At 29.6% G+C, this 58,915-nt stretch overlaps 3 protein-coding genes and 1 pseudogene across 3 annotated transcripts; 1 reads left to right on the top strand and 3 right to left on the bottom strand.

Annotated features, from left to right (window-relative positions):
• Nucleotides 1-28,355: 28,355 nt before the first annotated feature.
• On the top strand, nucleotides 28,356-34,771 carry LOC110625349 (beta-amyrin 28-monooxygenase). Its single transcript, XM_021770971.2, has 3 exons — nucleotides 28,356-29,304; nucleotides 33,921-34,108; nucleotides 34,304-34,771. The coding sequence occupies exons 1-3, from the start codon at nucleotides 28,356-28,358 to the stop codon at nucleotides 34,601-34,603; spliced, it is 1,437 nt and encodes a 478-aa protein (XP_021626663.1). The 3' UTR covers nucleotides 34,604-34,771.
• Nucleotides 34,772-38,070: 3,299 nt separating this feature from the next.
• LOC110624851 (tubulin alpha-2 chain) lies at nucleotides 38,071-40,322 on the bottom strand. Its single transcript, XM_021770251.1, has 4 exons — nucleotides 40,068-40,322; nucleotides 39,568-39,802; nucleotides 39,105-39,475; nucleotides 38,071-38,928 (listed from the first exon to the last, which is right to left on the bottom strand). Exons 1-4 carry the CDS (start codon nucleotides 40,158-40,160, stop codon nucleotides 38,275-38,277), a joined length of 1,353 nt encoding a protein of 450 aa, XP_021625943.1. The 5' UTR covers nucleotides 40,161-40,322; the 3' UTR covers nucleotides 38,071-38,274.
• A 6,245-nt stretch (nucleotides 40,323-46,567) lies between these two features.
• LOC110624234 lies at nucleotides 46,568-48,022 on the bottom strand (annotated as a pseudogene).
• A 1,052-nt stretch (nucleotides 48,023-49,074) lies between these two features.
• Nucleotides 49,075-52,351, bottom strand: LOC110624233 (tubulin alpha-2 chain). The gene is made up of 4 exons (XM_043961061.1): nucleotides 52,129-52,351; nucleotides 51,462-51,696; nucleotides 50,067-50,437; nucleotides 49,075-49,893 (listed from the first exon to the last, which is right to left on the bottom strand). The coding sequence occupies exons 1-4, from the start codon at nucleotides 52,219-52,221 to the stop codon at nucleotides 49,240-49,242; spliced, it is 1,353 nt and encodes a 450-aa protein (XP_043816996.1). The 5' UTR covers nucleotides 52,222-52,351; the 3' UTR covers nucleotides 49,075-49,239.
• Nucleotides 52,352-58,915: the final 6,564 nt, after the last annotated feature.

The following is a 58,915-nucleotide window of genomic DNA, read 5'->3' as shown; positions in this document are numbered from 1 at the left end:
TTTGTTTCCTCTTTATGCTTTAGACAGACCTAAAATTAGATATCTAATTTAGGTGCTCAAATTCTTTTGGGTACTTTGCAAGTTAGCAATAATAGAAGTTGTACCTTTTAGTACCCATATTTTCTTTACCTTTGCATTTTCTCTTTTTATAGGACATGAATGAACCATGTGACCTTTTTTATTACAGTAAAAATATGTAATACTAGAAAAAAAAGGATGATGATGCTTTTACAAAATAATTTCTGTATTTATTATGATTGCAAAGCCCAATATTGTATCCAATTCCTTATTTTTCTCCAAACATTCTTTATGATCCAAGCAGTAAATCAAAAGACTGTTTTTCCTTTATAAATTTTGCTAGATCATTTGTTAAAGATTCTATTTTTGTCTCAAGAACTTTATTTTTCTCCAAAAGCTTTTCACAATTTTTTTTTTTGAAATTTCTAAGTCCTTTTTCAAATCATTAAACAAAATCATTTGGGATTTGTAAAATTCATTTTCTTTTAGAACCATACTCAGAAAAATATTTTCAGATCTTAAAGATATATTTTCAAGTTTTAATGATGTATATTTTCTTTTATATGTTTTATATTCATCGTAAACTTTAGCAAAAATAAGCTCTAACTCTTCTATATTAGGTAGTTCAGATTCGATTACCTCAATGTTTTCTACCTTTGAAGATTCGACAGCTTCTTCCTCAAGAGCCATACAACGAAGTTTAACTTCATTGTTTTCTTTTGAATCGTCATTTGAACTTTCATTAGTTGCGTGCTATACTACAGCCATAGCTTTATTTAAATTGTCTTTCTTTTTTTTTCTTTTTGCTTTTTGGACAGTTGGGTCTAATGTGATCGGGTTTGTTACACTCATAGCATATTACTTCTTTTGAGTTTTTGTGAAGATGTGTTTGAGAATCATCTTTTGGCCCATACTTCTTGACAAATATTTTGTACTTGTTTCCACCTTTTCTGAAAGCTCTTCTGAACTTCCTTGCCAATATAGCCATCTCTTCTTCATCACTGGATAGACTGGAAGACTCACTTGTGTCTATCTTTAAAGTAATAGATTTTTTTTTGCCGTCTGTTAGCTTTTCTGATTTTAAAGTTATACCCTTCTTGCCTTTTTCTTTTTTCTATGATCTCCTTTTTTAACACCATTTCATGGACAATTAATGATCCAATCAGCTCATCATAGGTGTACTTTGTAAAGACTTTTATATCAAAGATGACTGTGGTTTTTACTTCACAAGTCTTTGATAGAGATCTCAAAATATTTTTCACCAACTCAGCTTCTTCAAAACTTTTTTCAAGTGCTTTTAGAAGATTAACTAGATCAGTAAATCTAGTGCTTATTTCAGCAATAGTTTCACATGATTTCATCTCAAACAGTTCAAAGTCACGAACCAGTAAGTTTGCTTTTGATTCATTTATTTGATTTGTGCCTTCAAGCTTGTTCCATACTTCTTTGGCAGATTCAAAACCTGAAACAAGATTGTATTCAGTTATATCTAGTGCACAATGAAGTATATTTAAAATTTTAGCATTTGCAGAGATCTTTTTTCAAACCGCATCAATAGATCATATAAAATTTTTCATTCTAACTTTTCAGAAAGAGTAATTTGTGCCACTGAAAAGAGGTGGTCGTGTGATTAAATAGCCTTCAGCTAAAGGTGCAGGCATACCAGTAGAATTAGAAAAACTAGTCATTCTAGGATCTCTATAAGGTATTTGAACCTTAAGCAAGAGAGTATAGCACTGATACCAATTTGTTGTCCCAAGATAAGTGACTGAGAGGGGGATGAATTGATCACTTTACTAATTTTTCAGCTCTTACTCTAAGTTTTAATGAAAAATTGTGGCTACTAATTCTGAGTGTGAATAAGTGATAGCTTAAAATAGATATTTCAAATATTTTCTTAAAAGACTAAGGAACTAACTTATCAAAGACAGACAAGTACTGAACAGATATAGACAATGCAATGCATAAATGAAATTAGCAAGCTAATTTTAGTACATTCTTATCATCATTGTTTTAACATTCACACACATATCTCAGATAAATAATGAAAGCTAATAGTAAAGAGTTTAGGGATAAGAAAATCAAACATAGAGAATTTATAGTAGTTCGGCAAACATAGCCTACGTTCACTCTTCTAAAGACCTTCCTTTAGCCTTCACTCTACTAAACCCTTTTACTAGGCAAAAAAACAACCTTATATACAACAACAAACTTTTCAGGTGCTTATAGACATTTACAAGTTTGATTCACCACTCAAACTTCTACCTAAATTTCAATAGGTATTTAAAACCTTTATCAAGTGAGCACACACACATGATCAACCTTATATAGGTTTTGATTTAGAAAGAAATACTCTCAATAACTCTAAGTAATTATAACAGAATGTTATTAAGATGAGAGAGAGAAGATTTACCAATAAAGATTAAAAATTTAAATGAAAAGCTTTTAACACAAGTGTAACGCCCCGGAAATCCGGACCGCTACCGACGCTAGGATCCGGGTCGACTTAAGGCCGCCGGGACCCGTAGCAAGCCTGGCGTATAACCTGTAAACCTATATAATCCCATACATGATCAACAACATGCATAAAATTTAAAACTTTTCTTCATACATACTGTCATCAACTAACTCAACCTGTGCATACTCTGAACATATACATAACATAGTCCCTCTGTGGGATCTCATCAAGCCTTAAAGGCAAAACAACCTGTGTTGAGTTAGCTTACATAAACATCATAACATAAGATCATGTATATACAAAAGGGATTAACAATATATTATGGTCAAGCACAACTCTATCCTCAATAACCTCATTACATAACATCCTGAATATTTTTACATTTCAGCATAATACAATTGTCATGTCCACAACTAACTAATACATACATAGGACTTTTTCTCTTCTTGCCTTCTCTATCTATCCCGTACCTGCAAACCTGGGGGTTAGGGGAGAGGGGTGAGCTAGATGCCCAGTGAGCAGAATAGTAAAACATTTAAAACATATGATAACATGAAATGCATCACATCACAGCTAATCACATCAAGGATGAACTTGTCACCAATAGTCCCCTACATGGACCAACTGTGCCAGGGGCGTAGAATGGGTCTCACTGGTCTTTCTCTTACATAACATATCATAACATGGTCCAACTGTGCCAGGGGCGTAGAATGGGCCTCACTGGTCTTTCTCTCACATAGTGCCAGGGGCGTAGAATGGGCCTCACTGGTCTTCCTTATCGTATCATCATCATCATAGCATAGGGGGACTAATGGATCATTCAACATCCATCCACATCATCAACATAATATGCAATGCAACATATTCGTGAGTCTAATGCAACACCCTATTATCTCATGGCATTCATGATGCGTGAATCATGCTAAAACTGATTTATTTATTTAAAAGCATAAGAGTTATTCCACTCACCTCTGGCTAGCTCTGACAAACTCTGTAGCAGCTGGCTCACTGCTGGGGTCCTCGGTTCCTCGGGTCCGAACCTACACAGGTGGACTCCAATGAGGGACCAAACATAACTCTAACATACTCCCCAAAAACCCCCTAAAACACCATGAAACAATCACATAAAAACATGTAAGAATTGGCTGAACAGGGCACTTTCGGCGGCACCTTCGGCGGCCGAAAGTCCTGGACAGATCCGAAAGTCAGGCACTTTCGGCGGCACCTTCGGCGGCCGAAAGTCCCAGACAGAGACGAAAGTCTCTTTTCGGGGGCAACTTCGGCAGCCGAATGCTGCCTCCACAAAGGGGGGTTTCGGCGGCCGAAACTCCCTTCGGCGGCCGAACCTGGTTTCTGCCAGAAGGGCAGAAACTTGGTTCACATGAACCCCTTGCCTCCCAAAACCTCAAATCAAGCATATATCTCAACCAAATCATGCATACAAGTTCCTAGGGGCCTCAAAACATCAAATACCCCAACTACAACACTTCAAACATACTCAAACAACACACATTGTTCAAAACATCAATATATACCCATAACTCAACATATACCCTAACATGCATTTCTACCCATAGATCTTGCATAAAACTTACTTAAAACACATAAGGAGCTTAAGATCGGCTCTTACCTCTTGAAGATCGAGAGGGAGACGACCTAAACTTGGAGATCCATGAAAATGAGCTCCTGAGTTCCCAAAGCTCCAAAACTTGGTTTAAATGTTCATAACTTGCAATGTGAGTCTAAAACTCAAGAAAAATGGAAGAGATTTGGAGGAAGAACACAAGAGTTGCAAAGGGAAGGTCGGAAGCTTGCTGTGGCCGGAAATGGGAGAAAGCTCGCCCATTTCGGCTAAGTGCCCCATTTATAGGTGGCTGGCCAGGCCACGTTCGGGGGCCGAATGTGCCTCCGCATCCATGCAATGTTCGGCGGCCGAACTTGACTTTCGGCGGCCGAACCTGAACTGCCCTCACTCATGCTTTCGGGGGCCTAACGTGCCTCCAAAACGCATGCATGTTCGGCGGCCGAACTTGACTTTCGGCGGCCGAACCTGGGTTTTCCTCCAAAGACTTTTCATGCAAAAACTCATTTAATTTCATACTTAAAACCATTAAAAACATAAAAACATTTCATGAAAACATGCTTTTACCCTTCTAGAGGTTTCCGACATCCGAGATTCCACCGGACGGTAGGAATTCCGATACCGGAGTCTAGCCAGGTATTACATTCTCCCCCCCTTAAGAACATTCATCCCCGAATGTTCCTCAACTGGTACACATAGCATGGCATAAAACATAACATACACACAAGGCACATAAACACATAGGGATCTAACCTTAAAAGAGATGAGGGTACTGCTGGAGCATAGACTCCCGTGTCTCCCAAGTGCATTCTTCCAAGTTGTGGTGGTTCCACAGGACTTTCACCATCGGGATTTCCTTGTTTCTTAACTTTCTGATCTGGGTGTCTATGATCCGCACTGGCTGTTCAACATAGGTGAGATCCTCTTGGACCTCCACATCAGGCTCATTAAGAACCTTGCTCGGATCTGACACAAACTTCCTCAACATTGAAACATGGAAAACCGGATGGATTCTTTCCATCGAAGCAGGTAAATCCAGCTTGTACGACACATTCCCAATCTTTTGCAAGATTTCAAAGGGTCCGATGTATCGTGGGGCTAGTTTACCTTTCTTCCCGAAGCGAACCACTCCCTTCATTGGAGACACCTTAAGCAATACCAGATCCCCCTCCTGAAATTCTAACTGTCTTCTGCGGACGTCTGCATAGCTCTTCTGTCTGCTTGCAGCAGTCTTGATTCTTTCTCTGATTATGGGTACCACCCTGCTGGTGATCTCTACTAACTCAGGCCCTGCCAAGGCCTTTTCTCCTACTTCCTCCCAGCAAACAGGTGATCTGCACTTCCTTCCATACAAAGCTTCATATGGAGCCATCCCGATGCTAGCATGATGGCTGTTGTTGTAGGCAAACTCCACCAAAGGTAGATGTTGCCTCCAAGAACCGCCAAAATCTAGCACACACATTCTGAGCATATCCTCGATAGTCTGGATGGTTCTTTCTGACTGTCCATCAGTCTGGGGGTGGAAGGCAGTACTGAAGTCCAACCTAGTACCCATGGCATTCTGCAGACTCCGCCAAAATCTGGAGGTGAACTGGGGCCCTCTATCTGACACTATCGAAACAGGAACCCCATGCAGTCTGACTATCTCATCTACATACACCTGCGCCAACTTGTCCACAGAATAACCACTCCTGACAGGGATGAAGTGAGCAGATTTGGTGAGTCTGTCCACAATCACCCATATGGAGTCCAATCTGTTGGACGCCGCCGGTAACCCCACTACGAAGTCCATAGCTATATTCTCCCATTTCCATTCTGGGATAGGTAGCGGGTTAAGCATTCCAGCCGGCTTCTGATGTTCCAGCTTCACCCTCTGACATACTTCGCAGGCTGACACAAACTGTGCCACTTCTTTCTTCATCGCTGGCCACCAATAAACCTTCTTCAAATCTTGATACATCTTGGTGGCTCCGGGGTGAACGTTGTATCTTGCATTATGAGCCTCTCTCATAATGTCTCCTTTTAGCCCAATGTCATCTGGTACACATAGTCTGCTCCCATAGCGGAGGATCCCCTTACTGTCGAATCTGAACTCACTATTATTGCCTGACTGAACAGTCCTGGCAATCTTCACTAACTCTGGGTCCTCATGCTGTTTCTGAGCCACCTGCTCCAGAAACACGGGTGTCACTTTCATTTGGGCCACCAAGGCACCTGTACCAGACAACTCCATCTGTAGACCTTCCTCAATGAGCTTGTAAAGCTCCTTCACCACTGGCCTCCTCTCTGCCGTGATGTGGGATAGACTGCCTAGTGACTTCCGGCTTAGGGCGTCTGCCACGACATTCGCCTTACCCGGATGATACTGAATCTTGCAATCATAGTCACTCAGCAACTCTACCCATCTCCTCTGTCTCAAATTCAAATCTCTTTGACTCAGGATGTACTGTAGGCTTTTATGATCTGTGAAGATCTCACATTTTACCCCATAGAGGTAATGCCTCCATATCTTGAGTGCAAAGATTACTGCTGCCATCTCCAGGTCGTGTGTGGGGTAATTCAACTCATGCTTCTTCAGCTGCCTAGAAGCATAAGCGATCACCCTCTCATTTTGCATCAGTACACAACCCAGTCCCACACGGGACGCATCACAAAAGACTGTAAAGTCCTCATCACTAGATGGCAGAGCTAACACTGGTGCTGAAGTCAACCTCTTCTTAAGCTCTTTGAAACTCTCCTCGCACTGGTCGGTCCACAGAAATTTCTGATTCTTCCTGGTCAGTCTGGTCAGAGGAGCTGCTATTCTCGAGAAGTCCTGAACGAACCTCCTGTAGTAACCTGCCAAACCCAAGAAACTTCTAATCTCTGTCACTGAAGTGGGTCTAGGCCAGTTAGCTATAGTTTCTGCCTTCTTGGGGTCTACCTCTATACCATTCTCTGACACTACATGCCCCAAGAACGAAATGCTCCTCAGCCAGAACTCACATTTAGAGAACTTGGCATACAAGCCATGTTCCCTCAAAGTCTGCAAGACCAACCGCAGATGATGGGCATGCTCCTCTGCATTCCTGGAATACACCAAGATATCATCTATGAAGACAATAACGAAGTGATCCAGGTACTGGCTAAACACTCTGTTCATGAGATCCATGAATGCTGCAGGGGCGTTGGTTAACCCGAACGGCATTACAAGGAACTCAAAATGCCCATATCTGGTCCTGAAGGCTGTCTTCGGCACATCCTCATCCCTTATCCTTAGCTGATGGTACCCCGATCTTAGATCTATTTTGGAGAAACAACCCCCGCTCCGGCTAGCTGGTCGAATAGATCATCGATCCTAGGCAATGGGTACCTATTCTTGGTAGTGACTTTGTTCAACTGCCTGTAGTCGATACAAAGCCTAAGGGATCCATCCTTCTTCCTCACAAACAAGACCGGAGCACCCCAAGGTGAGGTACTCTGTCGGATGAAACCCTTTTCTACCAGCTCTTGCAATTCCTCTTTCAACTCCTTTAACTCGGCTGGAGCCATCCTGTAGGGAGAGATAGAGATCGGTCTAGTGCCAGGCACCAACTCTATCTCGAACTCTATCTCCCTAGCAGGTGGTAAACCTGGAAGCTCATCAGGAAAGACATCCTGAAACTCTCTGACAACTGGCACCGAGGCCGGCTCCCTGACCTGACTGTCTAGCTCTCTCACATGAGCTAAGTACCCCTGACATCCCTTCCTAAGCAACCTACGAGCCTGAAGAGCTGATATCAGACCTGACCTCTGACCCGTTCTGATCTCTGAACCTGACTACCTTGTCCCTGCAGTCCAAGGTAGCACCATGGGTAGATAGCCAATCCATCCCTAGAATGACGTCAAAGTCTGTCAAATCTAGAACCACAAGGTCGGCGGAGAGGCATCTTCCCTCAATAAAAATTGGACTGTACTGGCAGACTGACACTGCCACTGACGGGTCACACTTGGGTCCACTGACCCATAGGGGACACTCTAACCCAGAGACTATCAGACCTAACCTCTCAACGGCTCTCGGAGCAATAAATGAATGAGATGCACCCGGGTCCATTAATGCATACACATCAGAACACCCAATGACGAGATTACCTGACACCACGGTGTTGGATGTGTTAGCCTCCTGCTGTGTCATGGTGAAGATCCTGGCTGGAGCTGATGGACCTTCACCTCGGGAACCAGAAGAAGAGGCTGCCCCTCTTCCTCTACCTCTGCCACTGCCCTGAGTTGTGGCTGGAACTGCTGGCTGTGCCACACTACCAGAAGCTGTCTGCTGGGGCTGGCCCATAAAAGGTGCTCTAGGACAATCCCGAGCCATGTGTCCCTCCTGTCCACATCTGAAACATGCATTAGTCCCAGCTCGACACACTCCCCTGTGTGGTCTTCCACATCTCTGGCATTCTGTACCATCTGAGCCTGAGCTCGAGCCACCGCCAAATCCCAGACCGGATTTCAACTTGTTCCAAAACTTATTCTTCTTCGGCTTCTTGGTGGTACTGTTCCACCTCTTGCTGCCTGAAGCTGCTGCACTAAAAGAAGAAGAGCCTGGGGTCTTAACCCCTAAAGACTGGGTCACTGATTGTTTCACTGACCCCTCAACTATAGCACTTGCCTCCATTCTCCGAGCCATATCCACCACAGTGTGGAAACTTTCTCTCTCAGCTGACTGAACCAACGAGGAATACCTGGAATGCAGCTTCATAACATATTTCTTGGCTTTCTTCGTATCTGAATCTAGAGCTTGCCCTGAAAAAGGCAATAGCTCCAAGAATTTATCCGTGAACTCCTCTACACTCATGTGCTCTGACTGCCTTAGTTGCTCAAACTCAATCATCTTCAGTTCTCTGGAACTGTCTGGAAAAGCCCATCCAGCGAACTCATTCGCAAATTCTTCCCATGTCATACCGTCTAGTCTCGGGTCCACGTAACACTTGAACCATTCCCGTGCCTTCTTGCACTTTAAAGTGAACCCTGCCATCTGAATGGCCCTGCTGTCACTTGCCCCTAGCTCATCAGTGATTGTCTTTACCACTCTCAGATACTCAAAGGGGTCATCCCCTGACTTGTATTTGGGAGCATCTAGCTTGAGGTAATCTGTCATCTTTACCTTGCTCCCATCAACTGAGCTAGGTCTAGGAGGTTGAGTAACTGGGGCTGCTGGTTCTGTAGGTGGTGGAGGTGCAGCATTCCCCGAGGTGGGGTTTGCCGGGTTTGGATAGAAAGGTGAGGGTGGATAGGCTGGGTACTGTGTGTAGGGTGGTTAGAAAGGTGGATAAGGCATGTAGGTAGGGTAGGGGTGAAAGCTGGAGTAATCCGATGTACCTCCCATCGGATACCCTGAACCCTGTGGGAAGGGTGGATAATGGGGTGGAAAACCATACCCCGAGGCCTGAACGCCTCCCTGTGACTCCCCTGTCCCTTTTTCCTGCATGCTCACATCCAGGTTTCCATCCCTCCTCTGATCCTCTTCCATAACCTCCCTCACATCTGAAGAACTTCCTCCTCTATCAGTCCCCCTTCTGCTAGCATCAAAAGACCTTCTAGGGTCCCTTGACACCCTTTCTCTGTTGGCTCTACAAGACATTGCCCTAGGCAATGTGGGAGGACGGGCGCTCGTGCCCTCATCCTCAGGTGGCACTCTAGTCAATCGTGCTGATCGACGAGTTCCCCTCATCCTGTTTTCTGAAAAACAGCTCATAACAAGCAAACATCAGCATCATATGGTTCATGTGGGCACACATGAACCCTCATCACATACATCACATAGCATAGCATATCATTAATGCACATGCACAAAATCATGGCATTTCACACCATCATGTAAGACAGGACTCCACATCCTATCCTAGTGGACATGACCTTTCTTATTGTGCTTGACCTTCTATAACATCTATGAGCCCGACACTCTAGGTCCGATCCTATGAACCTAGGGCTCTGATACCACTCTGTAACGCCCCGGAAATTCGGACCGCTACCGGCGCTAGGATCCGGGTCGACTTAAGGCCGCCGGGACCCGTAGCAAGCCTGGCGTATAACCTGTAAACCTATATAATCCCATACATTATCAACAACATGCATAAAATTTAAAACTTTTCTTCATACATACTGTCATCAACTAACTCTAACATACTCCCCAAAAACCCCCTAAAACACCATGAAACAATCACATAAAAACATGTAAGAATTGGCTGAACAGGGCACTTTCGGCGGCACCTTCGGCGGCCGAAAGTCCTGGACAGATCCGAAAGTCAGGCACTTTCGGCGGCACCTTCGGCGGCCGAAAGTCCCAGACAGAGACGAAAGTCTCTTTTCGGGGGCAACTTCGGCAGCCGAATGCTGCCTCCACAAAGGGGGGGTTCGGCGGCCGAAACTCCCTTCGGCGGCCGAACCTGGTTTCTGCCAGAAGGGCAGAAACTTGGTTCACATGAACCCCTTGCCTCCCAAAACCTCAAATCAAGCATATATCTCAACCAAATCATGCATACAAGTTCCTAGGGGCCTCAAAACATCAAATACCCCAACTACAACACTTCAAACATACTCAAACAACACACATTGTTCAAAACATCAATATATACCCATAACTCAACATATACCCTAACATGCATTTCTACCCATAGATCTTGCATAAAACTTACTTAAAACACATAAGGAGCTTAAGATCGGCTCTTACCTCTTGAAGATCGAGAGGGAGACGACCTAAACTTGGAGATCCACGAAAATGAGCTCCTGAGTTCCCAAAGCTCCAAAACTTGGTTTAAATGTTCATAACTTGCAATGTGAGTCTAAAACTCAAGAAAAATGGAAGAGATTTGGAGGAAGAACACAAGAGTTGCAAAGGGAAGGTCGGAAGCTTGCTGTGGCCGAAAATGGGAGAAAGCTCGCCCATTTCGGCTAAGTGCCCCATTTATAGGTGGCTGGCCAGGCCACGTTCGGGGGCCGAATGTGCCTCCGCATCCATGCAATGTTCGGCGGCCGAACTTGACTTTCGGCGGCCGAACCTGAACTGCCCTCACTCATGCTTTCGGGGGCCTAACGTGCCTCCAAAACGCATGCATGTTCGGCGGCCGAACTTGACTTTCGGCGGCCGAACCTGGGTTTTCCTCCAAAGACTTTTCATGCAAAAACTCATTTAATTTCATACTTAAAACCATTAAAAACATAAAAACATTTCATGACAACATGCTTTTACCCTTCTAGAGGTTTCCGACATCCGAGATTCCACCGGACGGTAGGAATTCCGATACCGGAGTCTAGCCGGGTATTACAACAAGGGTTTTGATGCTTTTAGAAAATCAATACTTTCATTACTCATTTATGAAGAAAATTTAATTTCTTAAATAGGTATCTGAAATATTTTCTTCTTAGTTGTAGAGGTAGTTTAACGAAATAAATTTTGAAAATACTAGTCGTTATAATATTGAAATTCATACAGACTGAAATCAGTTAAAATTGCAGACTAAAAGTGATAAAAATAAACGTAGACAAAAATTAGATATCTATATTTAAACTGTATCTAAAATTAAATATCTAATTTTAGCCTTCTAAAATTTTAATCAGTTAAAATAATAACTTTCAAACTCTTGTTTTTCGAAATTTTTAGAATAAAAATTCTTGTTTCAGAAATCATTTAAATAGAATGAGAGTAAAAGATTTTATCATTGGCATATCAACTCACTCACTTATTTATAATGAATCCTAAAAATACTTAACTTCACTTTTCTTTCTTTAATTCATCTTATATTACTTTAAGAGTCTTCTTCCTTTCTGATGAGAACGTTTTTTATTTTTCAATATTTTTCAGATACTCTAATTTTAATACTGAAGATGATTAGATAAACAAAATTCATTAAGTTTTAATATCATCAAAATCAATCTCTCTCAAAGCTTATGAAGCCTACGTTCTCTTTGATCGGTCATTTTACATGCTTATTTTATAATCTATGGAAGCTTAGTTAACTTTGTAGAAAATAGAAAATCTTACCATAAAATTTTGCAATATTTATAGTGTTTCTTTAAATAAAACAATCTTTTATAAAATAATAAAGGCTAAATAGTAAGAAAAAGCTAAATCTTTTCATCATTTTTCAATTTTAATAATTTTTTTAATTTCATCAATTTTAGTTTAATTATAAATTGTAATTTATGATCAAATTTAAAATTGAAATTGTTTACATGGAGGCTGCCATGACATATTATATTATTATTTTAATTATAGTTATTGATGTGTCATAAAAATTAATAAAGAAAAAAGACAAATGTTTTCAATTTTAATCAATTATAATCTAATTTTATAGGTTTTTTTATTAATTTTGATATAAATAAATTAAAATTAATATTTTATTACTTAAAATAATAAAATTAAAATTCGATTTACTTGGTAAAATAAAGATTTTGTGCCCTATTTTTTTTAAAGTCTATCTATATAACTTATTTGTAAATTTCTAAGTTTAAAAGGTCAAAAAATTTATATATTTTCATAAATAAAATATATATTTTAAAAATTAGAGGAGACATAAAATGTTATTTTTTATTATATTATTTAAAATAAGAAGTGACTTTAAAAAGTAATATTAATTTAATTAATTAAAATTAATCAATTTACTATAAATAAAATAACATTTTAAAATTAACTACAATTAATAAAAATCAAAATATTTTAATTTTTTTTATTATTAGACTTTATGCTTACATCAATAACTATAAATTAAATAATATTAAACTTAATTAACAATCACTAACAAGGCCCCACACACCGTTGGATGGGGCAGTTATATTACACGTGAGCCCTTTGGTGTATTCATCTTTGAGTTTTGCTCCTCCAAAAATACCAAATGATATTTTAATGATGATTCATTAAAGAACAAAATCCAACACATCATGAGAGCAACATACATAGAACGCCAAAAGGGTCGAACTATAACAAAAGCAATCAAAATATATTAAATTAAACTGAGGGTTTTGAACTGAGATTTCTTAGTTAAATTAGTTGAAAAAAACATTAAAATATTTTTTATATTTTAAAAAAATCTACTAATCACTTTATTTATTAATTAATTTTAATTATTAAATATTATAAAAATTTAAAATATTTTTAATATAAAATTAATTAATAAATATTTTTATAAAATTAATCAATTAATTAATAATTTTTTATATTTTATAAATTAAATAATAAAATATTTAATAATTAAAATTAATAAAATTTTTAAATTTTTAAAATTTAAAAACTATTGAATATATTTTTAAAATTTATAAAAATTATACTATACGTTTAAATAGTAATTTTTTTAATAATAACAATAATAAAATTTTATTTTATATTAAATCTGATTATGGTCGGAACGTCATTCAACTTCCACTAGCCACCGGATACATGCACCTCTGCTGCATCCACTAGCCACCAGATACATGCACCTCTGCTGCATCCTTGTAACAAATAGTCACTATCACTACTCTACTAGATAATATCTTATAAAATCAAATGCTCAATTTAAAGGTATAAATGAATTAACTATTTATGAACTATTCAATATTTGATTCGATAAAAATTCAATCGAACTCTATAAAAACTCGATCCATATGAATTGCTGAAAGATTAACGAATATCATAAATAGCTACTAGTTTAAAATGAAAGGGAAAAATATTTGTAGGAACACCAAATTCTCAATTCTTGCAAAGCAGACTCCTTTAACTAATTTTCTTTGCCTTTGTTAATTCTTTCCTTGTGTAAATACTTCATTCCTATAGGCAAGAATAACTCTTTAACAGCTTCATGTTCAATATCTTTAATGTACAGGTAAGGTAAAGCTATAGTACTAAAATTTCAAATTCACCAATTGAATGGTTTGAAAATGGTGGGGTTTTTGTAACAATAAATTTATCTGTAATGCATATTAAATTGTTATTTAGTAGCAATTAATCTGTCATTAATGACTTTAGACAATGAAAATTTATAAAAAAAAAATATTCACAAATAAATTCAATTGTTAATTATAATAAATAATATCAAATAAAAGTTAATATTATTTTAATAATGATTCTAGTTCATACCAAAAATTCTGTTGTAATTTATAATTACAATTTAAATAATATTATCTTTCTAAATCTAACAAGTGATATTAATTAATTCAAATTATTTTTTTATTATAATAAAATTATATATATAATATTAAATTATTATATTTATACATGATAATTTAAAATTATTATAATAAAATTAATTTTAGTTAAGAACTATATAGATTTACTATTTAGGATTCAAACAAATTTAAAAATATAAAAATTTAGGATTCTAATTTTATTAAAGTTCTATATAAAAAATAATTTATATAAATTAAAATTAAAACTCTATTATCTATTATTTATAAAATAAAACATGGAATTATTATATCGAATATAAAAATATGCAATATTTTAGATAAAACTAACATATATAAAAGTAGAAAAGAGAAAGTAATGGAATTTCCTGTAATATCATCTGGTGTGGAATTTCCGATAATATCATCTGAATTCAAATATGAAGTTTAGGTTATAGTGTTTTTTATAAGTTTGGTTTCAGTTTGATTATTTTTCTCTTTTTATTTTTATTTTTCATTGTTTTTTTCGTGCGTGACTCCTTTATTATAAGTCCTAACTTGATTGCTATTTAAATTAATTTTATAGTTAGTTAAGAAAATTTTAAATGGTATATAAAAATATAATAAGATTAATTTTTTTAAACAATAATATATATTAGATTATAATTTTACTATTTAAATTAATTTTATAATTTAATAAGAAAATTTAAAAGAAGTATCTAAATTACTAATAGCTTAATTTTAAATAAGAATTATTAAAATAATATTTAAATATTAAATGAATATTAAAAAGATTATTAAATTCATATTTTAAAGTAGAAATTAAAATTAGAAGTTAAATTTAATTAATAAATATTAAAAATATTAATGAAATAAAAAAAAATTTAAAATAAGAACTACATAAAATCATTAATTCTTTTTTTAATAAATTAATGATTCAAAAATTATATCATTTAAAAATCTCTAATTCTTTTAATTTTTACAATTTATCTATATTAGATATATAACAGGATGAATGTTTTTTAATCGTTAAAAAAATTATTTCGAGAGATCCATGGAAGAGGTTTGAGTCGTCATTTGGGACATGAAAAGATTTAAAAAATGATAAAGTCGGATTGTCCAAAAGTATTCGGTTTGTCAAACTCAAAAGGGTCATTCGCAAAATACGGATTTATACACTCCATTGCCTATTCCAAAACATTCTTAGGAGGACTTGTTTATGGATTTTGCATTTGGTCTTCTACGAACTCAACGTAGATTTGATTCCATTTTTGTTGTTATTAGCAGATTCTCTAAAATGAGATATTTTATTCCTTGCAAAAAAACTAATGATACTTCTCATATTGTAAAACTATTTTTCCAAGAGATTGTTCATTTATATGATATTACTAAGACCATTACTTCGGACAGAGATGTAAAATTTTTAGCTCACTTTTGTGTGACTTTATGGAAACGTTTTGGGACTGAATTTCGATACACTAGTACTACTCATCCTCAAAGTGATGATCAAACTGAAGTGGTGACCCACACTCTTGGCAAACTTCTGTATTGCATTTACGCTGATAAAAAAACCGCTTGAGATCTTGTTTCTGCCCAAGCAGAATTTGCTTACAATAGTTCTATCCACAGTTCCACAAATATGTCACCATTTGCAGTTGTGTACAGGAAAATTTTTGTGTGCATAGTTGATCTTATTGCCCTTCCTACAGGTTTTCATAACAGTATTGCAGTAAACAACTTGGCAAATCAGTATTTGGATGTTTTCAAATAAGTACAACAATGTCTTAAAGAAGCCAATGACAAGTATAAAGTTGCAACTAATAAACATAGGCATTGCAAGCCCTTCAATGTCAGTGATTAAGTTATGGTGTATTTGCGCAAGAAAAGTGGGATGACAAAAAAAACATGATCCAAAGAAGATTGGTCCATTCCGGATTATACAAAATGGCAATGCTTATATTCTTGACCTCCCATATTATATGAAAATTTTCAAGACGTTTAACGTGACAAATCTATTTCAGTAGTATCTTACTGATGACAACTTGAGGTCGACTCCTTTACAAGTGGAAGGGAATAATGTGGAGCAATGAGCCTTAGATTTTATGGCAGACTTCGATCAGACCTAACTTCTGCTACCAACATCTGTTGGAAGTTCACGATAGTTTTTCAGAAAGAAAATTTCGAGACGCACAACTTTCAAAAGTGTGACGAGAACCGAAGGCCTAGTCATAAAGTTCAACGCGAAAATTTCATTATTTAAGGGTCAATTTTGTATTTTTATTATTTTTTAGATTTTTTCATAATTTTTCATATTAGGATTTTTGTTGTTATAAATAGGCATCGGCTATTTGAGCACTTATTCAATTTTTTCAAGAATTTAATAAGAATTTTCGATTTCTAGCTTTTCGTTTTCAAATTTCGTGTTAGTCAAACATTATTGGTTAAAATTTCTAACGGAGTCTAATCAGTTCTATTTCAGTATAATTAAACTATATAGAACTGAATTTTAGAAATTTTAGATTTGACTCATAAAAGTATATGCAGCGTTTGAGTTTATTTCTCTTATAATATTAATCACAATCAATCTGTTTGCAAGCGTGCTCATGAATTCGAAAACGAGCCGAATATTATGGAATTCAAACTTGACTCGTTTACTAAATGAGACTCAAAATTAAACTCGAGTTTGACTCGTTTAGAAATCGAGTCGAGCCTAATCAAGTTTTTATCGAGTCGAGACTGATCGAGTTTTTATTGAATCGAGTCTCGAGTAACTCGTGAATAGTTTGATAATACTATTTTTTTTACATATATGTATTAAATTTAAATTTTTATTAAAAAATTGAATGACGGAATTATTTTTTGAAAAAAAATTGAAAACTTATAATAATATATATGAAAAAAAATTGTTTTTTTGTGTAAAAGAATTTACTAAAAAGTCGACTATTACTTTTTTTTTTCTTACTTTAATAATTTTTATTCTATATAGTAGGAGGAAGAGGGGATGATGGAATTACTTAAATTATTTATAAAATCGATATTTTTATTATTAATTTAATTTTAAAGTTTATATAAATTTACTATAAGACTTTTATGGCTAAACTTTATTTTTTTTCCTATTTTTATATAATTGTAATTTTTTATTTAATTAAAGATGAATTATTAATAATTTCTTATTTTTAATAAAATAACTATTCAATCTCTATTTTTAAATCACTCAATTAAAATATTTATATATTTTATTTCAATTAAAGAAAAAGTTAGTTATCAATTAAAATTTTAAACTATAACAATTAAATACTAAAATTATTGAGCTATTGAAGAATAATGTATTTTAAAATAAATAATTAATTATTAAAAACATATAAAAATTAAATAATAAATATGTCTGATGAGTGAAAAACCGTACGATGCACATTAATAAAAATTAGTATTATTTAAATTGATTTTAGAGTTAATAAAATTTAAAATTCCTATTTTTTTTTTCTTTGTTTTTATTTAGATAGTAATTAGAAAAATTGTAAATTGCCTATAAAAAACGCTGGTTTTAAAAATTAAAATCAATTGATAAAAAAAATTTTTGAATAACAGAAATTCATTCTTTAAACAAAATTAATTCATTTCCATAAAAATTTCACTGATAATTAATATTTACTTTTTAAGGCCTTCATTCTATATAATAATATATAAAATAGTCATATTTAACTCATTTTATTATTTATTGAATTAATAATTTAATTATAAATTTATATTTTAATCTATATTAATATATTAATAATTTAATTAATTTATACTACTCCAACCATCGCAAAAAATAGTTATATATGTGATTTTTCATGAATTAAATTTTTTTTTAAATGAAGATCGGAGATTAAAAATTGAAGGGAATAGAATATGATATCCCTCTAATTTATTCAGATATGTTTATCACCAGACTAAATATTATGAGTGATAAAATTTTTTTTTGAAAATAAAAAAATATAATTAATATAGGTAAAAATAAAAAATATTATTTTAATTTTTTAAAATTAACTTTCTTTTGTTATAATTTAATTTTCGTTTTGAGTTAAATTTTTTTATGATTTTACGAAAATTTAAATTTTATATTGTGTGATTTCATTAAATTCTAGTCGAAGTATTGTCGCTATTCTTCTATTGGAGTGTGATCAAAGTGTTGGCGATAGGTCGATTGATGGTGACAGTGAATTCTATGTGCTGTATGGACAGTTTTACTTAGTTTTTAAGTGGTTATTTGAGTTGGATTTTTGTTAAATTTTTATTAAAAAAATATTTTTTATTAACTAATTTTTCTTAATTTAAAAATTTATCCAATTTTATCGTCATTGTATCGTGACAAGGACTCATCACTGACAAACTTTGGGACTTCACCTAAGCATGCAGTGCTGACAAGTGTACCAATGCCTACCTCGTTTCTTCCCCCGCATTGAATGATAAAAGGACATGTCATTCATAGCTCTCTGCTTCCACTTTTATTTGGTGTTTTTAAAATTTCAATTTATTTAAAAGGTAAAATATATAAATTAATTTCTCAATTTTTTTTAAAATTTTTTGTGACATCTGTTTTTTAAACATCCATTTTACATTTAAATTATAAATTTATTGAATATAAAAATCCAAAATTTGCGAAAATTTTTAATTTTGATAATAAAATTCTAATTTTCAAAATTCTTTTATAGTTATAATTGATTTTTAAAATTATTTATCTAATTAAATATAAAAATTTAAATTAAAACTTTCAATTTTATATCAATTATTATAATTAACACTTAAAATAATTTTAATCAATTTTAAATTAATACATATATCATATCATATATTATTTATTTACTTCTTTTAAATATTTAATAAATTTATATGACATAATATATATTTTACTTTTATAATTGATCAAAAATTATATTCACATATTTAAACCGATAAAAAATATATCTAAATAATCTAAAAAGTCTTATATTTTATTTTTTTAATTTTTAATTTCAAATTTAAAAAAAAATAATTGGTTCAAAGTTATTTAAAGAGTTTATTATAATAAATATGAAAATTAAATTTTTTTTTTTAAATTAAAAGTTTGAACTATAATCAATCATGTAAAATTTTTGCTTTTTTATCCTATTGACGTAAATTATATACAAGGTATGTGTTATGTAAGTGCATTGATATTAAAAATAACGTTGATGTTTGTTAAAAATGATGTTTACATGAATCAATATCCAATAATTTATTTCACATGTGTTGTAATTTTTTATATAAAAATAATAAATAAATAAATTTAATGACAAAATTATATTTGTTCCTATCATTCTCTCCTTCAAGAAATTTTAAAAAATTTTCTCAGTATTTATAAAAATTAAATCAATTCAAATTAATTTTAATCAAAAATTAAATTAAATTGAATCAATCTGATTTGATTCAGTTTTATCAATTTTAATTTTTAATAAACCTTTTATTTTTTATACTTTATTTTTAATATTTTAAAATTTAATTAAAATATTTTAAATTTAATATGATTTAATCTCTCTATATTATTGAAAATAATATATTACTATCACTAATCAATTCGGTTTGATTTTTTTAATTTTTCATATTAAAATCGAATCGAATCAAAATAATTAAAAATTTTAAAATTAAAAACTAAACTGAATCGAACTAAATCAAACTGAAATAAATAAAAAAATCGAACTGAATTTTTAAATTAATTTGATTTAATTGATTTTTTTCTATTTGAACCGCATATTGGTCACTTCTAATAGCTGCTAGTCATAAACTCGGCAACGGAACAAATTTTGATTAAAAAAATGTTAGAGTGATTCAATTTATAATCTACTGAAATAAAATTCAATTTTTAAATTTATTTAACAAATGAACTCAAATTCAAGTTATTGATATTTAATCCATTCATTAAATTTAATAATTACATAGAGTAAAACACATTTTGCCATTTTAAAATTTAATTAAAATATTTTAAATTTAATATGATCTAATCTCTCTATATTATTGAAAATAATATATTACTATCACTAATCAATTCGGTTTGATTTTTTTCATTTTTCATATTAAAATCGAATCGAATCAAAATAATTAAAAATTTTAAAATTAAAAACTAAACTGAATCGAACTAAATCAAACTGAAATAAATAAAAAAATCGAACTGAATTTTTAAATTAATTTGATTTAATTGATTTTTTTCTATTTGAACCGCATATTGGTCACTTCTAATAGCTGCTAATCATAAACTCGGCAACGGAACAAATTTTGATTAAAAACATGTTAGAGTGATTCAATTTATAATCTACTGAAATAAAATTTAATTTTTAAATTTATTTAACAAATGAACTCAAATTCAAGTTATTGATATTTAATCCATTCATTAAATTTAATAATTACATAGAGTAAAACACATTTTGCCCAATTTGAATTTTAAATCTAGATAAAATTTGATTAAATTGTAAAATTTTAGTTAATTATATAAAATTAAATCTAGTAAATTAAATTTTATGTGGTATTAGGCCTTTGAAAAATATTTCATTTCAAACACAATTATGATAACATAAAAATTAGGGAAATTTACTTTTTAGTCCCTGAGGTTTAACATAATTAACACTTCTGTTCCTCTATTTTGGCGACCCAACACTTAAGTCCCTCACTTTCTCTTACGTCCAAATTCGTAGTCCTTCCGTCCATTTAAACCGTTTGATCAAAGAGTCAAAGGTGAGATGTGATAATTTTTTCCAAAAATACCCTTCTTTCAATGTGAAATTCCAGAAGAAGAAGAAGAAGAAGAAGAAGAAGAAGAAGAAGAAGAAGAAGAAGAAGAAGAAGAAGAAGAAGAAGAAGAAGAAGAAGAAGAAGAAGAAGAAGAAGAAGAAGAAGAAGAAGAAGAAGAAGAAGAAGAAGAAGAAGAAGAAGAAGAAGAAGAAGAAGAAGAAGAAGAAGAAGAAGAAGAAGAAGAAGAAGAAGAAGAAGAAGAAGAAGAAGAAGAAGAAGAAGAAGAAGAAGAAGAAGAAGAAGAAGAAGAAGAAGAAGAAGAAGAAGAAGAAGAAGAAGAAGAAGAAGAAGAAGAAGAAGAAGAAGAAGAAGAAGAAGAAGAAGAAGAAGAAGAAGAAGAAGAAGAAGAAGAAGAAGAAGAAGAAGAAGAAGAAGAAGAAGCTGCTGCAGAAAGAGTAGGAAGAAGAAGAAGAAGAAGAAGCTGCTGCAGAAAGAGTAGGAAGAAGAAGAAGAAGAAGAAGCTGCTGCAGAAAGAGTAGGAAGAAGAAGAAGAAGAAGAAAGAAGAAGAAAGAAGAAGAAAGAAGAAGAAAGAAGAAGAAGAAGAAGAAAGAAGAAGAAGAAGAAGAAGTTGCAGAAAGGGGAAGAAGAAGAAGAAGAAGAAGAAGAGGGTTAATTTTGTCAATTTACGTGTCCCAAACGGCTATTTTAGACGGAAGGACTACGAAGTTGGACAGAAAAGAAAGTGAGGGACTTAAGTGTTGGGTTGCCAAAATAGATGGATAGAAGTGTTAATTACGTTAAACCTCAGGGACTATAAAGTAATTTTCCCTAAAAATTACCTAAGTTTTTAAAAAAGCCAACGCAATGGTTCTGTGCGCAATACAGGCTCGAAGACAATGTCCATGATTGACATGCAACTACCAAATGGAATCGGAACTAAAATCAGCTCCGGCTGATTGCGAAAATAGCTTGTATTTAAACATATTTTTCATTGAAAATATTTTTTCATAAATATTAATTTTTTACAAAATAATTATTTATTTTTTACTATTTCACAGTGTTAAAAAATAAGATTATATTAATAAATTTTATAAGAAAAAAATATAATAGTATTAATATGATATTAAGTGTTGTCTTTAATTGCTATAAAAACAAATTTAAGGTAATGAAAGTAAATAATTATTTTATATATTTTAATTATAATCATAAATCAATAGCAATAATTTGAGAATCATTATATTTGCCTCCGCTGTTAATTATAAAGTAGCGAATCAATTATTTTTTCGCAATGAATAAAAATCGCGGCTAAAATTATAATATAACTATTCAATAAACATAGTAACCCTCTATTTTTATTAAATAAATCTAAACCATTCAATAAAGTATATAAATTTATAATATAACCCTAGAAAGCTCTCCTCTTTTTTCTCTTTAGCTGGTAGCCCTCTTAAACTCTCTAGTTTCCTCTTTCTTTTCCTCTAAACTTGTTGTATCTAGTGCCGCAGAATTGTCATCTTGTAGTCTCTCTCTTGCAAGGTTGTTGTTGTTGTCACCGTATCATTGTTCTTCTTCCCTATCAACCTTCCCACCTTTGAGCGATATTTTATGTATAGATAATAATTTTCTTTTGTTTGTCTACAAATCATCGCGCGCTTTTAAGGGACCATGGATATGTTTGTTATCTATTTATCTTTGTGTTCTTGTATTTCTTTCTTTGCATACAAGTGAGTTAAGTCGATCCCCATATCCAGTTGCTTGCATGCATGTTTCCAAGAGTGAAGATGGGCTTCATTTCTATGGATTTTGGTTATGAAAGGTGAGCTTTATTTCTATAGATTTTGGTTATCTTCTCTCCTGGTTCCATCCATCTTCGTCTGTCAAGTTTCAGATTGAGATCCATCTACATTGGTTGTGAAGAGTAGTGAAGATGAGCTCTACTTGGCATACCCTTCTCTGCTCGGGTGAAGTTGCTAGCCATGGTGCTTGTCTTTTTGAGTTCTATTGTCCTTCATTGGATGTGGAAGTTGTTAGGTTGTTTTACCTGATCTTCAGTATAGTTTTTTATTGGTTTGGTTGAACAACCATCTTGCCCTTTCTCTACCAATGACAACCTTGTGGCAATGAGATCGTTTTTGTTTCCCCCTCTTGCTAGGGTTTCAGATTCTCAGGTTCTCTTAGTATTAGGCTTGGGTTAATTTGAGAACCTTGTTGGACCTTTTCTAGTGTAACAAAATAAGTAACAATTGGGCAATTTCTATGTATTTTCTCTATTGAAATAATTGTGTTTATATACAGATTACAAGGTCTTTTTAAGGTAACTCCTAAGGATCCTCTATCAATCAATAGTATCAATTAGCCTATGATTATATAATCTCCTTTAATTATATACAGATTATGTTCATACTCTAACACTCACCCTCAAGTTGGAGTATAGATATTTATCATACCCAACTTGTTACAAAGATATTCTATTCAAGGTCCATTTAAAGTTTTGGTGAGTAGATCACCCAATTGCTCTCATGTCTTCACATAATTGACGGAAATTAACTTTTCTTGAATATTCTCACGGATGAAATGGCAATCAACTTCAATATAGTTAGTCCGTTCGTTGTATATTGGGTTGGAAGCAATGTGAAGAGCAGCCTGATTATCACACTAAAGTTTTGTGGGTGACGCAACATCCAAACTAACTTCTTCCAGTAGATGATTTATCCATAGAATCTCACAAGTAGATTGAGCCATGATCCTATATTCTAACTCGGCACTGGATCTGGAACCACATTTTGCTGCTTATTTCTTTTAAGACACTAGAATTCCTCCAACAAACACACAGTAACCTATAGTTGATCTTCTATCACTTTTGGATCATGCCCAATCAGTATATGAAAAACACTCAACTGCAATATGCCCATGATCACTATAGAGTATCCGGAGTCTAAAGGTCCCTTTTAGATAACATAAAATTTGTTATAGAACAGTCCAATATTTCACTGTAGGTGTAGACATAAACGGGCTTACAACGCTTACTGCAAAAGCAATATCTGGATGAGTCATCACCGTAAGATAGTTTTTACTTTCCAACCAATCTCCTGCACCTCTCTGGGTCATTATAGGGGTCGCCATCATCTTTTGTGAGATATATATTAGGAATCATTGGTGTGCTATAAGGTTTAACTCCCAACTTTCCAATTTTTACAAGTAAGTCAAGGACATACTTCCTTTGAGATAAAAAAAAATTCCCCTTTTACTGCTTAAGACTTTAACTCTCAAGAAATACTTAAGCTGACCCAAGTCTTTGGTATGAAAACTCCATGCAATAAGGATTTGAGAGAAGAGATCCCTCTCTATAATGATAATGTCATCAACATACACAACAAGGAGGATAATACCAGTATTGAATTTCTATAGAAGACTAAATGGTCACACTTGCTTTTTTTCAACCTAAATTCTTTAACAACTTTACTGAACTTGCCAAACCATGCACGAAGACATTGCTTAAATCCATACAAAGATTTCTTCAAACGACAAACTTTTCCGTACTCCCTCTAAGCAACAAACCCAGATAGTTGCTCCATATACACCTCCTCTTGGAGATCACCATGTAAAAATGCATTTTTGATATCTAATTGGTATAAAGGCCAATGCTTAGAAGCAGTTAGGGAGATGAACAAGCGAACCGAGGTCATTTTGACCACAAGAGAAAAAGTGTTAGAGTAGTAAATGCCATAAGTTTGGGTGTAGCCTTTAGCAATAAGACGAGCCTTAAGCCTCGCAACAAAACCATCAGGATTAACTTTCACAATAAAAACTCATTTACAGCCCACAACCTTCTTGCCATGAGGTAAATCAACTAGTTCCCAAGTATGATTTTCATCTAGAGCCTTGACTTTCTTAAGCATTGCATCATGCCTTCCAGAATAGGTCAGGGCCTCCTTTACTATCTTAGGTAAGGAAATGAAATCTATAAAGGTAATTAAAGAGGTGATCATAAGAAAGAAAGTTAACGACATAATAGGTAGACTTACAAGACTAATAGGAAGGTCAAGCTCACTCGGTAGTGGATTTGATGGCGAAGTATATTCTGATGCAGGACATATATCATCAAGTGCTGGTCTCCGATAGTAAAATTGAGCAACTACCAGTTCATCAGAAGGTTGAGTACTAGAAGGAATGCCACCATCAGATTGTGCAGCAGAAGGCATATTAGAGGAGTTCCCACCATCAAATGTGATTCTATAGATGAGCCACTCATCCTCCACCTGACTAGTGGAGGTTTGTGCAACAACAAAAAAAGAAATTTACTCGGAAAAGGCTACATCTGTTTAGACCAAATATTTATTGAGCATTGGAGAGTAACACCAGTACCCCTTCTGAAGGCGAGAATATCCTAAAAAAATATACTTTAAATCTTTAGGATCAAGTTTAGTCACATGAGGTCTGACATCCCGAACATAACAAGTGCAGCCAAAAAGTCATGGTTCCAGAGAAAATAATGGCTTCTTAGGAAAGAGAACATTATAGGGAGTATCACCATTTAGTACTTTAGAGGGCATGCAATTAATGAGGAAGCATGCAATAGAGACAACATTAGCCCAGAATGGCTTAGGAACTTGCACTTGAAACAGCAGAGTTCCAATACTCTCAAGGAGATGTCGATTCTTTTTTTCAGCTATCCCATTTTGGACGGATGTATCAACACATGACGATTGGTGAAAAATATCATTTTGAGTCATGTAAGTCTGAAATGATTCTAACATATATTTTTTAGTATTGTTGCTTTGCAAAGTTTTCACAGAAACATTAAATTGAGTCTTGATTTCAGCACAAAATGCAAAAAAATGAGAAAACACTTCCGAATAATGATTCATACAATAAATCCAAGTCATTCTAGAAAAATCATCCACAAAAGTGATAAAATATCTTAATTCAGATTTAGATCCAGCCGAACATGGTCCCTAAACATCCGAATAAACTAATTCAAAAGCAGACTCAGCTCGTTTATTGACTTTAAGACTTAAAAAGCTTCGATGATGTTTTGCAAGATGACACGACTCATACTCGAGTGAAGATATCTCATGAAATTAAGGGCATAACTTCTTCAAAACCGGTAAAGAAGGATGTTCCAACCAACAATGTGCTTCGAATGAAAATACGACACTAGAAACAGACCGAGGCACCCATGTATTCAAAATGTAGAGACCACTAGATACATATCATTTACCAATAATCTGCTTCGTCACAAGATCCTGAATGAGACAATGATCAGAAAAAAATGAGACACAATAATTTAGGTCCTTGGTAAGTTTACTTAGAGAGATTAAATTAAAAGTAAGATTAGGTAAACTTAGTACAGATGATAGGGTAATAGAAGAAGTGGATTTAACAGTCTCAAAACCCTCAACATTATAGGTGGACCCATCAGCTATGGTAACAAGAGAAGGTGTTGTATGAGATCGAAAGCTGGCAAAAATATGAGGATTACTTGTCATGTGATTTGTGGCATCAGAATCAATAATTCATTTGTGTGAAGAGGAGATAAGGCAAGTTTTACTTATCTCGACAATAGTAGCTACCTGAGTGGACTCTTTCAACTAATTTTTTATAATTTTGTTAGGCAATAGGATGATTTCAATAATATAAACCTTACTATCAGAAGTCATTTTAACCAAAACTTAGCATAGAACACCAATTCACTTCACACAATATTTCAAGACATGAAATCAGGCCTTAAAACACAACACCCAACCTCAAAAAGTTTAAACACAAATCAGGAATGGAGGATCTAGAACATGCTTCGTCACAACAAATGAGAAACCCAACTACAACAGCGTCCGATGATAGATTTGCCGCTGGAGACTGGACGGAAACCACGGGGCAACCTCGTAACAGGAACCAGAGGCTCACCGGAAGCACCATGCTCCTCCACACACCAGCGTGTGACAGATCGAATCGAGCCTTCAAATGGCAACGTGAGATCCACTCGCCGACAGGATGACCGCCGGACTTCAGGAAATGGTCGGAAACACGCCTGTGCGCCTTGGGAAGCCGGAGGTGAGACCAAACGAGCACCGGATTCCGGTGACCCAACCAAACAGTTTCTCTCTACTGAGAAACTAAAAGAAAAAAAGAAACAAAGGATCTTTAAACCCAAATGCTCTTATACCATGGAACAAGATAAGGAACAATTGAGCAATTTCTGTGTATCTTCTCTATTGAAATAGCTATGTTTATATACATATTACAAGGTGTTGTTAAGACAACTTATAAGAATTATTTATCAATCAATAGTATCAATTAGCCTATGATTATATAATCTCTTTTAATCATGTATAGATTATATTCACTCTCTAACCTCTAGCATGAATATGAAAGTTTATGAACTCTTCTTATGGCTAGTGTTTATAATTAGACCTTCTTGTTTTTTTTTAATGAAAGCAATCTTTCGATAAAAAAAATTAAATGAAAAAGTATTCAGCTTTTTAAAAATAATTTTTTAAAAATACTCGTTACTAATCAATTTTTAAATATCTAAATATTAAAAAATATAAAATAAATGGATATTTAAAAAAAAAAAAAAAAAAGTGTCCCAGCGTGGTAGTGTAGAAATGCAAACATTGAAAGCAAGAAGTCAGTCTCCATCTCTCCAGCTCCACCCAGTGCCTTACAAAGGAAATGCTGAAAAATTATTATAAACAACCACCGCATGTACTGCGATTTTATTTCTATAATATTAATTGATTATAATCAATTACGTAATTAATTGTCATAACAAAACTATGGGTACGCTAAAATTTCTTGAAAATGAGGACTTCTAACATGTGAACAAAAACGACACTGCATTAATTGAATGTATGTTCTATTCTGGCCAATTTTTTTTTTCAATTATAATCAAACTAAATTTAAAGTATAATTTTTAATTATTAATTAAAATAAACTAAAAAGTAAAATTAGACAAGTCAATTTAATCTTTGAATTAAAATCAAAATTTGCATATTCCTGTTATTTATAAATAAATTAACTTCACGTAATTACTGTTTTTTAATTTAGTTAAAGAATATTAAATTAAATTAAAATTACTTAACTAATTAATTAAAGAATATTAAATTAAATTAAAATTATTTAATGAATAAATACTGTAATAAGTAGTTTTATTTTATTTTATTTTTTAAATTTATGATTGAAAATTGGAGAAGTAGAATCTGAAATTTCTTAAATTTACTCAGATACACTTACTAGTAGACTAAAATTGTGAGTGATTATGTATATATATATATTTTTTGAATGAACATGAGAGTTGGATGTTTATAAATCGAGTGAATACTCTATAAAAATACTTCATATTTTATGATTTGACCATCCGTACGAATCTGATAATCTCTAAATTAAAATTATTTTATAAATTAAAAGCATAATTCGTTAACTCTCCTCTATATAAACACCATTCACTCACACATACAATACAAACAAATAAGAAAATGGAGTATTTTCATCTCACCCTTCTCCTTCTCTTCATATTATTGATCACCTTCTCTCTCTCTTTACTTCTCTACAAGCACATGTCACAATACAAGAACCATAACCTTCCTCCAGGGAAACCAGGCCTTCCCTATGTGGGAGAGAGCCTGGAATTCTTGTCCACAGGACGAAAAGGTCATCCTGAAAAGTTTGTCTTTGATCGGACAACTAAATACTCATCCAATGTATTCAAAACTAATCTGTTTGGCCACCCTATGTCTGTGTTCTGTGGAGCTGAAGGCAACAAGTTTATATTCTCCAAGGAAGACAAGCTTGTTGTATCCTGGTGGCCTGATTCTGTCAACAAAGTATTCCCTTCTAGTCTCAAGTCATCCTCCATTGAAGAAGCCAAGAAAATGAGAAAATTTATTTCTCAGTTCCTGAAACCTGATGCCTTGCAGCGATATGTAGGTATCATGGACTCCATTGCACAAAGGCACTTTGCTTCAGGTTGGGAGAACAAAGATGAAGTGGTTGTGTATCCTCTGGCAAAGAATTACACCTTCTGGATAGCTTGTCGTCTTTTTTTAAGCCTAGAGGATCCTAACCATATAGCAAAATTTGCAGACCCTTTTCAGTACTTGGTCTCAGGAATCCTTTCCATTCCCATTGATTTGCCTGGAACACCATTTCGCAGAGCCATAAACTCGTCAAAATTGATCAGAAAGGAGCTTCTGGGCATCATCAGACAAAGAAAGGTTGATCTTGCGGAAGGAAACGCATCTGACGATATTTTGTCTCATATGTTGATTACAAGTGACGAGAATGGAGAGTTCATGAATGAGATGGATATTGCAGACAAGATTATTGGATTGTTGATTGGTGGATATGATACTGCTAGCTCGGCTTGTACTTCCATTGTCAAGTATCTCGCTGAGCTCCCTCACATTTTCCAGGGTGTTTACAAAGGTAAGTGACTGTTTATATATATATTTTTCTTTTTTTTTTCCTAATTAAGTCTCCTGTGAATTAATATATATATAATAATTTTTAATTATTATCTTAAATTTATTATGTGTTTGTGAATACAATTTGAATTTCATATGAAAATATGTTTAAGTTTAAATTTGAAATATGAATTATTGGGTGCTTTTAAATTTATTTTCATATAATACTCACGTGTTTAGTCTGCTGATAAGTGTATTTAAATAAATTTAAGAGATTTTTTAATTTTTAATTTTTATTTTAAATTTTAATTCTCATTTTACTGTGAAATAAATAATTTAATCATGTTTTTAAAAAAATTGATTTCTTAAAAAATATTTTTTAATTATAAATAAATTAATATAAAAATAATGTCTTTATGGAGTGTGGATAGATCAATTTAAATGATAGGTAGCTGGTAGGGTTCAGCATTCGGTCGGTTCGGTTTAAAATCGAATCGAATTGAATAAATCAAAAATTGAAATTCTAGTTTTATGAAAATCGAATCGAACCGAATTAAATAAACCAAAAACCGAAATTCTAGTGTTTATGAAAATCGAACCGAATCGATTTTGATCAGAAACCAAACCGAACCGGTCTGATTCGGTTCGATTCGGTTCGGTTTGATCAGTTTCGATTTTTAATAATTTTTTTATTTTTTACATTTTATTTTTAATATTTTAAAATTTAATTAAAATATTTTAATTTTAATATATTTCTCAATATTATTAAAAAACATATTATTATCACTAATCGGTTCGGTTCGATTTTTTTAATTTTTTTATCAAAATCAAACTGAACCAAAATAACTGAAATTTCTGAAATTAAAAACTGAACCGAACCGAAATATATAAAAAAATCGAATCAAATTTTTAAATCAATTCGATTCGATCGGTTTTTTCGATTTGAACTGAATTCTGCTCGCCTAGTAGCTAGAGACCGGAGAGATGGAATTTTTATGGGTGATTTATAAAAACGTTCCTTAATTTTGGTAGAACCTATCAAGTAGTCTCATTTTAAATTTTTGATAATAAATTAATTTTTAAATTTAATTTCGTTTATTAAAATAATTTTTTTGTAAATAAAAAATATATATTATTTTTTTAATAACTAAAATATCTCCTTAAGTGTTTAATCTTTTTTAATAAAAATTATTTTTATTCATTATTTTAGCAATAAAAAAATAAAAGATTATTATTTTAGTTTTTGAAAATGGGTCAACTTATGAGTTTCATTCATTATTTTTTTATTTATTATCGTAGTAAATAAAAAATTAATATTATGTAAGTATAAAAATTAAAATAACAAATTTTCATTTCTTTTTAAAATTAATTTTTATATTCTGTAAATATAAAAATTATAAAATTTTAAATTTTAAAATTAATTTATATATTTAATTAAAAATTAATTTTTATACTTGTATATTATCGTTGGAATCGGTCTAAATTGATTTTTGTATTTACTGAATATTAATTTTTATAATTTAAAAATTAAAATTATTTATGATTATAAATAAAAAAATTAATAGATAAAATCTCTTATGTTTATTCGAATACGCTTTATCAGGAGGTTAAATCTATAAGTGCTAAATTTAATGAGTTTTAAAATTAAAATAGTAATTTTTTAAATTTTTATTATTAAAATAATATATAAATATAACTTTTTTATTAAAAATAAAGATATATTTTTATCAATAGATTTTATCAAATTTCAAAAATGTTACTGCAAATTATATTTTTTATTATTAATTTTTTACTTTTTATCTTTATAAAAATATAATTATCAACTTTTGTATATAAATATAATTTATTTTTTTCTAAATTTTTAAGAGTTAATTATATTTTATAAAATTAAAATGTTAAATAATTATATTTTTATAAAAATTTTGATGTTAGAATTAACAAAAAAAAAATATCATGATATGAATTGATTTTTTAAATTAAAAAATTAAAGTTTAAATTATATATTTACAAAAAAAAAATTATTGTAACTGTTTATAGCAGAACTTCTTAAATTCCAAAAGGACATCAAAAAGGAAAATTTTAACTGTAATTAAATGTGATAGGTGGCAGTTGATGATAAAGCTAAATTTGTAATAACTGTAATTAAATGTGATAACTGTAATTAAACGATCATTGAATCAAAGGAAAATTTCTACTTTGAGGGAAAAAAAAAAAAAAAAAAGAGCAAAGAGGACGTTTCTACAAAAACAATAATTGATAAAGCTAAATTTGTAGCCTACAACCCTTAGCCTATGTTTGGATATGTGAAAATAGGAGGGGAAGGTAAATAAATATGGAAAATAATTAGTATTTTTCCTTTCCTTTGTTCGGAAAGAGAGGAGAAAATAAAGGAGGGATGGAAAATAATTTTTATTTTTATTTGGTTATTTTCTCTCTAATTTGGAGAGAAAATAAAGAAAAAGTTATACTTTTATTTTAAATTTACATATATATTCCTATATGAATAATAAAAAGAATTTAAAAAATATATAAAGGTAAATTTATAAACATATTATTATTTTTCTTTTCTCTCATTTCTTTTCAAATAAAGGAAAATAATTTTTTTTATTTTATTTTTTGCTAATCCAAACAAGTGAAGGAAAATATTTATTTTCCTTTCCCTCTATGAAATTATCTAATTAAAATTAGTTGGTTGGCAAAGGCATTTGTGTTCTCCTCACACAGCTAGGATACGATTCCCATCAAAACCTCCCTCTCCTTAATCTATAGACAAAAGAAAAAATATATATATAATTTTTGCCGTCGTTTTGCTAAAAGATGATAGACGTATTGTAGTGTCTATGTTCTGGGAGAGCTGGTGAAGAGTTGGGATAGGAAGGTGAGGGCGATGGAAATGGAGTGGAGATGAGTTATGATTCAATGATCGAATTAGAAAATGGAAAGGGATAGGAGATGCAGGGTGTTAATTTTTGAAAAAGACAGAAAGGATGATGGCTTAAAAGTTTTCTGATATGTCAATTAATTTTATACGGATATCTAATTAATAATAAATAATTTCAGACGACATGTCATATAAATAGAGATATTATTTATAAATAAAAATTTTATAAATTTTAAAATTTAATTTGTTATGTTAAAATTTAAAAATAAAAATTAAATCGCAAAATGAACTAAAAATTAAGATTTTTAACGTCAATAGTTCTTTATAAGAAAAGAATTTATTATTTTTAATAGATGTTTTAAATTTGAGTTATTGATTTAGAGTATTCTAAGATTTGAAATGAGTAGTTTGTCCCCTTAATTATACTATTCAATACGATTTCAAATTAATCGAACCAATAAAAATGCATTAGTTATTGCTGTGATTTTTTATTTTTTATTTTTTATTTAATAAAAAATTACAAAATTTATTTATCTGAGAGTGTTGCATTTACTTGTTATAAAATATTTTTGAAATCAAGAAATCAAAAAATCAAAAACTAAAAATTTCAAGTTTTAATTTTCTTATTACGAATTCTATCCAACCATTATTTTTTTTTACAATTTTTATTAGATTATTATTAAAAGTTTTAAAATTTTATTTCCATTTATCAAATTCATATTTTTAAATATATATTTATTTAATTAATTTATAAAATATATTTTTATTTTATTATTATAAGAAAAATTTACTATTTAGTAGAAAATCTCATTAATTGGTTTTTAAATTTTAAAAAATAAATTAAAACATTCTTGAAATTTTAAAAATCTATTAATTAATTTTTTCGTTAGTATTAGTTTTAGTTGTTAAATATTTTATTATTTAGACTATGTTATATAAAAAATTTATCAATTAGTCTTTCAATTTTGTAAAAATACCTACTTGTATTTTAGATTTTTTTACAAGAAAAATTTACTATTTAATTTCTATGATATAGAAAAATTCATTAATTGGTCTTTTTATTTTAAAAAAAAATATTACAAGATCTTTAAGTTATTAAAAATATATCGATTAGTCTTTTCATTAGTTTTAATTGTTAAATATTTTACTATTTAGTCTCTGTAGTGAGAGAAAATTTATTAATTAATTTTTTAATTATTAAATATTTTACTATTTAATCTCTGTAGTGAGAGAAAATTTATTAATTGGTCTTTCAATTTTATAAAAAAATCTACTAATTAATTAATTCATACCGAGAACATACATTTGAAAATTTTTTTTAACACTTAACAATTAAAATTGATATAAGAAAGTAAATTTTTTAAAATTTTAAGATCGTTGTATCGTATTTTTTAAAATTAATGAATTAATTAGTGAATTTTTCTATACACGGAGATTAAATAATAATTTTTATTTTTGTAATATTTAACGGCTAAAATTAATGAAATGACTAATTAGCAGACTTTTTAAAATTTTAAAAATATTTTAATATAATTTTTAAAACCGTTCAAATAATAATTTTTTATTCTGTATTTTGATATATAATTATTTATAAATTTATATTTTTTTATTTGACTGTAGTGAAGAGGAAAAATTAATGAATGAATTTTTAATTTAATTGTTAAAAATAATAAAATTTGTTATGCTTTTATTGGATTTATTAGGCGGAGAGTGACATTAATTTCTTTTTAATTTTTTGTGGGCAATATGAAAAATAGAGCAAATGGAGATTGCCAAAAGAAAAGGGAAAGGAGAAATGCTGAATTGGGAAGACATTCAAAAGATGAAATATTCATGGAATGTGGCTTGTGAAGTGATGAGAGTTGCACCCCCTCTTCAAGGTGCTTTCAGGGAAGTCATCAATGAATTCAACTTCAATGGCTTTTTTATTCCAAAAGGCTGGAAGGTAATATCATTAACACTTAGGTTTTGTATGCTTCATAGAAAATATTTTTGAAAAAAATACTTTTTATATTTTTTAGTGTTTAGAATACTAAAAAAAATTAGTTAACGAAAAATATTTTACCGATAAAAAAATTAAGTTATATATGCAGTTTTATCTGAAAAGTAATTAACACGTTTGTTTGATTAATATATGCAGTTGTATTGGAGTGCAAATTCAACCCATAAGTGTTCAGAATACTTTCCAGAACCTGAAAATTTTGATCCAAGTAGATTTGAAGGGAAAGGGCCAAAACCTTATACATATGTTCCATTTGGTGGAGGACCTAGAATGTGCCCTGGAAAAGAATATGCTAGATTGGAAATACTAGTTTTCATGCATAACTTGATCAAAAGGTTCACCTTTCAGAAAATAATTCCTGACGAGAAAATCATTGTTAATCCTTTTTCAGCGCCTGCTAAGGAACTTCCACTTCGTCTTTTCCCTCATAAGGATTAATAATTTCTGGATATCTACGGATTGTGTATGGCTCCAGAGGTTTGGAATCCAATTGGAAAATAGCACTGGAACCGAAAATACACTATGCTGTCAGAATAAATTATAATAAGACAAGCTTTGGTTTGAAAAATATTTCCTTTCGAACATTGTTTTGATATTTTTTATAAAAATTACACGAGTCTTAAAAAGAGCCCGATGCAATGGTTGCCTACAATTATGGTTTAAGGATGTTTTTATGTACTTGTCTTCACTCTAAACATAAGTCCAGTAAAACAAATTTTAGCTCTGATATCACTTGCTACAGCAGGATTGAAATTTTGCAGTAATGGAATAAATCTCCAAATGTAAAACAAACTTCACAGCTAGGGCATTAAGACTGAGACTTTAAATGTTGTGGATACTAAGGTATCAGTATTAAGACAATGCGCATGTAATTTCTTATTGAAATCAATATAATTATACTAAATTTTAATTTTAATTTAACTAGAATTAGATTTTGATAAATATAAAATTCTAATTTATAACTTTTTCAGTTTTATAATTATTGTTCACTTTAAGAAACTATTTTTATTTTAGTTAAAGGATAACTGTTTTTATTAATTATTCTACTATATCCATTTTTAATATAAAATGGAGATATTAAGTTGTATTTAAATAATAAAATTATTGCTGAATCTTTGACCTTGCGTCAATGTTTATCTTCTGCTACAGATTGTTTTTTTCAGGCAGGTTGTATTTTTACGGATAACCAATCCTTAGCCTTAGCTATTCGCTCTCCTCTGGATGACTTTTCAGAATTTGGATTAGTTGTTTCTGATTGCAAAGATGTTATGCGGTCTCAGGGTAACATTCATGTTTGTTGGGTACGGCGTTCAGAAAATAGAGCCTCCCATTTATTACCTAGAGAGTCTATTCATCATGGTAGATTTAAGATTTGGATTGACATTACTGATTGTCTCTTGGATTATTATTGTACAAGATAAATAAAGTTTTTCTTGATTCAAAAAAAAATAATAAAATTATTATTAATTAATAAAATATTATTTAAATTAAATATTGTTAGATGGTTTGAATTCTCATTTAGAAAAAAAAAATTAATGAGGGATTGTATTAAAAATATGATAAATTAAATAGAGTTATAATAACTAATTTATATTTTAATTATAAAATAAAAATTGAAAATGATAAAATTTTGAGATAGCAAAATACATAAGTAAAAAAAATCATGGAAAAAAGAGAGTAAAATTTATCTCAATGAAATTTTATTTAGTTAGACTAAAAAAAATCAATTTTTTAATTTTTTTTCTTTAAGAATCTAGAAAGGTTAAATGTGATAATCTATTAAAAACAAATGCATATTCAGCCTACACTCATTTAAAAGTTAAAATTTGAAGAATATGTAATTCATATACCACTTTTTCGTGCCCTTTCATTATATATTATAAATTATAAAAAAAAACAACTAATATGCCAGCTTATTTCAAGATTTCCATTGATCTTCAAAACAACTGAATTTAAATTTAACATATATTATAAGAAAACCCAATTAAAACTACGCGTTAGGATTAGTAATTCACACTCTTCTCCTTTGAGCAGAACACAGAGCAGCTTTTACACCAGCACAAGAATACACTTAGTTAATCTATTTATTGAATGCTTCAACCAATAAATTATGTAGTACAATTATATTATGATAATTTATCAGCAATGCGTTTTGATGAGAATTTAATATTTCGTACTAGAACAAAATATGTGAAGGTGCATTATTACTACTTTAAAAAAAATTATAACATTATATATTCAAATGATACCAATAAAAATGAAAGATCAAGACAAAAATTTCAAAAGTTGCATAGAAATTGCTTGGCATTACTTTAAAGAAGAAGAGATAATTAGTGTTGAAGGGGAGTGTGGTCAACACTAATTATATGACATGTGATTCATAGTGCTAGTAAAATATTAGACATTGAAGAATAAATTAATGTATTTAATGGATTATTTAATATGAATAGTTGGAAGTTGTATTCAATAGGATATCTAATATGGATAGATAGAAATTGTATTTAATGAAATATTTAATATGATAATTGAAAGTTGTACTTTATAAAACTTTTACATGGCTAGCCATCCTTGTCCTTAATTTGAGTGCTTGTAAGAGTGATTGTGTTAGAGTAAAAAAGAGAGGAGAGCTCAGAGAGTTAAAAGTGAAAAGAAGTGTGATAATATTGTATTAAATTTATAAGCATTAATATGATAAGTCAAAATGCTTTCTCCCATATCAGGTTATGGCTCAACTCAATTTCAAACATAGCTACTATGTATAAAAAGCTAAATATTTTATATGTCATTAAGGTGATCGAGTTTACAAAGCAATCCTATATTTATGGACTTCAAAGAGAATTAATGGATATGGTCTTCCTCATACTTTCTGAAAGGGGCAATTTGTAGTGAACTCCTAACCTCAAGTCACAAGTTCTATTACACACCACCCTTTAAGGTTAATAAACATAGTAAATAAAAGGGTAATTTATTTAGAGCAAGTCTATATGGACTCACGATATATAAGTATTAGATTTCATATAGATTTTATTATCATTTTACATTATAAACACATACTAAATCTAACTCAGTTTTTCTATAAATAAAACCGAATTCAACTTGCTATATTTGTTTATGTTGGGATTTGGGTAGAGTACTTGCAACATGGTTGCAAGCCCCCTTAATTTACGAGGAATTTTATTGGAATTGAATGATAATTTGCAAGCAATAATAGTTAACTTGGGCTATCAAAAATTTTATCATATTTTAGAGTCCCATTTCTTACTTGACTTCGAGCAAACTGCGTTCTTCTAGACCTAATCACAAGCAAATCTGCAGTAAAAAGAATTTAAAAATCAGTAAACAAAAATACAATATGTAAAACATTAGAAAGTATTAAAAATTTATTCCCTAGTTCTTGTATCTGGCTATCACCACAAGCCGAACACTGTCTGACTACTTCTCATTCTAGTAGCGCTCGGATGTTATTTTGTGCTTAATCTGAACATATAAAACTAGAATAAACAATCTGTTCAAGAAACTGACATAGAGTGATAAATTAGTTATAGGTAAACTGGATTAGGAAATAAATGGAAAAGCAAAGAATGTGGGTTGATCATTGCTATTGCTTGGAGGAATAGAATGCTTCCACTGAACAGAGATTCTCCATCATTCGTTATTCTTAAGCTCTCGGGGCTGAAGAACATTTTTTCAGTTTCAAGAACCTGTTCTCTCCGAACGAAAGGACTAAATCAATGAACTTATTCTTCGGGTTTGCCATCCCAAGGGTTCCTCTTATCGTGCAAAATCCAACTAATGAGCTCTTTTTCTACAGCTCTTTTTCTACAAGCTTGATAGCAGCCCAAGCCAGTAGTCCATGGAGATGAGAATATAAGAATTATGAGTCATATGGTGATGGAGAATAGAAATTGGGAAATATTGATCTAAAATTTAAATTTAAGGCTAAACAGAAATAGCATTCAATACTCGGACAACAGTACAATTCAACACAGAATTAAGCATGCCTGAAGCAAGATAGCTTCAAATAATTGCATACACTCAAAATGAACAAAACACGGGGAAAAAAGCAGCACGCATCATATGCTAAAGAGATAAAGCACCACAGGAACTTCTTAATATTCTTCATCTTCACCATCATCGCCCTCAGCTGATTCAGCACCAACCTCTTCATAATCCTTTTCAAGGGCAGCAAGATCCTCACGAGCCTCAGAGAACTCTCCTTCCTCCATACCCTCACCCACATACCAGTGCACAAAAGCACGCTTGGCATACATGAGGTCAAACTTGTGGTCAATTCTTGAGAACACCTCAGCAACACTGGTTGAGTTGGAGATCATGCACACAGCCCTCTGAACCTTGGCAAGGTCACCGCCTGGGACAACAGTGGGTGGCTGATAGTTGATACCGCACTTGAATCCAGTTGGACACCAGTCAACAAACTGAATGGTGCGCTTGGTCTTAATAGTGGCAACTGCAGCATTCACATCCTTGGGCACAACATCACCACGGTACATCAAGCAGCAGGCCATGTATTTACCATGACGAGGATCACACTTGGCCATCATAGAAGAGGGCTCAAAGGCACTGTTGGTGATTTCAGCAACAGACAGCTGTTCATGGTAAGCCTTCTCAGCAGAGATAACTGGTGCATAGGAGGAAAGCATGAAGTGGATTCTGGGGTATGGGACCAAGTTGGTCTGGAATTCAGTCACATCCACATTCAGAGCACCATCAAACCTCAGAGATGCAGTCAAGGAGGAGATCACCTGGGTTGTCAAAACAATGAGTTTAAAACAGAAATATTCAAAAAATCATTGCTGAAGCTTAGCAATAAAAAATCAGATTAATTAATTAGCCATCTTTGAAATTTAGCATTTCACCGTATATATCATCAATCACTCCTTCAAAGGCACCTAGTGAAAACTATAAAGATGGTATTCACCTGAGAAACGAGTCTGTTAAGATTGGTGTATGTTGGTCGCTCAATGTCAAGGGAGCGCCTGCAGATATCGTAGATGGCCTCATTGTCGAGAAGGACAGCAACATCAGTGTGTTCCAAGAGGGAGTGAGTTGAAAGGACACTGTTGTACGGCTCAACGACAGATGTGGAGACCTGGGGAGATGGGTAGACAGTGAAACCCAACTTGGATTTCTTTCCATAATCAACAGACAAACGCTCAAGGAGGAGGGATCCAAGACCAGATCCAGTACCACCACCGACAGCATTGAACACAAGGAATCCCTGAAGGCCAGTGCAGTTGTCAGCAAGCTTTCTGATGCGGTCCAAGCAGAGATCAACAATTTCCTTGCCAACTGAAAACAAATAACGAAAAATACAATAATTAGAACGATTAAGTCGGTTTTCAATAAATAAAACATGCTAGAAACTCAAAACATATACTCACTGGTATAATGGCCACGGGCAAAGTTATTGGCAGCATCTTCCTTGCCACTGATGAGCTGCTCTGGATGGAAGAGCTGGCGGTAAGTTCCGGTCCTGACTTCATCAATGACAGTGGGCTCAAGATCTACAAAGACAGCGCGAGGAACGTGCTTCCCTGCACCAGTTTCACTGAAAAAGGTGTTGAAGGCATCATCACCACCGCCAACTGTCTTATCACTTGGCATCTGGCCATCAGGCTGAACAAAGAAAACAAAATTTTTCAAAACAGATGAACAAACTCACTCAACAATATCTAAACACTATTTGTAAGCAGATCTGAAGCAAGAACATCATTCATAATCAAAATGAGAATCTAAGCTCACGGATCTGACTCAAACGCGCAGATCTAGCCAAATGAATACAGATCCAAAAAATTTAAAAGAAATATACCTGAAATAGCAGATCCAATCATCCAAATGAACAAAAAGAGAGATACATCCAAATGAACAAAAAGAGAGATACCTGGATACCGTGCTCGAGGCAGTACAGCTCCCAGCAGGCATTGCCGACCTGGATACCGGCCTGACCAATGTGAATCGAAATGCACTCTCTCATTTTCGTAGATTGATTTCACAAAAGCAGAAACAAAGCAAACTAGAAGAAGAGATTAGAAAAGCTAAGAAACGAAGGCGTTTATGAAGACGCCTTCTGATTCAACCCTAAGGATGGAGGCGAGGGTTTCGCTGAGATGGGGTATTTATGGTTTAAACGATGAACGGAGGTTGAGATATTTGGTGGATTTAACCTGTGGGTGGGTAAGGTACGTCATGGAGTGATGACGTGTTGTTGTATGATTGGCTTCCAAAATTAACTATGGTTAGGTTTTTCTATTATTTTTATTTTGAAATTTTAAAATTTTGCCGCTCGTGGCCAGCTAAGAGGATAATACAAAAGGTTGCTTGGATGAGAAAATGACCGTTATAAAATAACTGTTTGGGGACAGGATTACTACAGTTCTTACTGCGTTATAACGCTTTATCCTTCCCTGATCTCTTTTTTTTTAAACCTTATTCCTTGTTTGGATAAGATCGAGAATGTCGGCTTGCTTTTTATTTAAATAAAAAATAGATATAGATATTGTATTTATTTAAAAATAAATTTATTATTTAATTTTATCATTATTAATAAGAGAACGTTTATTATTTTAATTTTTTGATAAATTTATTAAAATATTTTTATTTTTTATTATAAAATAATTTTTTATTTATTTTTATTATTTTAAAAATATAGTAAAAAATTAATTTTTTTTAAAAAAAGAAAAACTATATTTTATTGATAAAAAAATATTTTAATATATTTTTTAAAGTATATATATTAATTTATTGATGATGGTAAAATTCATAAATTAAATAAGGTATATATTTAAAAATAAATTAGAATTTAAAAATTTTTTCTTTTATTTTTTATTTATTTTTTAAAAAAATAATAAAAAAATTATTTTATTAACGGTGAAAAAATAAAAATATTTAATAATTTTTTAAAAATATAGAAATTAATATATTAATAATAATAATATTTAAAAAAATAAATAATAAATCTCTTTTATTTAAATTATTTATATACTTTAATTTTAATAATTTATAATTATTATATTATAATTACTGTAAAAGAGAGACAATTAGAGCCGTTGAACTTGAAAGTTGTGTATGCTTTTTTTATGGATATATAATTATTTTCATTCTGGACATTTATTTTAAACTTGACAATTTATAATTGAATTGAAATTACACGTTTTAATTTTCTTCTGATCAAAAACATTGAGAAGAAAATTTTCTTTCATTTTAATTTTGCACAATATCCTCTCTTAACATTTTAACTTTAATTAATAAAATATTTTATTCCATAATTTTTATTATTATTTTTAATTATTATCTATTTTTTATATTATAATAATATATAAATAAACTATTGCTCTCTTCATCTTATAATTTTTATTTATTTTATTTTTTTATATATATTAAAAAATATAATTTTTATATTAATTTTTTAATTATATTTATATTAAATATATTAAATATTAAGAGATATTTAAAATAATTTAAAAATTAAATAGAATTATAATAATTAATTTCAATATTATGTTATTATAGTAAAAAAAAGGATAATAATTTTGAGATACTTAAAAAGAAAAATATAATAAAAATAATGAGACGAAGAAAGTTTAACTCTATTTAATTTTATTTTATTTTTAAAATAATTTCTCATTAATTATTTTTTTAATATTTAATAAATTATAATATTTTTAAAATAAGTATAATTAAAAAATTAAAAAAATAATTTTTAAATATATATAAAAATAAAATAAATAAAAATTAGAGAATAGGTAGAGTAATATTTAATTTAACCCCTTTATTAATTTATTCCTTTCTTTCTTAAAAAGCAATCACCAGGCTGCAAAAGCAAATGATAGAGAGATAGAAACTGATTATGGGGTCATCTGAAGATGATTGGTTTATATATTTTTCAAAAAAATATTTAAACTCATTAATTTCTATTGATAATTGATAAATAATAAGAAAATTTTAATTAGTTTCTCTTGATTAATCATTAATTATTTTATTATTTAGTAATTTTATAAAAAACTCATTAATTATTTTTTAAAATTTTAAAAAATTTACTAATTAATTCATTTTAAGAAGTATTTTAATTTTTTTATAATATTTAAGAAATAAAATTGATGAACGAACTAATTAGTATATTTTTAAAAAATATATAATAAAATAATTAATTGATGAAAATTTTCATTATATGAAGATTAAATAATCAATTTTTTTAATTTAATTAATTAAATTATTCATTACTAGCTCGGCCTAATGCTTTTTTTTCTTTTTCTTTTGTTTTCTATTAAAGTTAGAGATAAAATAATGGTTTTTCTTTAAATAGCATTATCTAAATATCATAAGAAAATATATAAATATATGAGTTTTTTTTTATTTAAATAGATTATTTTTTGAGAAATTCATCTCTAATGAAATAACTTAGTTCCATTAGAGAAAGTAAGTTCATTCGTTAAGTAGGAGCCAACATTCAATTAGTTGGATTCAAAATTAAATAAATTAAAATTAAAATTAAAATTTTAATATTTATAAAAATTAAATTAATTTTGAATAAAAATCAATTTAAATCGAACCAATCTTATTCGGCTTAATTCTGTTCGATTTAACTATTTTATTTTTTACATTTTATTTTTAATATCCTTCAATTTAATTAAAATATTTCAACTTTGATTATGATTTAATCTCTTTATATTATTAAAAATAATATATTATTACTCACTAATCGATTCAATTTAATTTTATTGATTTTTTTTATTAAAATCCAACCGAATCGATATAATCAAAAATTTTAAAAGTTTAAATCGAAGCTTTAAAAAATACTAAAATAAATTTTTAAATTAATTCTATTTGATCGATTTTTCCTATTTAGACTGAATATTGCTCGCAATAATATAAAAAGTTTTGATTTTTAGAAAGTTTAAATAAAAATATCAATCAAATAAATATAATTTTAATATTTTATATAAATTTTAAATTATTTAGTTAAATTACCCAATCAAACAAGATCATAATTTAAAATAAATTATTTTAATATTTTTATTATTAAATTGTATGAAAAATATTTTCAATTAAAATAATAATGTTTTCTAACTACCTTATTAAAAAAAATAAATACTAAACAGACTTTTTTTTCACTCAACTCTAATTCAAATTTTAACTCTTATTACAAATTACAATGTGGTTCCCATACTCGGATAAAAAAGAGAATCGTGATAAATTAACTGTTACCGTAAAACTGAGTAATTTTTCATGATAATAATTTTTATATAATATAATCTGAATTTATATCCAACGGTTTCGAGTAGCACAAATATCTTAGTGGTCATGAATAGGGCTGAGTATTCGGTCGGTTTGATTTAAAACCGAACCGAATCAAATAAAAATTTTAGTATTTATTAAAATCGAACCGAATCAATTTTGGTTAGAAATCAAATCGATCCGAACCGATCTGATTCGATTCGATTCAGTTTAATCAATTTCGATTTTTAATAAATTTTTTATATTTTACATTTTATTTTTAATTTTTTAAAATTTAATTAAAATATTTTACTTTTAATATAATTTAATTTCTCTATATTATTAAAAATAATATATTATTATCACTAATCGGTTCGGTTTGATTTTTTTAATAAAACTGAACTGAAATAATTAAAACTTTTAAAATTAAAAATCGAATCGAATTGAATTAAATAAAAAATTAAATTAAATTTTAAAATTAATTTAATTTGATCAGTATTTTCAATTTAAATCCAACAGTACTCGGCCGGTTGAAGTAACAATGATGAAGCAACAACTCACATGATCACAAAAATAATTAGGTGAGTAGTGATATCTCTTGCATGGCCCACATTATGGATTGCATAACCAATTTGCGTAATAAGATATTGTCAACAATCAATGCCTTTCTTCATGTCTACTCCTCCAATTGCCTCAAATAAATGAATAAGTCTATGTGGAAATACTAAAGTGGAAAGAGAGGAAAATATTAGGATTTCTGATAATACTCCTAACTCTTTTATTATTTACGTTTTATTCTTAAGTAATATTTATTTTTTAAATTAATTTAAGTTAAACTAATCATTATATATGTAATTAATTAAATTTTATTAAAAAATAATTTTAAAAAAATTATTAATTTACTATTTAATGATATAATATAGTGTAAGTATATATTTTATTTTATTGTAAAAGAAAATTATATTAGTTAAATAATATCTTTTAATATAATAATTATTTATATATTTATATATATTTAATCTATAGTATATATAAAAATGAAAAAAAGAGGAAAATATTAATATTATCAATAATGCCTTTAGATCTTTTATTTATTTATAATAATTTTTAATTAATTTATAGTTGATAATATTATTATTTAAATTAATTTTATTAATAAAATAAAATTTTAAAATAAAAAGTATCTAAAGAAAATTAATATTAAAAAATAAAAGGAAATACAAAAGAAGATTTAGGAAGCCTAATCCAACCATTCAAAGAAAGTAATTGAGGAACACAATAACGCTTGCATCCATTCTTTGCCCGAGACAAAGAAAATCAGACTGCCCCCAGTTTTTCAACCAATAATAAAATTAACAACTCTTTATTCTTCTCTCTCCAAACAATATTTGATTCAAATGAATTAATTTAAAATTTTAATTCAATTTTATATTAATTGTGGTTTGGTTTGATTTTAAATAAAAATTTTGAAAAATATAATTATTTTGATTTAATTTAATTTTAATCGAAAAAAATTTGATAAATTCCGACCGATTAATTTATATTTTAATTAAAATAAAAATATTTCAATTAAAATTTTAAATATTAAAAATAAAATATAAAAATTTCAATTAAAAAACTCCCACCCACAAAAATCAATTAAAATAAAATCAATTTAGTTCAAATTAATTTATTCTCTAATTCAATTTGATTTTAAATATTTAAAATTTTAAAAATTGGCTCATTTGAATGTTTTTTCAAAACTTAATTATATACTATTATCCATAATCCACTATTATGATAGCAAACATTTATAGTTGGTTCATTATTTGGTTTGATTTTATTGAATTTTTTTTTTAATTTTAATTAATTTTTTTTTTTGTGTTTGGTTGAAATAAAGGAATTTTTTTATGTATTTTAAAACAAATTTGAATTTTAAAACTTATTAAATTTTAAAGATATTCTAATGGTTTTATAATTTTTTTAAAACTATTATTTTTAAAGGGTGTCAGTGGCCATTTTAATTTTATTTTGGGACTTAACTCTATTAACTGATCAAAAGTAAAATAATACTATTTTTATTTATTTACCTTTTTTTTGAAGCAAATTTATTTACCTATTTATCATGTAATTATAAAACAAAATATATATTGATTTAATATATAAAATAATTTTTTATTGCTAGAAAGTTTTAGGGACAAATTTCTTTTGCTAACTTAGTGAGTGGTTAAATTCTATTTTATAAAACTATGTTGAATTCAATTTTATTATTTTATAAGATAAAATTTACATTTCAAAATTTAATTAAATTTAAAATAAAAAAATTACTTTATAATACATAATCATTAAAATAAGTTAATGAACGATTATCACGTGACAAGATTTTCAAAAATTTATTTTTTCTAAATGGATCAAATCTTTTATATAATAAAATTATCGTTTAAAAATATAATTCAACAAATTTTCAAGATGTTTTTATTTATTGATTGATATTAATTAAATTTATAAAAAATTTAATAATTAATTTACATTTTTATAATATAAAAGCAAATATATACAAAATTTAAAATAGAACGAACCTAAACATCAATTAACTCACTCTTTCTATTTTAGGATGGACCAGTTAATTCAGTTCATTTTCAATTATATCACTATCAAAAATTTTATATTTAATACATTTATAACAATTAATAAAAATATATTAATAAATTTAAAATAAACTTTCATAAATTGAAGATTTACGTACTAAAATAAATAGTATTACCGATAATAGAAAATAAATTTAAATATTATAAAATTAAAAAATAAAATATATTATACAATTGTCTAGATATAATAATAGTAAATGAATAGAATAGTTTTATAATTTTTATCTAGATAAATTATTGAGTGAAAATTATTTAGTATGATTAGTCAAAAAATATTATTGTATAATAATTATGAAATTTATTTTAAATTTTATCAGATTTAATAAGAATTAATTTTAGTTATAACTAATTTCATGTATTTAAATTTTGGGTAAACTGTAATTTAGTCCCTCTGGTTTAGTGAAATGTAACATTTTGTCCCTCTGTTTTAAAAAATCTTCAATTTAGTCACTGTGATTTTTAAAAACTATGACATTAGTCCCTCCCGTTAGATTTTCAGTTAAATCACCGTTAATTTTAGTTAAAAAGACTAAAATACCCATTATTCTTCCCGATCTTCTTCTTCCCATTCCAAGCAACCTCCACTTCTTTCATGGAGGAGACTGCCTAGGCTTCCATTTGGCATATAATTGTACATAAGCAATCTTGTGTTTCGATTCCAACAGCAACCCAAGAATCTGACAATGTTCTTGTGTCGGATAGAACCTAGGGTTTTTACTTCAGTGGAGAAGGAATCCCGAACTCCCCTAATGTCTAACTTGTCATTTTGAGAGTCTTTCTCTGTAGCCATTGTTGTTGGCCACAGCTTCTTAACTGCAATGACTTCTCCATTTTCTAGTTATGCACGATACACTATTCCTGAACATCCCTTCCCAATTACATTGGCTTCCACTAGGCATTTCAGAACTTGTTCTACTGAAAAATTTAGCTTCTGAAATGGGGTGAAGTGCCAAGGCCATGAATCCCCTCCCATCTCGGATTCGCAATCATCTCTCATTAGTTTCCGAGCTCTGAAAACTGCAATTGCTCCAAAAATTACCATTGCTATAGTTAAGGTGATAAGCAATGCAATGACAAGTTTAAGTCTATGTGATCTCTTCAATTTACTGTTATTTGACATGCTCATCGATGTGGCTTTTCTAAGGAAACATGAGTCTCGACCCTTAGAACACAGTCCCTGGTTTCCTGACATTTCTGTTTCTGATAACTGTTGGAAAAGCTTGTTGTCAGGAAGATAGCCTGTGAAATTATTGTGAGAGATGTTTAGAGAAACAAGATTTTCGAGTCCTACAAGTGCCATCAGATCTCCTTCCAGTTCATTGTGTGAGAGATCAAGAATGGATAATTTGTTTAGAGCATAAATCTGGGGTGGAATCGTCCCGGTGAGTGCATTCCAACTCAAATTCAAAGAAGATAAAGAGCTAGGCAGAGTGCCTCGAAGGGTATTGTTGCTTAAGTTCAGCATCTGCAGCTCATTGCGATTGCCAATTTCTGCTAGCAGCGTTCCACCAATATGGTTTTCAGACAAGTCGAGGAAACTGAGGTTTTTCAAGAGCCCGATTTCTTTTGGAATTTCTCCACTGATTCTGTTATTAACAAGCCGAAGACGAATAAGAGAGACACAGTTTCCCACCTCAGGAGGAATCGAACAGAAAATGTCGTTAGCAATTAAGAGAAGTTTTGTCAGGTTCTGAAGCTGAAACAGGCTTGGAGGTAAGCTACCAGTGAATGCATTTTGTGACAAATCTAACGCTTCAAATCCCCAAACCTCTCTCTTTCTCTCTCTCTCTAAACTGATTCTTATCTTAAAACTCAACCCAGCACAGCTTCCTTTGCAAATAAGCAAGAACAAGAGAGAGAAACCAACAAAAACAAGAAAGATTAAAGATTTTCAACCACTCCACCATCTTCACCTCGGGGTTCTGTTCTTGCTTCATCTTTTTGATAGGAGAAGAAGAATAAGAAGGAGATCGAGAAGGAGAAGAAGAAGTAGAAGGAGAAGGAGATCGGGAAGGAGAAGAAGAAGAGGAGGAAGAGGAAGGAGAGAGAATGGGTATTTTAGTCTTTTTAACTAAAATTAACGGTGATTTAACTGAAAATCTAACGGGAGGGACTAATGTCATAGTTTTTAAAAATCACAGTGACTAAATTGAAGATTTTTTAAAACAGAGGGACAAAATGTTACATTTCACTAAACCAGAGGGACTAAATTACAGTTTACCCTTAAATTTTTAAAATTAATTTTTTATTTTTATTAAACTAAACATATAAAATATAAAATTTAATTAAATTCTATAGATGTTTTTACGAAGTGTTGCTAACGTTTTAGCAAAGTAGTTGTAATATATTTTTCAATCAATTTAAATTTAATTAAAAATTAAAATAATTAATCAATTAAATTAAAATTTTTTAATATAAGGACTTTTTTTGAAAGCCACTCTTCGCACTTAGGACAATTTATTTTTAGTATAAATATTCCAAAATAATTAAATAACTTATAATCTGATATGATTTTTTTATCATAATTTTTATTTATTTTTTTATATATTAAATATTTTTTAATTATATCCATATTAAATAGATTAAATTTTATTAAACATTAAAAAATATTTTTAAAAATCTTTTAAAAATAAAAAATTAAATAAAATTACAATAATTAATTTATATATTATTATAATTTAAAAGAGAAAGATAGTCAATAATTTTTCAAAAAAATTAAGAGAGGAAGATAGTCAATAATTTTAAAAAAGTTAAAAATAACAAAAATGATAAAATTGAGAGAATAAGTTACTGATAAAGCATGTGTTAGTTGATAATTTGTCAGATTTCCCACAACTACCAGGCTTTCAACTATTTCTCAAACAGCACTCCAATTTTGGCGAATGAGAAAAGAACCAATAGCGAAGGTCAGTATCCAAGGAATCTTGACTACTTGTATAAGAGGCAGGAATCAACGCCACCGACTTGCGATAAAATTCAAATGGCAGAATTAACGAAAGCGAAGTAAGAAATGCTTTGGACAAAAAGAGTAAGAAATGCACCCCCTAATTGTATAACTAATCATCAATAGCATTCATTACCAGAGAAATAGCACCATTCAAAAGAGAGTAACCCTATTTTAAGCATCCTTGAAGCAAGACAGCTTCAAATAATTGCATGCATTCAGAACATTAAACAAGCCAAAATAGAGAGATAAAGCACCACAGTAACTTGTTAATATTCTTCATCTTCACCGTCATCACCCTCAGCTGATTCAGCACCAACCTCTTCATAATCCTTTTCAAGGGCAGCAAGATCCTCACGTGCCTCAGAGAACTCTCCTTCCTCCATACCCTCACCCACATACCAGTGCACAAAAGCACGCTTAGCATACATGAGGTCAAACTTGTGGTCAATTCTTGAGAACACCTCAGCAACACTGGTCGAGTTGGAGATCATGCACACAGCCCTCTGAACCTTGGCAAGGTCACCGCCAGGAACAACAGTGGGTGGCTGGTAGTTGATACCGCACTTGAATCCAGTTGGGCACCAGTCAACAAACTGAATGGTGCGCTTGGTCTTAATAGTGGCAACTGCAGCATTCACATCCTTGGGCACAACATCACCACGGTACATCAAGCAGCAGGCCATGTATTTACCATGACGAGGATCACACTTGGCCATCATAGAAGAGGGCTCAAAAGCACTGTTTGTGATTTCAGCAACAGAGAGTTGTTCATGGTAAGCCTTCTCAGCAGAGATAACTGGTGCATAGGAGGAAAGCATGAAGTGAATTCTGGGGTATGGGACCAAGTTGGTCTGGAATTCAGTCACATCCACGTTCAGAGCACCATCAAACCTCAGAGATGCAGTCAAGGAAGAGATCACCTGGATTGTCAGAACAATGAGTGTTAAAACGGAAATATTCATATAGTCAATGCCAAAAGATAAAGAATATACCAGATTAATTAATTATTAAACTTGGAATTTAGCATTTAACCGTCTATATCAAAATTTCCGTCCAAGGCACCTAGTGAAACTACAAAGATACAAGTATTCACCTGAGACACAAGCCTGTTAAGATTGGTGTAGGTGGGTCGCTCAATGTCAAGGGAGCGCCTGCAGATATCATAGATGGCCTCATTGTCAAGAAGCACAGCAACGTCAGTGTGTTCCAAGAGGGAGTGAGTTGAAAGGACACTGTTGTACGGCTCAACAACAGATGTGGAGACCTGGGGAGATGGGTAGACAGTGAAACCCAACTTGGATTTCTTTCCATAATCAACAGACAAACGCTCCAAGAGGAGGGATCCAAGACCAGATCCAGTACCACCACCGACAGCATTGAATACAAGGAATCCTTGGAGACCAGTGCAGTTATCAGCAAGCTTTCTGATGCGGTCCAGGCAGAGATCAACAATTTCCTTGCCAACTGAAAACAAACAGCAAAATATGCAATAATTAGGTCATTTCCAACCCTATACACCATTTTTTGCACTATTTTGATGCTTTGCATTAAAATGGTGCAATATTATCTCAACCTTCTACATCAATTTTAACACCAAAAAGAATATTTTATTTATATTCTTCTCTCTTTTTAATATTATATTATTTATTTTACTTTAATTTTATTTATATATTTTACTCAAAAAATTTATATAATTTTATATATTCACTCTAAATATTTATATATTTTATATTTTCATTCAATATTTAAATATTTAATTATTTTATAAATAAACAAAAAAACATATTAATTATAAAAATTTATTAATTAAATAATAATTATAAATAAATTAATTTATTATAAATATTATTTATAATTGTGAATATATTAATTTAAAATAAATTTTAATACTTATAAAAATATAAAATAAATTAAAAATATAATAAATTATAAGAGTAAAAGAAAATTAAATTTAATTAAAAATATATATAAATTTTGAATTATATTATAATTAAAAAAATGGAAAAAGATATAAATTTTAAATTATATTATAAATTAAAAAAAAATTTATATTTTTATAATTATTAAAATTTAATTTAAATTAATATATACACAATTATAAATAATATTTATAATAAATTAATTTATTTATAATTATTATTTAATTAATAAATTTTTATAATTAATATATTTTTTTGTTTATTTATAAAATAATTAAATATTTAAATATTGAATAAAAATATAAAATATATAAATATTTACAGTGAACATATAAAATTATATAAAGTTTTTGAGTAAAATATATAAATAAAATTAAAATAAAATAAATAATATAATATTAAATAGAGAGAAGAATATATATAGAATATTCTTTTTTGTTAGTGCAAAACATCAAAATAGAGATGGTGTATAGAGTTGGAGATGGCCTTAAAACGCCAAAGTCGCTATTCATATTTAACACAGATGCTAGAAGCTCAAATCATATACTTAGCTCAAATCATATACTTACTGGTATAATGGCCACGGGCAAAGTTATTGGCAGCATCTTCCTTGCCACTTATGAGCTGCTCTGGGTGGAAGAGCTGGCGGTAAGTTCCGGTCCTGACTTCATCAATGACAGTGGGTTCAAGATCTACAAAGACAGCGCGAGGAACGTGCTTCCCTGCACCAGTTTCACTGAAAAAGGTGTTGAAAGCATCGTCACCACCACCAACGGTCTTGTCACTTGGCATCTGGCCATCAGGCTGTACAAAAAAACATAAGTCAATAACAAATCAATAACTCACTAATCACAGATCTACACACACTAATCGAAAAAAGCAGATCTAAAGCAAGAACAACATTCATAATCAAGAATAAGAATCAAACTCACAGATCTGAGTCACAACCGAAAGGCAAAAAAATTAAATACACACAGATCTAACAGAACTGAACAAATGATTGCTGAAAAGCCAAACACGAGGGAAGAATCCGAATCAAATTTATATCTGATGCAGCAAAAAATAAATATTGGACATACATTATAAAAATTGAGATCTACTAAACACAAATCTACTACAACAATGCGCAAATGAACTAGAGAAAATCCCCAAACGAATGCAGATCTAAATCAAAATAAAACGAAATGATGCTATAGGAACGCAGATCCAACAATTCAATAGAACAAAGAGAGGTACCTGGATGCCATGCTCGAGGCAATACAGCTCCCAGCAGGCATTGCCGACCTGGATACCGGCTTGACCAATATGAATTGAAATGCACTCTCTCATTTTCGCTGATTGATTTCACAAAAAGACAGAACGAAAGGAAATAAGAAGACAAAAGATTGAAAAACTATGCGACGAAGGCGTTTATGAAGACGCCTTCTGGTTCAACCCTAGGGATGGAGGCGAGGGTTTCGCTGATATGGGGTATATATAGTTAGAGATCGATAAGCTGATGTTGAGATATTTGGTTGATTTAACTGGGGTTGGGAAATTCACATGAAGAGGTGGTGATGTGTTAAGGTTTGATTGGTTAGTAAATTAACCATGGTTAGGATTAAATTTTGCCGCTCGTGGCCAGCTATGAGCAGCAGACGGAGACTGCTTGGTTGAGAAAGTGACCGCTGTCCGGTCTGTTTGGGAACAGATGTATTATAGTTCTTTCTGCGTTTTAATTTTTTGTGCTTCTCTTATCCATTTTCTCCGTATTCCTTCCACCGAGTAGGTAGCCAATGTCTGGCTTACTTGCAAGAGGGGTCCCGGCCTCCCGTCTCTTGTACGGCCATTGGTTTGGAAGACGGTTTGGGAATCATTGATTTTGGTTCGACCTCAATTTAAAACGGTTTAAAAGATAATTCGTAGTGAAATGGTTTGAGAGGGACAGTTTATACCAAAAACTTGGATAAAATTTAAAAAAAAAACTTATTTATGTGAAATTATATTTATAAAAATATTTTAATTTTTCTAAAGGACTTTTTAATCAAAACACAAAATAATAATCTTAATAAAATTTAATAAAAAATGGCTTGAATTTAATTAAAAAATTGGAGAAATAAAAAGGTATATAGAATTTAATATAGTGAATTTAAGTTTAAAAAAAAAGAGAGCCTATTTAAAATTATATAAGAAATTTTATAGAAATTGCAAATGTTATAAATTGATCTACAATAATAAAAGAAAAATAACATTTAATCCATGTGGTTAGTTAATCTTTTAATTTTAAAAAATTTATTAAAATAAATTTAAAATTTAAAAATTCTATTAATTAATTTTTTATTAAATTTATTATTATTTAGTATTTATAATATGAAAAATTTTTAATTTTTAATTTAATTTATCATTAAATACATTAAAATTAAGTTTATCATTAATTTTAATTTTTCAAATGTAAAGGAGAGAGAGAGAAAAAGTGAGTAGAGAGAAATCATAAAAAGACGACTGACAAGTGGTAGAAAGAGTGTTAATACCAATGCGTTGTTAGGCCTAAGGTTATTTTAATAAACGATAAGAGTTTATTTGGCATTACTGCTTTGAGGCTGTGCACTGTTTTTTAAATTTCAAATAGAATTGAAAAATAATATTAAATTGAATTGAAATTAAAATAAATTAATAAAATAAAAATTTAATTGTATTGAATTAATTTTATTGAGCTATTTAATTTTGATTTTTTATTAAGAATTATATTGAAAAATCAATTTATGTATATATTTTTTAATAATATTATAATTTTAATAATATATTTTATATATTATATAATTTTAATACAATTACATATTATTTAATTATTAAATATTTTTTATTATTTTATTTAACTAATTTAGTTGGTTGATTATAGAGTTAATAATTAAAAAATCTGTAATTTTTATTTTATTGTAATTATATTTTATATTTTTTATAATTAAAACTAAATTATTAAAATTTTTTAATTATAATTTATCATTATTTGTGTGATTAAAAAATTAATACAATTATCACATCAATATTATATAATCATGTTCTATTAATAAAATTTAAAATTAATAATAAAAAAATTTTATATTTTATTTTATTTTTATTGCAATGATATTTTATATTTATATTTTTTATTAATTAAATTTTATTTTTTTTAATATCTAATTAAATACATGTACCGTTATTTATATAGTTGAAAATTTATAAAATTATTAATTTATTCCTTTTTACTATTAAATATATTTAAAAATTATTAATTATATTATTATATTATTTTTTTAATTTTTATCAATAATTTTATAATAATAATTTATTTTAATTTTATTTTAACTAAAATTATTATCAATCATTTTTTTAAATTTATTTAATATATTTATTATTTAGCATTTTAAAATTATCATTAAAAATAATATTATTAAATACATTAATTATGAAATATTAAAAAATAATTTTTTTAAATCTGTTTAATATATTGCCCGTTTAGCATTACTTTTAAAAATGTTAATACGGAATAGTAAATTTTTATATATTTATTATATTTTTATATGAAATAATTTTTAAATAATTATTAATATTATAAAAAATAAAAAAAATAATCAACAAAATATTAATATTAATATAAAATAACATAAAATCATAATTAATTTAAACTTTTTGTAAATCTTAAAATAAATAGTATTTATTATTTGTTTTTTCAAATAAATATTTAAATATAATAATTTTAATTTTTACTCTCTATAAAAAAATAAATTGTTATAAAATTTATTATGGTAAAAAAAATATAAAATATATGAAAATATAATTTATAATAAAATATAATAATGTCATTTAAAAATTAATTATAAAAATAAAAACAAAATAAAATTATGTTGAAAATAATTAATATTTATAAACTAAAATATTATATTAAAAATTTTTAGGATAAAGAAATATATAGAAAATAATAAAAATAATAAATAAATTATTTTGATTATTTTAAAGTTTAATTTAACATATTAAAAATAAATTTGTGCTGATATAAATTTAATTTTTTACCCTTTTTAATATTTATATATATATATATATAAATATATATATCATAATTTAAATATTTATTTAATTATTTAAATAAATTGAGATAATAAAAATTATTATCCACTTGTAAATAAAGCAACTATTTATTATATTATATGATAATTTTATACAATTAAAATTATTAATCTTTTATAATTACATAAAAGAAGTTTATATTTTTTATTGAAATGGACATAAAAGAAGTTTTAAAATTTTTAAAAAATTTTATATATAGTTGATAGTAGGTTCTTAAAATTATTATAATCAATTTAATTATTATTTTATAATTTTAATTTTCTAAATTTATACTTGTTCTTTAATAATTTAATATTATTACAATTATTTTAATATTTTAATATTCTTAATTAAAAATTAATTTTTCATATCCAAGTTATCAAAATTTACATTTTTTTGCTATTAATGTATCCTATTCTAATATCATATCAATTCTATTATTATCTTTATATATATCAGTTTTTATATTTATATTTCTTGTATATAAATACTTATATAACAACTATAGTATATAATATCTTTATTTTATAATTTTAATATTTTAAACTGGAAGTGAAATACTTTGAGAAATTATAATATTACATTTCTATTTGTTTTTTAGTGAATTATTTTTTTTTATTTATATTTTTCTAAAGACAATTATAAGCTAAACTCTGACATGAAGTTGAACAATTTCTAGTAACGTTAGATTTATTTAATTGCATTATAACTTACTTAGATCAATTATTAAGAAATAATAATTTTTAAACCAAAATCATTTGTAAATCATAAAAATATTTAAATCATACCTGGGATCGAAATTATGGTATCAGAGCGAAACTAGCTATTCTAAACTATTCAAATTAAGTTTTAGGGTTGTAACTGTGTCACGAAAGCCATAAGTCAGGCAGAAGAGTGTAAGACCTGCAGTGCGAGTAGAGAAGGAAGTGTATGTGAAAACCCTAGGATTTAATATGAATATGTTTAGAAGAACTAGATCTTCTAGGTCCAGACAACCAGATGACGAACTCATAAATAATTTAAATATTAATACAGATAATAGTAAAACAATTTTATCTAGAGAAAGTATTTGGAATAATCAACAATTAACAAATTGGAAACCTCCCAAAACACCAATAGATACAATATATAAAACAGGTATATTAGATTTTAAATCAGCCAGAGCGATTAAAACAAAAGAAAAAGTAGTACCTTTATATTCTGAAAATCAATCTATGAGTCTATTAAGTAAAACTATATTAAAATATATTAATCAAGGATATAGATTCATGCATATAGGATTAGTACAAATTGCCATAAAACCATTAACAGTAGAAGGATTAAATACTAGTATGCATGTAGCATTAAGAGACTGTGTACATCTTAATTACAAAGATTCTTTACTAGGATTATTTGAAACTAGTTTAACAAATGGACCAATATATTCAAACTGTTTCCCCAATTTTACAATTTCATTAACTGACACTCATATAATGAAAATATTGACATTAGATATATTAACACATAATTATAATATGTTAAAAGGATCCCATATTTATGAAGTATTTTATCGACTAAATTATAAAATCATGAACACAGGATTATGTCCTAATGCCATTGATCATAATAGACAAACAGGAGAAACAATTTTTTGGGAAATTGATCAAACCAAAGCTAATATAAACATACCAAAGGCGATACAATGGAAAGATGTCAATCTACCAGAAACATGAAAATATCCAGTCAAAACCATGCCAAGTTTACCTACTAAAGAAAATACAGAAATAGATTATATTATTCAAAATAATGATGGAACAGTAGAATTAAAATTTAAAAGATCTAATTCTTTTAGACAAACCACTCCTAGTATATATCAACCATCTAGACATTCCTTAGAATCTTCTCGTAGAAGACATACCATAGATATACAGACAGATACAAGTATTTCTGAGGACTCCCCTATTCCACATTACCAAGGACCTTTTGTAGGAGAAACTTCTGGAACTAAACCAATAGAGGATACATTTGATCAACATACAACACAAGGTATCAAAATACAAGAAGGTGTGTTTAGACAAGGCCAATTTAGTCAACCATATGAAGATATTAATTTTTCTATTAATACCTTAACCCAGACCTTTACACTAGACAGAGACCAAATTCAAGCTGACTATATGTCTGACAAAAACCGGGGGAAAAGAGACATATTTTTACAAACCTATTCCAGAAAAGAACAAAGTTTAATTAAAAAACAATTCTTTGCTTTTTGTACACAAGTCGAAAAAACCATACCATTTTTTACATATTTGAAATATTTTCATGAAAATAAATTAAATATATTAAAAAAGAAAATACATAAATAGCACAAAGTAAATAATGATGGTGGACCTAGTGATATAGCCCATGAATGTGAAAGACCACCACTAGATAGAGTATTTTTCAAAAAGAACCAAATATCTCATGGAATGCAACCAATTGTAGATACTAAAAATATACAGAGTAATGACATAAGAGATATTAATTTACAAAATAATTGGACTAATGTAACATTACATATAATAGGACAACAATTAGATAGGATGGAAGAAAAAATAGATAGAAATCATGAAGAAATCACAAATATAGAACATATAGAAACACCACAAGCACCATCACCTATAACACCTAAACCAAATACTATATATTTATCTCAAAGGTATAGTAATCCAAAACCATATGATATAGATCCAGCAAAAAAACAACTGAATAAACCTTTCACAAAAAAGATACCACCATCACAAAATCCAATTGATACAGTTACAATAAATCCAAAAACAGAATTAGGAGATATGTCAAAATTATTACAAAAAATAATAAATGAACAAAGTCCATCTAGTGCTTCAGGAGGAATAAAAATAGAAGAACCAAAAACTAATAAAGATAAAGGAAAAATAACTATTCTTACTGAATATAATGAAACTTCTTCTTCTTCAGATGATGAAACTATATATAATCCCTTAGAAGCATCAGATTCTGACCAAGACATTAATGTTCCTATCAATACTATAGAAAGACAAAATAATAAACCAGATGATTTAAAAATCCTAGATAGAAAACAAAAACAATATAATGCAAAAAATATTTACGAATGGAACATAGATGATCTATCCGAAGCAGAAATAATACAAATAACCAAAGAAATGGTCATCGTAGGAAATATTTACAAACAAAGAGTTGGCATCACAGAAAGAGACGCCGCAGAAAATATTATATTAGGATTTACTGGAGAATTAAGAACTTGGTGGGACAAATTATTAAGTAATGAGATAAAAACGAATATATTAACAGCAAGAAGAATTGATAGTACCACAGGTGAACCAGTTATTGACCCAGCAACAGGACAACCACAATCTTTTACGCTAGCATATTTAGTATATAATATTATATCACATTTCATAGGAGACTTAGATTTATATACAGAAAGAAACAGTGAAATTCTACAAAACCTAAAATGTAGAAAATTAGAAAATTTTAGATGGTATAAAGACAATTTTCTCAAAAGAGTTTATGCTCTAGCAGATCCTAATGCATACCATTGGAAGGAAAAGTTCTTAACAGGATTACCAAGATTATTTGCAACCAAAGTAAAAGAAACAATTGAACAAAAATTTGGTCATATATCATACGATGATTTAACATATGGAGACTTAATAACATGTGTCAACTTAACAGGAATAAGATTATGTAGGGATATGAAATTACAACAGAAATTGAAAATAGAAAATAGACAATCTAGAAAAGAACTAGGAAATTGGTGTGAACAATTCGGTTTTGGCACCATAAAGAAACATAAACAGAAGAGATTTAGACCTTTTAAGACAGAAAAGATTTATAAAAAATATAATTACAAAAATAAAAACATATAATAAACAAATAGACAAGAAACCCTTCAGAAGAAAACAATTTAAAAGAAATAATTATAATAGAAAAAATAACTTCAAAA

This window comes from Manihot esculenta, chromosome 10 (assembly GCF_001659605.2).
Source record: "Manihot esculenta cultivar AM560-2 chromosome 10, M.esculenta_v8, whole genome shotgun sequence".
NCBI lineage: Eukaryota > Viridiplantae > Streptophyta > Magnoliopsida > Malpighiales > Euphorbiaceae > Manihot > Manihot esculenta.
The sequence above is the reverse complement of the archived record's forward strand: the minus strand, read 5'-3'. Positions and strand labels throughout refer to the sequence as shown.

Bases quoted from the DNA above. Each gene is read 5' to 3' on its own strand.
- LOC110624233 (XM_043961061.1), bottom strand. From the start codon at position 52,221: ATGAGAGAGTGCATTTCAATTCATATTGGTCAAGCCGGTATCCAGGTC. The intron at 51,697-52,128 runs GTACCTCTCTTT...TTTTTTGTACAG, and splicing joins GCCTCGAGCATGGCATCCAG to CCTGATGGCCAGATGCCAAG. The intron at 49,894-50,066 runs GTGAATACTTGT...CTGACAATCCAG, and splicing joins TTAACAGGCTTGTGTCTCAG to GTGATCTCTTCCTTGACTGC.
- LOC110624851 (XM_021770251.1), bottom strand. From the start codon at position 40,160: ATGAGAGAGTGCATTTCGATTCACATTGGTCAGGCCGGTATCCAGGTC. The intron at 39,476-39,567 runs GTGAGTATATGT...ATTTGTTTTCAG, and splicing joins TGCCCGTGGCCATTATACCA to TTGGCAAGGAAATTGTTGAT. The intron at 38,929-39,104 runs GTGAATACCATC...TTGACAACCCAG, and splicing joins TTAACAGACTCGTTTCTCAG to GTGATCTCCTCCTTGACTGC.
- LOC110625349 (XM_021770971.2), top strand. From the start codon at position 28,356: ATGGAGTATTTTCATCTCACCCTTCTCCTTCTCTTCATATTATTGATC. The intron at 29,305-33,920 runs GTAAGTGACTGT...TATGAAAAATAG, and splicing joins TTTCCAGGGTGTTTACAAAG to AGCAAATGGAGATTGCCAAA. The intron at 34,109-34,303 runs GTAATATCATTA...TAATATATGCAG, and splicing joins TTATTCCAAAAGGCTGGAAG to TTGTATTGGAGTGCAAATTC.